The 61,244-nt window shown below is 48.7% G+C and overlaps 4 protein-coding genes, 2 long non-coding RNA genes and 4 other non-coding genes across 16 annotated transcripts; 3 read left to right on the top strand and 7 right to left on the bottom strand.

Annotated features, from left to right (window-relative positions):
• The first annotated feature begins 5,889 nt into the window (after positions 1–5,889).
• LOC120653339 lies at positions 5,890–6,195 on the top strand. Its single transcript, XM_039931098.1, has one exon. It carries the CDS (start codon positions 5,890–5,892, stop codon positions 6,193–6,195), a length of 306 nt encoding a protein of 101 aa, XP_039787032.1.
• Positions 6,196–20,411: 14,216 nt separating this feature from the next.
• LOC120655274 lies at positions 20,412–24,475 on the top strand. Of its 6 annotated transcripts, XR_005667402.1 has the most exons (4): positions 20,421–20,648; positions 20,758–21,587; positions 22,372–22,415; positions 22,713–24,475. It is a non-coding gene; the product is annotated as an uncharacterized LOC120655274 (long non-coding RNA). The 6 variants fall into 6 exon arrangements; XR_005667401.1 differs by having other exon boundaries at positions 20,416–20,648; positions 20,758–21,164; positions 21,519–24,475; XR_005667399.1 differs by having other exon boundaries at positions 20,417–20,648; positions 20,758–20,894; positions 21,029–24,475.
• Positions 24,476–25,445: 970 nt separating this feature from the next.
• LOC120655272 (embryonic protein DC-8-like) lies at positions 25,446–27,704 on the bottom strand. Its single transcript, XM_039933026.1, has 2 exons — positions 25,965–27,704; positions 25,446–25,872 (listed from the first exon to the last, which is right to left on the bottom strand). Exons 1-2 carry the CDS (start codon positions 27,327–27,329, stop codon positions 25,678–25,680), a joined length of 1,560 nt encoding a protein of 519 aa, XP_039788960.1. The 5' UTR covers positions 27,330–27,704; the 3' UTR covers positions 25,446–25,677.
• An 89-nt stretch (positions 27,705–27,793) lies between these two features.
• LOC120655273 lies at positions 27,794–34,127 on the top strand. Its single transcript, XR_005667396.1, has 2 exons — positions 27,794–28,193; positions 28,290–34,127. It is a non-coding gene; the product is annotated as an uncharacterized LOC120655273 (long non-coding RNA).
• TRNAQ-UUG lies at positions 29,853–29,924 on the bottom strand. The gene has a single exon. It is a non-coding gene; the product is annotated as a tRNA-Gln (tRNA).
• TRNAQ-UUG lies at positions 31,067–31,138 on the bottom strand. The gene has a single exon. It is a non-coding gene; the product is annotated as a tRNA-Gln (tRNA).
• Positions 32,283–32,354, bottom strand: TRNAQ-UUG. Its single transcript has one exon. It is a non-coding gene; the product is annotated as a tRNA-Gln (tRNA).
• TRNAQ-UUG lies at positions 33,346–33,417 on the bottom strand. Its single transcript has one exon. It is a non-coding gene; the product is annotated as a tRNA-Gln (tRNA).
• An 8,795-nt stretch (positions 34,128–42,922) lies between the features above and the next one.
• LOC120655271 (GDSL esterase/lipase At5g45910-like) lies at positions 42,923–46,258 on the bottom strand. The gene is made up of 5 exons (XM_039933025.1): positions 45,721–46,258; positions 45,406–45,621; positions 45,135–45,283; positions 44,769–45,042; positions 42,923–43,478 (listed from the first exon to the last, which is right to left on the bottom strand). Exons 1-5 carry the CDS (start codon positions 45,989–45,991, stop codon positions 43,243–43,245), a joined length of 1,146 nt encoding a protein of 381 aa, XP_039788959.1. The 5' UTR covers positions 45,992–46,258; the 3' UTR covers positions 42,923–43,242.
• A 4,607-nt stretch (positions 46,259–50,865) lies between these two features.
• Positions 50,866–57,158, bottom strand: LOC120655270 (transcription factor GTE4-like). Of its 2 annotated transcripts, none has more exons than XM_039933024.1 (5): positions 55,118–57,158; positions 54,956–55,013; positions 54,760–54,882; positions 54,579–54,641; positions 50,866–51,261 (listed from the first exon to the last, which is right to left on the bottom strand). In XM_039933024.1, the coding sequence occupies exons 1-4, from the start codon at positions 56,972–56,974 to the stop codon at positions 54,586–54,588; spliced, it is 2,094 nt and encodes a 697-aa protein (XP_039788958.1). In that variant the 5' UTR covers positions 56,975–57,158; the 3' UTR covers positions 50,866–51,261; positions 54,579–54,585. The 2 variants fall into 2 exon arrangements, with proteins under 2 accessions (XP_039788958.1, XP_039788957.1); XM_039933023.1 differs by having other exon boundaries at positions 55,109–57,157.
• Positions 57,159–61,244: the final 4,086 nt, after the last annotated feature.

Below are 61,244 nucleotides of genomic sequence, written 5' to 3'. Positions count from 1 at the left end.
TACACCAGTGGCCCTCGAGCTTATCCCTAGGTGCCACTTAGCTCCACAAACTCGCAAAATCAAAATCTAGCACTCTGAACTTGTTAAGTTGTGCCACTTAGGTCCATAACCCATCAAGAGGCATGAATATATGTAAAAAAGCCCTTGAGTTTTATCATCTTCCATATCTACATCTCTCGCCCCCTCCCGGTCCCTTCCCTATGCCATCCGTCGTGCTTTCCCCCTCCCAGCTCCCTCCACTGCCCCTCCCGCTCTCTGCTCCCTCGTCTTTGGCAAGCGACACCATCGCGACCGACGTGCGGCCTGGGGGCAAGCAGCATGCGGCGTCGGGCGAGGTGGGCTGGCTGGCCGGAGGTGAGTAACGGCGTCAGGCAAGGCGGGCGGCGCGCTGCCAGAGGCGAGCGGCGCACGGTGTCAGGCGAGGCGGGCCAGCCGGAGGCGAACGATGCGGTGCCGGATGTAAGAATATGGGGTAGCAAAAACAAAAATTTTTCTACCGCATAAACCAGGATTACTGCAGTTATAAATCACGGGATTACCACTAGACGCTCGGATACGGAACTTTTGTCGCGCGTCGATGTAGTCGAACAGATGGAAGCCGGCAGTGCAGTTGCGAGAACCTCCTCACTTTCGGCTCGTCCTTGTGCAGCAGATGCGGCACCTCCAAGGTATCCACACGTACGGGGAGAAGCGTCGCGATCCGGATTGCTAGATCCGCGAAGGCGACCTAGGGCTTGGGCGCGAAGGAGGGGAGGTACTGTAGCGCGCCGCGGCAACTGTTCACTGCGGAGTTACTGTTCACGTGAACATTAACCGTGAATAGTAAACAGTCTAGGGTTTAGGCACCCCCCTCTCCTCTGTTTATATAGCCCCTTAGGTGGGCTGCCTTGGGCCCCATCTTGGGCGCCCCCTTTTGGGCCGAAAAGACCCATTAGTGCACCTAAGCCCAGTCTAATTCGGATCTCATCCTTATCAGGTTTCTTTCTCTTAAGTGTGTGACCCTATGGGCTCACATGCGAATAGACATGGCCCGAGTACTCTTACTCAGCCCAATAGTAGACAGTGGCCTCTAGCAAGACATGTCAACTCCTATACACACACAAAGATCATATCAGATGAGCCGCCACAATATCATATACATGTTGTTCCTTTTGCCTCACGATATTTGGTCTAGCTCCAAGCCAACCGCTCTTTCTCGATCCTGTGATTCGGAATCCTTGGTTAACTCTTAACCCCAGCATGGCCATGCATTTTCTAATCCGAATCACTCGAGGGGCCCAGAGATATCTCACTCTTGTAGAGAGGGGCAAATCCCATCTTGACCAACTATGTCTCACAGCATGCTTCTTGACAGACCCGAAAGCCACATTTATGACTACCCTGTTACGGTGCATCGTTTGATGGCTTCTAAGTAAGTCGGTTCACATCTTGAGTACATACGACGATATCAGGTCTTAGGACACAGCGTACATATTGTGCAATAAGAAGTCATCATCTCGTGTTGGGTCAGTTCAGACTCATGTCCCACATGAGCCCACATTATTAGTTTGACATCTACATGTCCATGACTTGTGAAACATAGTCATCAACTAATACATGTGCTAGTCTAATATCCATGTGTGTCCTCACATGAACTCCGACTAGGAACAGCTTTAGAATAACCATACAAGTAAAGAGTCTCACAGACAATTCACATAATTGTCAATCAATACAAGTTGCCTTTCATGGATATTCAAGGAACACTTCATTAATCATGAATACAAGGAAATATGATCATCTCTATGATTGCCTCTAGGGCATATTTCCAACACCGGAGGGGAACAACGTGCGGCGTCGAGCGAGGCGGACCAATCAGAGGATTTAGATATAGAAGATGATAAAACTCAAGAGCTTTTTTTGTATATATTCATGCTACTTTAAGGGTTATGGATCTAAGTGGCACAACTTAACAAGTTCAGAGTGCCAGATTTTGATTTTACAAGTTCGTGGATTCAAGTGGCACCTTGACGGGGGTGTAAACCTGGGGCCCCTGACGGGCCTGACTCGTAGAGGAGGAAGCCCAACAAATTCCCTAGGCCGGGCACGACACAGCCCATCAACCCGCGTGGGTAGCTGCCTTCTCTCATAATACAACACGACCGGGAGCCCGACCTCCCGGGACACGCGGCAGCCCCCCTGACCTAGCGCTTCGGGACAGAGCCATGCCGGATGACCCGGGTCGTGCGCTCCAAGACAGCCGCCCTCCCTGACAGGTGTGCCGGTCAAGCCAGGCCTCCGCGCTGGCTCCATGACGACGGCTTCCCTTATTTTGCGGTGCAGACATAGGCTACAGGACTCCCTGACAAAGGGACAGCACCGCCCGTGCGGGCCCCACGACACTACAGGAGTGGGGCGTCAACGGACGTCCCCTCCCGCGCCATAATGATGGATGCCCCTGCGCACCACCCCATTACGCCAGCGAGTGTGACCGGACACCCCCGGCCTGACCTCGACAAGGCACCCCTCACTGGGCGTGCCGTCCCGCTGGCATTGGATATGCAAGGGAGGCAAGAGGAGGCCCTACAGACAAGGCACATAGTCCCAGGCGGACAAGACTGGAGGTAAACCCCGAGCGACCATCCGACTGACCAGGCCACCCCGTCTGGTCTAGGATGGGACAACACCTGAACAACCCGTTGCCCAAGAAGATCGCTAGGATCAAGCCTCCCCACTCCCGACCAACCGAGTGGGCCCCGACGACTGACAAGAACGAAGGACACCCCGACGGTGCCAAGACACAATGCTAGATATATGTAAATGGTGGCCCCACCTTGGACTATAAAAGGGAAAGCCCCCCACGTAGGAAAGGGTTGGTTGGACTCTTAGAGGTTCGACACTGCTTGACCAGCTTGAGCACCCGGGCTCGAGAGCAATAGAGCAAGAATACCACCCCCCATACTGGACGTAGGGCACATCCGGCCTGAACCAGTCTAAATCCTCGAGTCATTGCATGCTAGACCATATCCGATCAAGCGCACATCAAACGAGCAATCGAGTAGTTTAGTAGTCGCCCATTTCCCGCGGCGACAGTTTGGCGCCGTCCGTGGGGAGCGCTTGGTGCATTCACTGCTTCGGCGAGTGGATGGTTCCGATCACCCGATTCGCCGCTCTGGCGGCAAGCTGTGGCGAGACGATCCGCTTCGGCTCCCTGGAGTTCCCTACGATCCCCCGCGACGGATCGTGGGTGCCTCCACCATTCCCGCCTTCCCAGACCTTCCGTTTTGGAAGTCTGGAGTTCGTCACCGACCAGCTCGGTGCACTGCGCCTCCATGAGGAGGAAGCCGCTCCGGCGGCCGCAGAGGAGCCTGTTCCTCCTCCCAACCCTCACAAACTGAGGCGACGGCGATCGATTCGCTGGCGCATCAGGAAGCGCTGGCCATCACAGCCGACCCGTGCGGTGCTTCACCGCATCGCGCTCATGATGGCCTCCAACCCCGCCGTCGAGGACGTCAACATGGTTCTCTACTCCCTGGCCAACGTCTCTCGGCTGCTCGCGAGCGGACCTCCGCTCCCAACACCCCGCTCATTCTCGGAGCAGCTCCCGTTCGGTCTACGCAACTTCGCGAGCGTCTATGTTCGGGAGCTGCACAAGGCCGCCCAAGGGCGCCAACCCGCATCCCAGTTCGTGGGCATGACATAGAGCTACTCCGACTCCATCCATGACCTCCTGTGCTACGAGGATCCCCTGAGTGATTCCTCTAGCACGGGAGACAACCACCTGTAGGGAACATCCCCGCCGCCGCGCATGTGTGCCATGGCCGACAACGACCCGCCGCCGGAGGTGGTGCCGTCTCAGTAGACGCACAGCCCACTGGACCACCGCGAGCGCGCACTCGCCAACGCGTAGGCTCACGGCGAAGATCTCCGCCATCGCCAACAGATGCCCCCGCCCATGGACCAGCCTCCACGGGCTCCCTTCGGGTCAAAGGGGATAAACCCCGCGCCCGCAAGAGTTCCGTGCAGGCCAAAACGTCGCAGCGGCCGCGATCCTCCTGCAGACACTGCCAGAGCCGGAGGATCCGGCCCAGAGGAACCTTCACTGCCAGGTGAGGAACCTGGTGGAACTCGCCGCCGTCCAGCAAGCGGAGAGCGCATCACTACACCACCGGCAGGCCGTTGCCTCCTGTCCCACTAGCGGTGCGAGCCACCATGGGTGGGAACCATCCGAGGTACAACACTCCCCACCGGCACGGCGCGCCAGCCCCAGCGGCGGCATCCGCTCCTCTCCCGCCGAGGCCACCGATTCATGACTGCGTCGGTCCCAACTACGACGCGTGCAGCGTGATCCAAGGCCGGCAGTAGGTGAGGCACCACGCCGACGTCGACCGCGTGGCCGCTCGAGCAGAGGACGCGTGGGCATATGCACCCAATCCGGAGTTCTCACCGATCCAGCGAGGGGGACGCCCCTGCGACCCTGACGTGGATCACGACCGGAGTCCGAACCCAGACCCCACCGGACCAAACGCCTTTACCAAGGCGATTCGTGGGGCGCCTTTCCCCCAGCGCTTTCGGCTGTCGGCAAACGTCGCGAAATATACTAGGGATACAAACCCCGACGTGTGGCTGGAGGACTATCGGCTTGCATGCTGGGCCGGAGGAGCAAACGACGACCGCTTCATCATCCAGTATCTCCCAATATGCTTGGGAGAGAACGTTCGCGCCTGGCTGGAATTCTTGCTCGCTGACTCCATCGGCAGCTAGGCAGACCTCCATAAAGTGTTCATCGGCAACTTTCAAGGCACGTACGTGCGTCCTGGCAATTCTTGGGATCTCAAGAACTGCCAGCAGGAGCCCGGCGAGTCCTTGCGTAACTACATCCGGCGCTTCTCCAAGCAGTGCAATTCGCTCCCAGGCGTCGTCGACGCCGACTTCATCAGCGTGTTCATCAGCGGGACGCACTGCAAGACCCTGGTCCACAAACTAGGGTGCCAGAAGCCGCACACCATGCACGAGCTCCTGGAGATCGCCACCAGCCATGCCTCCGGCGAGGAGGCGGTCGGGGCCGTCTTCGAGCGCGACTAGCACGTGGCAAAGGAAAAGCGACATGACTGCGACAAGCCATCCTCAAGCCGCGAGGATAGGAAGAACAAGAAGAATCGCCGACCTCCCGCCACCGGCGAGGTCGCGGCGACCGAGCGCCAAGATAAGCGCCCTCCTAGAAACGACCACTTCAACCAGCTCTTGGAGAAGCCATGCACCAACCATGGCTATCCGGTGAACCACAAGTTCAAGGATTGTGATATGATGAAGCGTCTCCTCCGCAGGACAGCCAAGACCGACGGCGATGACCGTGACAAGAGGCCCGACGCTGACCAGGACAAGGAGAAGCCGGCGGAAGGAGCGTTCCCGGACGTGAACCAGTGCTAGGTCATCATCGGCGGCCTGGAGGACGAATATTCCAGGCGACTGTAGAAGGTACGGCTCCGCGAGGTATGTGCTGCCGCGAGTTCTATTCCCAGAAAGTTAAAATGGGCATCCACACCCATCATTTTCGATCAGGATGACCATCCGGCCAGCATCCCTCGGCCTGGGAGCTACCCTCTCGTCGTCGACCCCGTCGTCAGCAACATGCGCCTGTCCAAGGTGCTGATGGACGGGGGCAGCAGCCTCAACATCCTCTACATCGACACCGTGGAAGCCATGGGGATCCCGCGAGCCTGCCTGCAGGCCTCTCTCTTCCCCTTCTATGGCATCCTGCCGGGCATGAAGGAGTACCTGGTCGGCAACATCGACTTCCCGGTCACGTTTTCCAGCAAAGCCAACTTCCGCATCGAGACCCTCACGTTCGAGGTGGTGGACTGGAAGGGGGCGTACCACGCCATTCTCGGACGCCCCGCCTAGGCCAAGTTTATGGCGGTGCCCAGCTACACCTACCTCAAGCTCAAGCTACCGGGCCCGAACGGGGTCATCATAGTGAGCGGCTCCTTCGAGCAGGCCTACGTCAGCAGCCGCGAGTACTTCGACCTCGCCACCACTGCGGCAAACTCAGCTGAGCTTGGCCAGCTTCGCGCCACCACTCCCGAGTGCTGTCCTGACCCTGGCAAGCCCAACCAGGCACCAGCCTTCGTCTCAACCGATGAGACCAAGTCGATCATGGTCAACGACACCGATCCAGCCAAGACGGTGCGAGTCGGCTCCCAGCTGTCGGCCAAATAGGAACACGCGCTCGTCGACTTCCTCTGCGCCAACAAGGACACTTTTGCCTGGAAGCCGTCCGACATGTCGGGCATACCAAGGGAGGTCGCTGAGCACGAGCTCCGCATTTTGCCGGGATGAAAGCCCATCCAGCAACGCCTGCGCCGCTTCGACGATGAGAGGCGTAGAGCCATAGGAGAAGAAATTGCTAAGCTGTTAGCCGCCGGCTTCATAAAAGAAGTCTATCACTCCGACTGGCTCTCTAACCCAGTCCTTGTGAAAAAGAAAACTGGTCAATGGAGGATGTGTGTCGATTACAACAGCCTGAACAAGGCTTGCCCCAAAGACCCTTTTCCTTTGCCTAGAATAGATCAGATCATTGACTCCACCTCTGGATGCGAGATCTTATCCTTTCTAGATGCTTACTCGGGCTATCACTAGATAGCGATGAAGGAATCCGACCAGCTCACGACATCCTTTATCACGCTGTTTGGCTCGTACTATTACGTGTCGATGCTGTTCGGTCTTAAGAATGCAGGGGCAACATACCAGTGATGCATGCAAGCCTGCTTCTCCGACCAGATCAACCCGCCGATCGACCCTGACCGGTCGGATCCGGCTCGGGCAACGGTCGCGGTCTACGTTGACGACATCATCGTCATGACGCCGCACGCGGACGACCTAGTCGCCACCCTGAGCACCACGTTTGCAAATCTCAAGAGGTTCAACATCAAATTGAATCCTGAGAAATGCACGTTCGGTGTGCCTAAGGGCAAACTTCTCGGGTACATGGTATCCGAGCGTGGCATTGAGGCCAACCGCGACAAGATCGCGACTATCACCAACATGGGACCCATCCGCGGCGTCAAAGGCATCCAGAGGTTAACCGGGTGCCTAGCAGCACTCAGTCGGTTCATTGCCCGGCTGGGAGAGCGAGACCGGCCGCTGTACAAACTCCTCAAGAAATCCGACACCTTTGTCTGGACGGAGGAGGCACAGGCGGCCCTTGACCGCCTCAAGACTCTCTTATCCTCTCCGCCGGTGCTTGTGGCACCGAATCCCTGCGAACCCCTTTTGCTTTACCTGGCAGCCACTAACCATGTGGTCAGCGCCGCTCTGGTGGTTGAAAGGGAAGAACAGGGACACGCCCTTAAGGTCCAACGTCCCGTGTATTTCGTCAGCGAAGTACTGACTGACACAAAGTCACGGTACCCGCAGACACAAAAACTCCTCTACGCCGTCATAATGGTGGCCAAGAAGCTGCAACACTACTTCACTGAGCACGAGGTGTCGGTCGTCACCTCGTTCCCACTCGGTGAAGTTGTTCACAACCACGACGCCGTGGGGCGCATTTCCAAATGGGCAGTCGAGCTGATGGGCTATGATGTCAAGTTCGTGCCCCGCACGGCAATAAAGTCTCAGGCCCTGGCCGACTTCATCGCCGAGTGGACGGAAGTTCAAGCTCCAACCCCAGAAATCTCTCACGAGTACTGGACCCTCTACTTCGACGGGTCGGTCATGGGACCCGGCGCAGGGGCTGGGGTTGTCCTGGTCTCCCCAGAAGGAGGCAAGTTCCAGTATGCAGTCCGCCTCCACTTCCCCGCGTCAAACAACTTTGCCGAGTATGAGGCGCTCATCAGCGGCCTCCGCATAGCTATCGACACCGGGGCAACCCGCCTGTACGTCTACGGCGACTCCAAGCTGGTAATCGACCAGGTCATGAAGAACTCCAATTGCGAGAGCCCTCTCATGGACGCATACTGCCAGGAAGTCCGTAAACTAGAAGGGAGATTCCGGGGTCTGGAGCTCCACCACATCCCACGAAAGCAAAACCCCGATGCAGACGCTCTCGCAAAGATGGCCGCCGAGCGCAAGCCGGCAACCAACGGTGTTTTGGACAACGACCTGAACACGCCATCAGCGCGAGAGAAGCAGCCGGCCGCAGATAGGACAAAAACAGAGGAAACAGGGCATGCAGAAAAAACAGAGCACGCCCCATCCGACCCAGCCCCTGACCAAATTCCCGAGGGCCCACTCTGCTTAGCAACGGGCCAACCCGACCCAGGCCAGGCAGACAGCACTGATTGGAGAGCCGATCTACTGGCTTATCTCCTACATGAAGTCCTTCCAAAGGAACACAACGCAGCCCGCCGGGTAGCCCAACGAGCCAAAACCTTTGCTGTAATCGACGGCGAGCTTTACAAACGCAGCCTCTCCGAAACTGGCATTCTCATGAAGTGCATCCCCATTGCCCAGGGCAAGGAGCTTCTTCTCGAGATACACACCGGGATCTGCGGACACCATGCTGCACCACGCTCCCTGGTCGGAAAAGCTTTCCGACAAGGATTCTATTGGCCAACGGCACTACGCAACGCCGAAGAAATCGTCCGTGCATGCAAAGGCTGCCAATTCTACGCCAAACAAACCCACCTGCCAGCCCAAGCCCTTCAGACCATTCCCATAACATGGCTATTTGCCGTGTGGGGCCTGGACATGGTCGGGCCATTGAAGAAGGCACCAGGAGGGTTCACCCATTTACTTGTCGCAATCGATAGAGGCAAAACCAATCACCACAATCGACTCCAAGGAGGCCGTTAAGTTCTTCCTGGACATCATTTATAGATTCGGCGTGCCCAACTCCATCATAACCAACAAAGGAACCAATTTCACAGGCCACTACTTCCAAGAGTTCGCGAAAGGATACGGGATCCGGATCAATTGGGCATCGGTCGGACACCCACGCACAAACAGGCAAGTTGAGAGAGCCAACAGCCTAATCCTCCAAGGGCTCAAACCACGAATTTTTGACATGCTCAAAAAAATCGCGGGCCGCTTGGTGGAGGAGCTGCCGGCAGTGCTCTGGAGCTTGCGAACCACACCTAACCGATCCACAGGGCTAACACCTTTCCTCCTAACATACGGCTCCGAAGTCGTGCTCCCTTCTGATCTGGACTATGGTGTGCCAAGAGTCAAAGCTTTTGACCCAGAAACGGCAGCCGAAGCCCAGAGGCACCATGGAAGTCTTAGAGGAAGCAAGGTTGTCAACGCTACATCGATCGGCCCGCTACCAACAAACTTTATGCAGGTACCACGAGAGGCGCATACGGGAGAGGACGCTGCAGGTCGGAGATCTGGTCTTCCGATGAGTCATGACGACGAAGGACAAGCACAAGCTCTTGCCGCCATGGGAAGGACCCTACAGCATCGCAGAGGTGATACTGCCAGGCACCTACAAGCTAAAAGACTCCGACGGTAACATTCTAACCAATGCTTGGAACATAGAACAGTTACGGCGTTTCTTCCCGTAAGAAGCACTAGCGGCTCAGTCCAAGTGCCCCGACCACTTCCGGCTTGGAGCACTCGGGGCCCCGACACCTGTCAATTTTTTCCTCACCGCACAGCACAGTGCACTCACCCGGCGCCCCGACCCGGCCACTCCCGGTTCGGAATCACACGGGGGCCAGACACCTGCATTTTTCACCTGCCCACAACACACAAGCTCTCTGGTTTCTAGCACCCCGACCCATACACATTTGGCTCGGAGAGCTCGGGGCCAGACCATGGTCTTCGACCATTCTACTTTATGTTGTTTTTCGCCTCTATAGCCCCTTGCCCTGAGCACTCTCAGGCCAAGGCGCTCGGGGGCCTCACTAGGACTGACTGTGCAGCACGCGCACACCGGTTTCTCCTGCCACACAACACACTGAAACTCCCATAACCAAATCAAAAAGCAAACGCCATAACTTTTTCGAAAAAACAAACCCAAGCGAGATGAAAAACGGAGCAAAAACATAAGAAGCAAACACGAAATTAAACATAATTTGGGGTGCCACACACATGGTGAACGCCCCAGGAGTTCACCAAAGCCGCACGAACGGCTTGGGGCACAACACTTACAGACATTTCATAATTAAGCAAAATAAAAAGCTAGCCGCCGGCCGGCCCCATGCTCCGCCTCCGTCCCGCTGGGACTCTACGGACCGTCCAGCTCCGGGTCCGCGCCGCAGGAGGTCGTCGACGTCCATCTCCACTGCGACGACCCACCCGAACCCGGCGAAGTCCAATATGGCCCGCCGACGAACAGCTGCGCTAGAGGTCTCCAGGAAGCCGGGGTCGATTCCCCCGAGGTGCAGCCCAGTGCGCAGCCGAACGGAGGCCAAAGCAGCGGCGGCACCACGACGGATCCCCAGCCTCACCGACGAGCGGATGATCTTGGGGAGGGCGTGGAGCTGATCCACCCGCATGGGCGCTTGCGGCTCCGCCACACGGAAGACAACGAGTGTGCCGTTCTCCAGGGCCTCGCGCTGGTCCTCCACCTCGCCGAGGCGGCGCGGCAAGTCCGACACCTCACGGCGGACGGCCTCCAACTCCTCCTCCAGTACTGCGGGCAAAAATTATGAAATTGCAGGAAGAATAGGGGATAGGAGGCATGATCAAGAACGGAACTCACCAAAGGCACAGGCCTGGGCGTCCAGTACAGCATCCCTCGCCGCACGGGCCTCTTCCTCGGCAGTGCCCCGAGCCACCTCGACCACCCACAGGCTCTCCCGCAGGTGCTCGATCTCGACCGATGCGGCCGAGTAGCGACCACGCGCCAAGTCGCACTCCCGCTGCAGAACCGGTATGTCAGGGTGGACCTCCGCAGAGCCGGACTCCGAGGATGGGGCGGATGCAGCAGGCGAACCCGGCGCGGGCAAGCCTGGCGTGGTCAAGCCTGGCGCAACAGTGGCTTTGACCAACGGTGCCGCGACGACCAGCACCGGTGGCGCGACGGAGGACGAAGTCGAGCCGCCGCCGGCAGCAGCAGACGCCCCAGCTCCATCCCACGTCGGAAGCCCGCCAGACAAAGAGGAGCCAGAGGCGACGGGGCCGACTGACGGCCCAACGCGCCTTGCCCCGCGATCCACGCTCCCGGACCCGTCGACGGCACCCTACCACCGCGCAGGTATCACCACGAACATAGCAAAGTAAAATGTAGGGACAGATGAACGAGGACGGCGTCAAAAAATACCTTCCCCGGAAGAGCTCACGGCATACCCGCGGCGGACCGCGCGGTGGAGCACTGGACCCCTCATCGCGGGGGCGCTTGCCGTCAGCCATTAGGAGAAGATCGACGACAACGATGAAGGCGGTTAGCACTCCTCCTCCTTCTCTTTTCCCCTATGCCTTCGCCCTCTCCTTTTCTCTGTTTTTCTCCGAGAACTGGCAGGCAACAACATCGATTGAGATGAGGCGGCGGGAGGCAGGGGGTTAAATAGGCGATCATCATCATCACCCCACGGCGATTCCCGAGCGAAGCGATGCCTCGAGACACGAGCCGGCACAGACGGACCTCTCCGTGGCGACCGGCGCAACGCATCGGCTCCACGCGTGTGTATTCCATAGTTTCAATTAAATCCCTGTCATCAATTCATTTCCAATTGCAGGGAAGACGGCGAACCGTTTCCATGCCTCAAACGAATCACAACCGCACGATTCGATTTCAAGGTTCGAAGACCAGTCCGCTAAGGGCTCCACGCCGTCTTGACCCAAAGAGCCAGGGAAGAAAAACCGAGACGAGCACCAAGCAGCCCAATCCCGACCTGCCCCGGCAGCAATCAGGTCGTCTCAAATTTTCTTGTCTAATCCAGCCTCTAGCGTTCCACGGAATCCCCTCCAGGGGGGAGGGCAACTAGGCCCCCCCGAGCTGGTTGACGGCTCGGGTATCTGACTGGGATGCAGGCTGTAGAGCAGTGGAGTGCTCCCAATGGGGCTCCGTCGACCCGGTCGTCCGCGGCAGGGTCGGACTTCACTCAAATTGTCCTTAAATGGGCGTACCCGCTATCGAGCTCACCGAACCCGCCATTCCGGTCCATCTAGATCAAGTGGCAGGGTTCACCTCCTCCGATCACTACCGGTCGCAGTGGAGTCATCCATCGTTGAGGCAAGAAAATGAAAAGACAGTGCGGTAAAATAAACAAACAGAAATGCCCCAGGGCTAACTCTATTTCATTAATCATCTCCTTAAAACAATCGGCCGGAAGCCGTTACAACAAACGAAAGCTAGCTGTTCTCGACTCAGGGAAACAGCGGATACAATGGATCAAATCCATTTACTCCCACAAAGGGAGCAACTAAAAGGGGCTAAGGCGGCGGCTGCTACCTGGCAAGCTGGAGGACATGGCCAAAGAACGTCGCAAGACTTCTTGTAGCACCTCGCAAGCCTTCTTCTGTCACCAGCCGCGCCGAGAGCCCTCGGCGGAGGTAGAGGCAGACGACGCCATCGAGGGTTTAATGGAGTTGAGGTTAGCCCTCACCCCTCGCCGACGCCGCTTCTGGATATCCCCCTCAGGCACTGGAAAATGGGCCATGATTTCCTTCCCACGGCCGCGTCCGCCTTCCAGTCGCACCTCAGAGGACCGCCCGCCTCCAAACAGAGGCGCGGAGACCCATCCTGGCTGCAAGACCACCCTGCCAGATGAGAGAGAAGCCCATGACCGTCCCCCGCTGCCACGAAGCACGGCACCAAGCTGTGCCACCTTAAAGCTATAGCTGGAAGATGAGGCAGCTGATCCGCAGCTCCGCGCCGATGGCGCGTGATGCACCCACTCGAAGTCTCGGGGGAGCGGCACTCGCAAGAAGGACGGAGAGGGGCGACCCCCGTGGCAGGATAGGTCCACCATCACCAGGTCTCCGAACCGACGCCGAGGAGAGAGTCCAAGAAGGCCACCAGAAGCTGGGAGCCCCCTCCCCGATTGGCAAGGGAGCCGGGAGACCAGTGGCCTGGCTTGCCTAACTCCAGCAGCAAGCCCTCGAACTTCTCGGCGCCGGGCAAAGGTTGGTGGGATGAACTCGCTGACAAGTTCATGCCTGAGGAGGATCCCCCGCCATTCGCAAGCATTCTTCTAGCACCAGAGACATAAGCCATGCCCACTCTCATTTGGAGGACGGGTGTGGGGTGTGAGGAAGAGAACTGCTAAAGAGATTTGCATGATCCATTTTTCTTATGTGGAACCATGTATCCACAACACCCCTATTTATAGGCAATCGTGGGCACAAACGGCCCTAGCGTTCAGTGGGCCAGCCGAAACGGGGCACACCAAAGGCCCTCACCTAACCGAACCCCGTCTTGAATGCTGACGGGACGGCGCCAGTTTGCCAAGCGACCACCGCGCCACTCGGGACACGATCACCGCACGACCCACCAATGGGAGGCGGTCCTGAGTAGGAGGGGAAATCGAGGCATCCACGGCGTGGCAACTAGATGCGATGACCAGCCTCGAGATTCCACAGTACCAGCGCCCCGGCCGGCCATCAAAACCGGCACGATCCCGTCACGCCAGCACTGGCGCACGCCGAAAGCCAGGAACATAGGCAGGCAGATGGGACGCCCCGGCCAGGGGTCGTCAAGACCGAGTCCAGTGGCTCCGCAATTACAAAAATCACAGAGCCACTCGGGGGGCCTCTGACGGGGGTGTAAACCTGGGGCACCTGACGGGCCTGACTCGTAGAGAAGGAAGCCCAACAAATTCCCTGGGCCGGGCCCGATACGGTCCATCAACCCGTGTGGGTAGCTGCCTTCGCTCATAAGGCAACACGGCTGGGAGCCCGACCTTCCGGGACACGTGGCAGCCCCCGACCTGGCTCCTCGGGTCAGAGCCACGCCGGATGACCCAGGTCGTGCGCTCCAAGACAGCCGCCCTCCCTGACAGGTGTGCCGATCAAGCCAGGCCTCCGCGCTGGCTCCATGACGATGGCTTCCCTTATCTTGCAGTGCAGACATAGGCTACAGAACTCCCTGACAAAGGGACAGCACCGCCTATGCGGGCCCCGCGACACTACAGGAGGGGGGCGTCAATGGACATCCCCTCCCTGCGCACCTCCCTATTACGCCAATGAGTGTGACCGGACACCCCCGGCCTGACCTCGATATGGCACCCCTCACCGGGCGTGCGGTCCCGCTGGCAGGGGCTACGCAAGGGAGATAAGAGGAGTCCCTGCAAACAAGGGACATAGGCCCAGGCGGACAAGACCGGAGGTAACCCCCGAGCGACCATCCGACTAACCAGGCCGCCTCGACTGGTCTAGGATGGGACAGCACCTGAACAACCCGTTGCCCAAGAAGATCGCTAGGATCAAGCCTCCCCACTCCCGACCGACCGAGTGGGCCCCGATGACTGACAAGAACGAAGGACACCCAGACGGTGCCAAGACACAGCGCTAGATATATGTAAATGGGGGCCCCACCTTGGACTATAAAAGGGAAAGCCCCCCACATAGGAAAGGGTTGGTTGGACTCCTAGAGGTTCGACACTGCTTGACTAGCTTGTAAGCTCCCCTCTGAACTTTGAGCACCCGGGTTCGAGAGCAATAGAGCAAGAACATCACCCCCCATACTGGACGTAGGGCGCATCCGGCCTGAACCAGTCTAAATCCTCGAGTCTTTGCGTGCTAGACCATATCCGATCAAGCGCACATCAAACGAGCAATCGAGTAGTTTAGTAGTCGCCCATTTCCCGCAGAGACACACCTGGAGACAAGTTCGAGGGCCGCTGGTTTATTTAACTTTTTTTAGGACGGGTGATGAGGTGACCTGCCCGTAGAAAGTTTGGACACAGGAAGCGGGGTTAAAGATGTTTTACTGGCTGCGACAGCGAGCACTTCTTCCTTATCCTCACTCCTTCCTTATTCTGTATCTCTCTCCTCCCTCATCTCTCCCCAGTGGCCACCTCTTCCTCTCTCTCCCCCCTTCGCTCTTTCTTCCAGAGCACAACAAGCGGCGAGGTGCGAGCACGGCAGCCGTCATGGCGCGAGTATGGCGGCTAGCGTGGCGCGTCCTGAGAGGCATTGCACCCGCAGGGCGCGTGCGGGGTGCCGGCGTGCTTCGCTAGGTTGCGGAGCTCCTTTTCTGTTGCGGCATTTCCCAAGCCACGACAGTTCCAGCTTAGGCAACTTATTGTGCTTGGCGGTCCTCTCCTTGGGGAGACTGCCTTCATCTTCTGCAGGAGATCCAGACCCATCTGCTAGGTGCTTGCCTTGGATGATCTTGACGACATCTTCCGCACCCCCTCTCGAGTAAGCAAGAAGCTAGAAAGCATTTAGGCTACCACGAAACCATAGGTTCTCCACCTCTCACCAAGGCCCGGCAGCTGAATTAGGCCCTTGGTCAGCCTACACGATGAGGGAAGGAAGAGCCGCATGGTAGACGTGGTTCCTTCACTGGCGATGGGATCGCCGTGAAGTCATCGAACCGTAGGAAAACCTAGGTCTCTGGCATCACTTGCAGCCAGTTGCAATGCCCAGTCCTTATTGGCATAGTGCCCAGTCCTTATTTGGCATCAGTTGAAATGGAATCGACAACATAGGTGGTCATCATTCATACTTTTAGGCAGGCCCGGTCCTGAGTTTTTGGTGGCCCGGGGCGTAACCAAAAAGAGAGGCCCCCTAACAATACTATGAACTAATAATAACAATAACAGTAGTAGTCAAAAACACTTTAAAGTGTCCAAAGCAACATTTATATCATACAATTTATACATATTAGCTTAAAATTTCTTTTAGCATTTCTCAATGCGAAATCATCGATGATGGCATTAGTGTTGATCTACCAATAATTTATTCTCAATGCATAAAGTGGCCAAACCATTTAATCTTTTTTGAGATATTATAGACCTGAAATAATTCTTCAATAGTTTTAACTTTGATGGGTGTCTTCTAGATGACATGAGGGCTCTGAAATTTTCAAAAAGATAATTATCAAACGTAGATATAGAGGGTAGATGGTAACAGATGAATTCTGACTTCAAAGACGAAGGATCAATGAAGGGGCTAGTATCAGTCTATCAGATGATTTACGAGTTACGGGCAGTGAGATTGGAATCCAATCAGGGTGAGTGAATGAACAACGACAATGAGAATTCAAGGAATCGATGAGTCGGCTAGCGTGGTACGCAATTGATAATTAGACAAGCATGACTACGTGATTAGCTTGTAGGCCTTCTAGCGTTGCTTCTTGCTTGTTGTGTGAACCTAGCCCATTTACAAGTATACTATATATGTATGCGTGTTACCTTGGGAGGCCCCTATGTTTTGGGGGCCCGGGGTGGCTGCACAGCTCGACCCCCTCAGGGCCGGGCCTGCTTTTAGGGTAACTAGCAAGGTGGTCCGCGCGTGCCGCACGCGCGTGCGATAAGTTGATATAACAATAATTAAAATTTCAGTATAATGAGTTGCAGTGCTTATATGAATTTGTCAAAATGCATCACTTGTAACGTTATAATTTTTTTTATTCAAGCATGTTGATGGGCAAAAGTAGCAACTGATCATGACCTAGTGGTCGTCTAAACATGGCTATAATAGTCTCCTACTAATCTTGACTCCTGAACTCTGTGCTAGACTTTCTAAGTCAAACTGAAACAATTAGTGGATTTGACAGTTAACACTACAGGTCTTCGAACAGGAGAAAGTTTGTTTCCCAAACATGTCAACCCCTACACCGCAAACACAGATGTAAACAAATCCAAATAATTGAAAAATACCATCGATCCTCTGAGACAATAATATTTGCTCGGTATAATCCTAATCAGCACATACGTATGACAAGTGAATGAGTGCACTAAGCAGAATCCTAATTCCTGAGGGCAAGTACAACGTCGAGCCAACCCCCATAGACATGAAGTTTTTCTTTACAAACAGCCCCCCGGCGGACGGCATTTACTGAAGAAAGAGAACATCACTGTCGATTCATTGGTCGCCGGCTTTCGGCCCGTGCTCCAAGGCCAAGCAACGAGGAGCGTTGCCGCTGTACGAAGCATTGTTGTTTGACGACAGTGGCGAGGATCCGCTGCTCTTGGCCGAGAGGCTGCAGCCTCTGGTGATGATGGTGATGCTACTATGGCCAGACAGGCCGCAGCCTCTGGTGATGATGTTCCTGCTGCCTCTGGTGATGATGTCCATGCTTCTCTAGAGCCACAAGGAGCATCTGGTGATGATGTCCCTGCTCAAGATGAAGACATGGAGGATGCTGACGATGATGATGAAGCAGCACTTGACAGTGAATTTGATCAAACTGTATATATTATATACATGCTTATTTTAAGAGTCATGTGAATTATTTGAATATATTATATGTGTATTCTCTCATGTATGTAACAAAATGGCTATAAATGCTCAGGGGTGAGGCCCCATTGCTGCGGCCTCTCTTTTTTTAGCAGAGTTGTTGCGTCCTCTTTTACCCGTCCCCTGACTGCGTGGTAGGGAGCCACCACCTCTGATGGCGGCTGCAGGGAGGCAAGTCCCTGGCAGAGGCTTGAAGGAGAGCGGTGGAGGCATGACTCATGAGGGCCGGCGGTATCCGCCGCCACGAGACCCTGACGGCGAGGCCGCCTCCTCTCACGTCCCCCACGCTGCCTCCTCACCGAGCCCGCGGGTGAGGACTCCCCAGCACAGCCGCACCAAAGCCACCGACGAAGCCATCGGCAAGCCGTCCACGCAGATCCAGGCCATAGACATCGCCGAGCTGCAATGGCTCAAGGCCAAGGTCCACACCCCTCTATGATCTTCCTCATTGCGGCAGCAGCAACGGCTGCAATGGATGCAGAGGGTGGAGCACGAAAGTTTTCAGGCACGGGGGGGACGTGACTCACGAGCGGGGCACCGAGGTGCGTATGCAGGAGGTGGCGGTGACAAAATATTTAAATTTTTTTTAGCAGAAACGTTTTCTAACTCACAATTTTCATGGGTCCCCCTCCCACCTCCCTCCACCTTGACATGTGGGTCCAACACGAGGGGTACGGTGAACCCATTCCATATGAAAAAAGCTTTCAATTATTTTCGATTTTTATAGTATAGATAAAAGGTTTGCTATCCCTAAAGAAGGGAACTGGTTAATTGTCTCTACGCTCGGGGATCTACACTGAAAGAAATGCCCCGAATACCCTGTGTAACTGTGAATTTGTGATGCAAGGTATTTCCAAAGTAACATGTTTAGCATTTTGATAGGCTACCAAGAGGCAAGACCAGTTGCAGAATCTAGCTGCATAAGACCTTTTTGAAAGCAAAGGAGCTAGTTACGAAAAGTACGAGTGATTTTGAATTTTATTTCAACCATGAAAAAACTCCAGGTAGCTGGTTTTGCCGTGTTAAATCCTCTTGAGTCTAGACAAAGGAGCTAGCTAGCCCCTGAACACGATACCATTTGGTCTCCCATCTCCCCTGTTGATTTAATGAAACAATGGCGACAGAAAACATACCGCTATCTCCACTTGGCAGAAAACGACAAATGAGAAAGACCGTCATTAAAGTCAACCGTGGACTTTGAAGTCAAATGAGATGCTTGATAAGCTCCACTATCCTGTCCAACTTCTCCGGGTCTTGGCCAGCTCGTTGATGCACGAATGACATCATTTTGTAAGGTACAACAATTTGACCTCTGAACATCAGTTCATTCCTGGACTCCCGACGAGCAGAGGTGCAGATGATTACATAGCTGCATGCCAATTTGGAAGCGGCCGTGATCGTCGCGTAGTCAAGTCAGCGTGAATGGATCTGAAAATCTGAGAGAAAGAAAGTCCATCCGCATGGGCTCGTGCTGGGCCCTTTTCTGGACTAGTTTTGCTTTTAGCTAGCCCACGGGCAAATTCTTTAGCCCAAACTTAACCAATAAATTTATATTATGTCTTTTCTTTTTATTATTCACTTCCCTACTAAAGTGCATATATATATTTATGTGATCCAAGTAAGATTAACAATCAACTAAGGTTTTATTTTACAATTATCTCTTTTTTAATTATCATCAAAATATATCTGTAATTTATTCCTATTAGCACTTTTCGAAGAAATCATATTATCACTTAGGAAGAGGTTTTTATTATTTTATTATTTTGGAGTTTCATTATTTTTAATATTTTATATTATAATTTAAGTTACAATTTAAATTTATATGGATTGTAATATTGGATTTAGTATTATTAATAAGATATTTTATAGTGCAGTTTTGATTGGTCTAGGTGCAGAAATATCTAGTTCCGCAAGTCATATAAGTTGTTTCATTTAGACAAATGCTTGTTATGCAAAATTATATAATTTATTCTAGATATATACATAAAGTCTTTTTTCGTTGAGTTTATTAATTATACAGAATATATATACAAATTATGTTACTACGTAGTAATTTTTAATTTTATGTTCGCATAAGGCCACCAGATATGAATATAGGGTCAAATCAAACACATTGATATAAAATATTGGTACTATGTGAAATGAAAAAAAGTTATGATTGCAGATGCCTAACATAATTGCTAAGTATAAATCTTATCACAACCCGATACATATGGTTAAACTAAAAAAAGTCTAAATTACCTCTTAACTATAGCCAAAAGTTTGAATAAACCTCTAACTATTTATTAAATTATCATTTAAATTATATTTTTGGTTCAAATTAGCTCATAATACAAATTATGTTTTTGTGTAGAATTTAAAATTGAAATTTTATAAAAATAATAGTACAGTTATAAAATAATAGTACAGATTATAACGCATATTAGCAAAACTATATCATAATTTTTAATTATTATTTTTATAAATTAGAATATTTAATAATAAATTAATTATTGGATTTTAAAATTATATGAAAACTATTTGAAAACTATGAGAAATTATTATATTTTTCTATGCATTGTGATGTCCATCATCTTGCAAAATTTGAAATTTGAAATTAAAATGTAGTGTATGGAGAAATAAGAAAAAAATAAAATATATTATGAGGTAAAATGAACAAAATAGTATTGTTTAGAAAGGATAAATTAAACCAAGTTATAATTTATAGAGTTATCCAAACTTTGAGAATAGTTAGATGGGAGTAAAGTGAACTTTTTCCAATCAAAAACCATTCACATCCAAAACTATGATTGTTTTTGTGTGTAAATATAGAGCTTATCAGACCCCGTTGAAACGATAAGTATGTATATATCTATATGAGTATTTTGTCCCAAATATTTCACAAACACTAGGGGTGTGTTTGGTTGGAGGAATGTGCTAGGATGGAGCCGCCCCGTCCTAGTATTATATTATGTAACTCTATATCGCTCAACCAAAAAGAGCGCTGCGAGAGCCTCTCCGCTTCCTGCCAATCCCGTCGTGCCGCGCGTCGTGCAAAAAAAAAGTTACCACACAGAGAGTCACCACGCAGCAGCCTCTGGTCGCTCGCGTCCATCCTACGCCATTACACGCGGCAGGAGGGAGGCCCACGTGGGAGACCAACGCGTCGTCCGTGTGTGTGGACCAAATCGTCCGCACCAGATTCGTCGCCCCTCGCCTTGCAGTCGTTCGCCTCCTCCGCCTCCCAGTCGAAGCGCCATCGCCGATCTCCTCGAAGCCGGCCCTTCGACTCAATCCCTTGGCCCTCCTCCCCCCTAGGCCGTGAGGAAGGCTCCATGGCGTCGCTACAGCGACGGATTCGTCGCCAGCGGGGAACGCCACCGCAACGCGCACCAAAAGTGAGGCTCACACGGGAGACCTGCGTGTCGTCCTTGCCCGCGGACCTAATCATCTCTGCCTGATTCATCACGCCTCGCCTCACGGTCGTTCGCCTCCTCCGTTTCGCAGTTGCAGCGTCGTCGCCGGCCCTTCGACTCAATCCCGCGGCCCTCCTCCGCCGTTGGCCGTGAAGAAGGCTCGATGTCGTGGCCGCGGGGGAGGTGGGTGGAGACCGAATCTGCAAGGGGCTCTATCAGTGCATGCAGGTATGGTTAGACTCCCTCGCTCAGATAGTTGGATGCAAGCCTGTGCCTCTTCCTTGGCTCCGTTCCTGATCCTCCATGTGCAACCTTGGATGGCCGTGTACTTCTCCTCCCCTCTCCCCTTTATCCTCCTGCAGTGACAGCCTCGCATCAATCTTGATTGAGGTGCTTCAATGCCGGATGTAGATTCAGCGTCAGCGTCACCTTAGTACCTTACCCTCCCGCTCTTCCTTGAATGCGTCGTCGCCATCATCAGTTGTCGTTGGCTCACAGGTCCATATCACCACTATATGTATACTGCTCTCTGTTGGTTGCAACTAAACTTTTCTTTTTGTGTCTTCGATAAGCTGGACAATCACTAACCATTTAATTTTGTAGTTACCTACTGATAAATCTAGAGGTAAAATAAAATGCATCTTTGGCATTATAGGATTTGCAATATTTCTGTCGTGGCCTGTGGTTCTCTAATCCCAATTCGTTCCACTACATTGGATTTATCCTATACCCTAACCTCTTTGACTTACAGATTATGTCTTCAGTTTAAGCTGTTGTATGTTGGGTGAATCCCGAGAGTGTTTGTTCTATGTTTGAAAAGGGGAAAATTTACTAACAGTCTAATACCTGCAGGGGAGAATTTAGCAATTACATACACAATGAAATAATCTGCTGCAGTGTCTTCTTTGTCTGAATTTTAAGGTAATGTTGTGGAACAATTCGTCACTGTCTATGACAGTGGTATTTGTGGGATAGCAGGAGAGAGTCCTGAATATCTAACTTTGTAGGGTTACATGGAAAATTGATTCATAAGCCTTACTTCAGTAGAACAAATACTGATATAACTATATATATAGCACCTTGCAATAAGATTGAAGATGTCCTAACATTGGAGCAGGTTAGGTATATGTAGTTCCAGCATGCTCTCATTGTTAATCAGTTTCTAATACTAATAAATTTTGAATATAGGTCATGGCATTGTGGGGCTATGTTTACTTCTGTACTCATGGGCATGACAGTTTTCTTATTTTGTGAAACAAATCAAACGTAAACAATATTATGTCAGTGATAAGGAAAATGAACTAGCAAGCAAGAGTGATATGAAAAGATTGGTAGTCACTGATAAGGAAAATGAACGGGCAAGCAAGAGTGATAGATTGATGTGAAAGGATTGGTATGAAAATTAATTATTGTGTTTCCTTCCGGCCTTTTAACTGTGCATAAAAGAAAAAGGTGTATCCATCTTGCTTTGTGTCTATTTCTTTTATAGAAGCTCTAACATGTTTCCCCTCAACCCATGCTATGCACTCCTAAGGTGTTCCAATACATGTGTAATTACCTTTGCTGATGACAGACTACCCATTTGTAATCTTAGCTGTCTAATAATTATGTGATCACCGTGTTCCATAGATATTTACTCTTATTGCACTTCATGTATTTTATCTTATGCTATTACTATGTTTATTTTGATTCCTCTATTTTCCAGGTTATGGATGTAATTACTCCCTGTGCCTTCTATTCTTGACAAAGGTGAATGCTCCGCTAGAGAGATTTGTTGTTAGAATATCCTTTAATATCCATGATACTCCTTGCTGGCCTTTATTTCTATATCGTTAGTAAAAGCCTATTGATTTCCAGAGATATTGATGTGTACCATTTTCCTTTTTTGTTTTGAGAGCCTTCCACTATATCTCCAACCTTTGTAGTATGCACATATTCTTACTTGAGTCTACACTTTTAATGATGTCAGAATAGATGCAGATGGCCTGCTCTTTTGCTAATGAATCCTCTTTTGCATAGTACTTCAATTGTGCCTTGGTGATGCAGGCACCAAATCATTTCATTTCCTGATGACGATAAGTCAATTATGGCTTGGTGATGCAGACACCAAATTATTTCATTTCCTCATGATGAGAAGTTACCTAAATGGTGAGAGTCAAAAAAATCATTTCTGTCAACTTTTGATGTTCCGACTCAATTTGAGATCCAATCTCAGAATTTATATTTTCTCTTCTAACATGCTACTTCCTTTGGTTTCACTGAATAATCACCTACGCCTGGATCTGTTGTCTTGGTAAGATTCTTTTACTGATTCGGGATTCTAGCTAGATTGTAAAAAGTAGAGAAACCTTGGCCCTGAGTGATTTTTTTCTTTCAAAATATTGTTCTCACCATTCAATAAACAAGATCCATTGCAAAAATTGCCATGATATAAAGAGGTAGCTTTGAATTTGCACAATCTATTACATTATTCAATCAATATCAATAATTAGCTTAGTCATTCAGTTATATTCAGTAATAAACCAAACCGTTCTGGTAAAAGCTGCAATTCAGTTAGCATTCTTGGTTTTCTTCAAATTTTACAGAAAAGCAAACTGAGCTAGAGGTACATGATTTATATTCCTGCATTCATTATATGGATTTCTTTGCCAAGCAACAACACTAAATCTGAATGCCTGTGCAGGATTTCAAATTGTCTATTAACTCTGTGATACCTTCATGGTTTCTTACTGTGTCCAGTTAGCAAGCATTTGAAAATGTACAAGATCAGTTTGCATTTTATATTGCTTCTTGAAAATCTCAAGTTGTATTTCATTATCCATTTGGCTAAGACTTCTGTCCAAGAATATGATTAGCTGGGGCTCAACACAAGATCAATATGGCCTTTGCTGCCATATTAGGGGGTGATGGATGGATCCGGTACCAAAACGTAGATTTCTTTCTTTTAGCGTACTACTTCCTTGGATTTCACTGAATAGTGGCTTATGCCTCGATCTTTCATCTCGGTAAATTTTTTTTGTCCAATTAGGATTCTAGGTTGTTAAAAGTATAGAAACCTTGATCCTGACTCCTTGAGTGACATTTATTTTTGTTTTTGAAAGAAGAAGCTGTTCAAGTTATCAAATACTGTTCAATTTAGGGAAACTGGAAAGCACAAGTTTTGATCTAAAATATTTTTGTTTGTGGGGAACCATGATTCTAGATGGGACTCTAGAGTACTTAGAGTAGGGCACACTGCCTCTTTGAATTATGTGGCCACATCAAGCACAATTTTCTTTTGAACACCACATCAAGCACAGTAGACATAAGATCAGGTGCCCATATGGTCTTTTATCCACATAAAACTCAATAGATATAAGGTCAAATACCCATTTGTTCTTTTAGCTGCCAAATTTAAGTATTTAGGCCATACCTTCCCCTAATATGCACCTCTTTCGCAAAACTAATATCTTGATATCATATTTTCATTTATTGTACAAGGAAAATGGAAGCACATGGACATGGGCGATCACCAGTAGGGGTAATACAGATCTCTTGGATATGGTAACAGGTTTGGTATGGTTGAAGCATTTGAGGTGCTTCTGTAGATTGGCTTTGGTCATGAATTGAGATATTTGCAATCGAAGATAGCCTTTCAAACAGGGATGTCAGGATCAACAGCATACTAACAGCATACTACGTACATGTACAGCCTTCAATTGCCCTTTCTTATGGCCATTCAACTACATAACGATATTGTAATGGATGCCAATTCGTATTCTTTGTTGAGATAAACAAGTATCATGTTGTATGATGATGTTCCTCCTCTATGCCTCCAACCCATGTTGTGTTTGAACCTTTAAAAATGATTATGCATGATCAGTGCAACAAAATCCATACATACACTGGCACTATCTAAAAAATGCACGACAGCTTTACGGGCGCGGCGTTAGCGCACCTGCCTTCCTAGTTTTTACAGTGTTTGGTTGAAAATCAATTAGGATGGAGCCATCCCAAAATAAAAATATTATTTGAAGATTCGGAACCAGCTTGCTCGACAAAATCAGTCGAACCAACTCATCCCACTCGCACGGCGTCAATCCCCCTCTTCTCCTTGCACTTGCTCCTGCTCCGCCGCACCTCCCGCGCCATAGCCCATCCTGCTCCGCCCCCTTCCCACCTGTGCCGCCGCTCCTTCCCTGCCGCAAGCCCGGGAGCGCCACCACCTGTCAAGATCGGCGTGGAGGACCGTCAGCGGTGCGGCTGCAGCCTTTGCGGGTGGTGGCTTTTTTCTTTTTTTGCTCTTTCGTTGCCGCTGCTGGCATCTCTGTGTTTCATGTCTTTTCTTTTTTCTCCACGACAGCAAGCAGCAGAGGCCTCTTCTGTTCTTCTTGTTGATACCTGCTCCTTCCGCATGCAAGCAAGCAGCCAATCCAAAAAAAGAAAAAGAAAAAACAAGCACCAGCAGCACCACCTCTATTGCCACACCAATCAGTAGCACGCCATCTCTCCTTCCCCCTCTTTTGCTTCTATTATCAGACTATCACCGCCGAGCAAGCAAATCAGCAAGCGAGATGCAGGCGGCGCTCGCGGCCTCGCGGGGCATCTCACATCTGGAAGGGGAGGGAGGCTGTTATTTGAGTGACATGTGGGTCCAGCAGAACGGTAGCTAACGGAGGGTGTTATTTGAGTGACATGTGGGTCCAACCAAACATATAGATGGAACCACTCCATCTCTCGAACCAAATATAGATATAGGACCACTCCATTCTTAAAATCAGAAATGGAGTCATTCCATTCCATTTTACGTCGCTCTCCAACCAAATGCTACGCTCAAGATTAGAAACTTTGGTTATTAGCTATATCCCGTGCCGCAGCATGGTTGGCAGGCTAGTACAATTGAGAACACTTGAGCTGGTCGACAGGCAACATTATTCTACTGTACACCTAGCCGACGTGTCGCGAAACCAGCACACGACGATGAACCCAAACTTCGCCGGCGAAGCCAGGAAGCAGAGCTACTCCTCCCCCATCAAGCAGTCTTGCGCTTCTCTTCTTCCTTGGCTCCCCCGGCGGCCTTCCCCTCCTCACCTTCGACCGGGACGAGCTCCTCCTCGCCGGCTACGAGCCCCTTGGCGTGCTGCGCGAGCCCGACGACCGTCGCGCCCACCGCCTCCAGCACGTCGCCCACGATCGTGGTGCCGCCGCCCTCCTCGCCAGCGCCGCCCTGCATCAGAGCTGAGCCGTCAGCTACGCACACATTTCAACAGATACAGCACCATGACGACGTGTCAGCACGACGGGCGGCCGCGCTCGTACCTTCGCCTTCGTCGTGGCACCGCCGCCGCCGGCCGCCTTGCCGGTCCCCGACGCCCTGTCCTTCACCTCGGCAGACTTATCCTCCGCGTGTGAGACGGTCTCCCTCGTCCTGTCCCTGGCCTCGGCGGCGGTGTCACTCGATCTCTGCGCCACGCTGCTGGCCGCGTCCTTCGCCGTGTCCTTGGCGCGCCCGGCGGTGTCGCTCGCCTTCCGCGCCGCGGATCCCACCACGTCCTTCGCCTTGTCCTTGGCCTGTGCGACCGTGTCGCCTGCCCTGCGCGCCACGTCGCCGGCCGTGTCCTTGGCCCTATCCTCGTGCTGCCCGGTCATGCCGCGGGAGGTCCTGTCCGCCGCCTGGGACGCCGAGTCCTCGGCCCCCGCGGCCGCGACGTGGCCCGGCTCCTCCGCCTGGTCGGCGGCGCGCGCCGCGCGCTCCTTCCCCTGCTCCGCCTTCTCCTTGGCGTAATCCGCCACCCTGTGCGCGGTGCCCGCCGTCACCTCCGTCGCCTTCTGCGCCACCTGCGCGCCCGTGGACACCGTCACGTCCTTGGCCTTCGCCGCCGCCTGCTGCGTGTACCCGGCCGTCGTCCGCGCGGTCGCCACCGCCGCCTCCTTCGCCTTCTCGGCCGCGGCCCTGGCGTACTCGGCCGCCGCCCCGCCGGTGCTCAGCGTCGCGTCCTTGCCCTTCGCCGCCGCCTGCTTCGCGTACTCCGCGGCCGTCTCGCCGGTGCCCATCGTCACGTCCCTGGCCTTCGCCGCCGCCTGCTTCGCGTACTCCGCGGCCGTCCCGGCCGCGCCGGCAGTGGCGTCCCTGGCCCTCGCGGCCGCCGTCCCCGTGGCCTCCCGGGCCTTCCCCGCTGCGGCCTGCGCGCTGCGCGCGCCGGCGTCCTTGGCCTCGGCGCCCTTCGCCTCCCGCCGGTCGTGTTTCTCCTCTGCGGCGCGCGCGGCCTCCGCGTCCGGCCTCCCCATCTCCTCCTGCCGCGTCAGATGGGCGCGGGCTTGGCCGCGACCCTCCCGCTCCTCCTTGCCGTGGTCGTGCGGAGCTGCGCCGCCCGCCGGGCTCGTCCCCATGGCCTTGTTGCACCGCTCCCTGGCGTCGGCAGCTGTCTGCGCCAGCCACTGCTGCGCGTCAGTGCCGTGGGCGCCGTGGCCCTGGCTCTCCCCCTGCTGCGACGCCGCAGGCTGCTGGCTATTGGCCTTGTTGAAGCGCTCCTCGGCGGCGCGGATGGCGTCCGCCGACCGCTGCTGCGCCTCGGCGCGGTACTTGCCGATCTCCTCCAGGTTCATCGCCTGGCCCTGGCCTCCCCCTTCCTCCTGGCCCTTAGCGGTGGCCTGCTTCCTGGGCTGCTGCTGCTGCGACGCCATTGCGGCGAACTTGCTGGCCGGCGAAGACGCCGCGGCTCCTCGAGAGAGTGCCTGGTCGCTGTGTTGGGTTGGACGTAGTAGTGTGAGCCGAGCTGATCGCTGGTAGCGGCTTGCGGCTTGGTGCTGGGCAAGCGGCGTGATCGGCGGGAGGCTTATAATATTTGCGTTGGGCGGCGGCCGGGGTTTCACCGTCGACGCTGCCGTGTCGCCGGAGCGCGACGCGTGTGCGGAGGAGCTGCCACGTGCGACGGAGAGGATGGGGATCGAGTAGGTCGTGGTGCGTCATCGGCTCACCCCGGTGGGGAAGCACCGAAGCACGGCGGCGGACGCAGCCTTTGTGGCGAGAGGGGACACGAACACGACGCGACGCACATGAGAGTCCGTGCGAGCACAACTCATCCGCGCCGCACGCGTGGACTCTTCCAGATTCCCTCTGCAGCCATGGGCCGAATCCTAAGGCCGGCCCAATGGCGGAGCCTGTTGGGCCGACGGATCGAGACGGCCGGCCACGAACCGCTCTCGTCGCCGGCCGCCGTCGTTCGTTCCTCGGTCGTGTCGTCGCCGCTTCCTCCAAAGTCCAAACCCTACGCCGCCGGGCGACGGCGTCCTCCTCCGCCCACCCGTCACCTCCCATGCCGCCTCCGCTTCCTCTCTCACGAAGGCGAGCGCCGTGGCTTCCACGGCCTCGCTCTCCGCGGCATCCAATGGCGCCGCCGCTTTTGGGGGTGACCTAATCGCTGCCTGCCCACCACGGCGTGCTCCGCCGCGCCGAGGCCGCTGGTCGCCCTTCCCGCCGCCTAGCCTGCGTCGACGATCTCACCATGGCCTCTCCGGTGGTCGACTGCCGACCCCTTGCCGCGTCAGGTTTGATCTGCCAACCCGTTGCTTGTCAGGGTTTCGCTTTATTAGCGTTCTGCGGTTCAGGATTGATAAAAGTCGTGCCAAGCGCCTCATTGATAGGATTCGTCGTTTTTCACATACTGCGGGATTTCGGAAAATGCCAAGCGCCTTTTCTGCTGTGTGCCTGCCAAGCTTGTAAGTTCGTTAGGCGCTGCTCAAAACCACTCAACACGCTAGGTAATTTCTGGTGCTTAATTCATAGTATAGCTGGTGTGATCTGGGCATACCCTGTATACCTGTTACGGCAGCTCCTTTTCGTGTCATCAACTCAACATGCCAACATATTTCGTGTAGATGCTCTGTTTGCCTCATTGATTCCTACATCTACTGCTAAACCTTTATTTTGTTTGAATCTTGCTTATATATACTAAAACAGAATATGTGGAACAAACCTCTATGTAACATTTGCCGGAACAATCATTTGCAGGTGCTTCCTTCTATCTGTAGGGAACTAACTTTTCTCTTAACTAATCTTTTCAGTGGTACCGATAAAGAGTGTTGAAAATTTGGAATATTGTGTCTGTGTAAATTCTCAGGGATTTATTCAAAACTGTTCAACTTGGGTAACAAAATTAGAATTGTTCCATGCAACATGATTCGCACAACATAGGCCAATGTCGCTGACACAAATGTCTAGCCTATTGATTCTGACTGATGCCGATGTGCTGTACAGCAATCTTCCTTGACACTGCCTTTAACCTCATCTCTCTTAGATCTACCTATTGCTGTGTCAAAAAATTTTATCGCATATTACAAGGGTTCTATTCTTTGATCTTACATCTTAGTGCTTATACATTTAGTGGGTGGTTAGTTTAACTTCTTTACATTGATCATGATATTTATGACTGCAAGATTTTGGGGGGCATATTTAAGGTCGATATGGAAATAGTCAAGCATATGGTCATAATTCATCATGTTGTATGTCCCAATGCTTACTGTTTCTTAATGCTTTACCCGGCATTTGATATGCTTATTACTTTTTAATTAGATATCACTAAACAAGCCTTCTCACTGTTGAGCTCCTGGAATTCCTTTTATTTCTTTAATTTTTTCATTGTTTAGTGTTGGTGATTCAATATGTTACATGCCTGCTATTGCTGCCATTGTGTGCCACAACTTTTCTGTTTATGTGAGACTTTTTGCAGGGTGCAAAGCAACATCTAGGTGCCTAGGGTGTGAAAATTTTCAGTATTTCTTGTTTAGTTCAGTTTCAACCTATCATTTAGTTACTCCCGTACCTTCCCTAGCTAAGTTTGCTAGATCCATTTGTCAATCATGGGATGCTATTTTCTCAGAGGAAGAAAGCAAAAGGAATCAACCATCTTTCTTATCACCCTCTTTCTGTCACATGTATGTCATTTCTCTCCAGCCAAGCTGTCCTGTTCCTGTTCCATATTTTGTGCAATCCTATCCCCTTCATCCCAACCCCAGCTGCAGGATGAAAGGGGCTTGGCTATTAAACCATGCCTATCTTCCTAGTTTGTTCTCTGTCGCGGGCTCATAAAATATGCAATAGATTAAGTAACGGTAAGAAGTAAACCCTAGAAATATTTTTTTTTCAAAAGGTTGGACCATCTGACTTCTGAGTACATATCCCTATTCTCTTTTTGTCAAAAAAAATGTAGGTCCCACTGGGATTCGAACCCAGGTTGCCAGATTCAAAGTCTGGAGTGATAACCGCTACACCATGGAACCATTTTATGTGTTTTCTCCCTAGATAATATATTTATGATAGCACGTCCCTGTAGCACCATGTTGTTTTTCTTCTGTTAGCCGTTCCCAATAAATCGCAAGGAATAGGCTGATTTCTGTAGTTTAACTGATGCACCTTGCTGCTTTATTCAGTGCTATTTAGGAAACAAATTTGACTGAAGGGATTGTTCCTCTCCAAATCAACTTTTTATTATTATTTTTCAATCATTCATTGTCATATCTACAGTCAGACTGTTGAGTTTTGGCATGAACTTGTGCTTGCCTCCATTTTCAGCATCTTCTTTTGTTATGCCAGCAACTGGGTTTTACTATACCTGATTCTTTCCTGTTTCTGAGTCTAAAGAGATTATGGAGCTGTTAATGATGCACAACTTTGTCAATTGTTTGTACCATGTCAATAGACTGATTAAGAAATACAATATCTTGGCTTGAGTGAGATATATTTGCAGTTCATTGAGAAATGTATGGTGTGTCAACTTGTAGTGCAAATAGGTAATAACATATTCAAAGTCATGTGGGAAATAGCACCAGTCAATGTTGAAGAATTACCAAGCTTGCTTATCGCCTTTCCCACTCTCAACTATGTTGTTTCTCTCCAGCTAAGCTGTCCTCGACTCCTCGTGTTCCATTTTGTGCGCAACTCCTATCACCTCCATCATAATCCTGGCTGTAGGATAGAATGCCATGAATATTTGCTGATCTACATCCTGCTTTTCCTACTACGCTCTCTATCCCAAGCACATTAAGCATGCAATGGATTAAAAATTTCAGCAAATGATGAAAATTTTCTGAATGCATTAGCATTAAGGGGCCGTTTGGGAGGGCTTCTCCCAAACGGCTTCACTAGTGAAGCTCAAAAAACTGGATTCACCCGGCTTCTAGTCCATTTACCCCGAGCTAACAAAACGGCTTCACACTGCAATTCTGCGATTTGCGCAAAATAGGTGAAGCCGAAGTTGGGATAAGCTCTCCCTAACAGCCCCTAAAGTGAACCTGGAAAAGTTAATTGTTTGTTTAAAAAAAGTTTGTATCTTTTGAGCTCCTTTTTACGAAAAGCTAATTGGGTTTCCAAAAGTTTGGATCTTTTGAATGGCATATCACAAATTCTCCTTTGTAAAAAGGGTAGGTCCCACCGGGATTCGAACCCAGGTTGCCAGATTCAAAGTCTGGAGTGATAACCACTACACCATGGAACCGTTTTATGTTTCTTCTCCCTAGATTATATATTTATGATAGCACATCCCCATAGCACCATATTGGTTTTCTTCTGTTTGCCATTCCCAGTAAATCGCAAGGAATAGGCTAATTTCTGTAATTTAACTGATGCACCTTGCTGCATTATTGAGTGCTATTTAGGAATTGAATTCGACTGAAGGGATAATTTCTCTCCAATTCATTGTTTTTCTACTCTTAAATCATCCATTGCCATATCTGCACTCAGACTGTAGAGTTTTGGCATGAACTTTTGCTTGCCTCCATTTTCAGCATCTTTTTTCTGTTTTGCCAGCTACTGGGTTTTACTATACCTGATTTTTTCCTGTTTCTGAGTCTAAACAGATTATGGGACTGTTAATGATGGATGACTTTGTCAATCGGTTGTACCATGTCAATAAAGTGATTTGGAAATACAATATCTTGGCTTGAGTGAGACATATTTGCAATTCATTGAGAAATGTATGGTGTCAAACTTCTAGTGCAAATCTGTAATATATTGAGAGTCATGTGGGAAATAGGACCAGTGAATGTTGTAGAATTACCCAGCTTGCTTATCGCTTTTCTCACTCTCAAGTATGTTGTTTCTCTCCAGCCGAGCTGTCCTCTTGTTCCATTTTACGTACAACTCCTATCACTTCCATCTTAATCCCCGCTGTAGGATAGAATGCCACAAATATTTGCTGATCTACATCCCGCTTTTCCTACTATGTTCTCTATCCCAAGCTCATTAAGTATTCAATGGATTAAAAGCTGGAGCAAATGATGAAATTTTTTTGAATGTTTCAAGAGGCTGTTTGGGAGGGTTTCTCCCAAACGGCTTCACTAGTGAAGGTGAAGCCAAACCTGGTGAAGCCAGAAAAAACTGACATCCATCTTCTAGTTCATTTTACACTGAGCTCACAAAATGGATTCACTATAGTTTCTCGATTTGCGCAAAACAAGTGAAGCCGAAGTTGGGATAAGTTCTCCCAAACAGTCCCTAAAGTGAACCTGGAAAAGTTAATTGTTTTTTTTTCAAAAAGTTTGGATCTTCTGAGCTCCTTTTTACCAAAAGCTAATTGGGTTTCCAAAAGTTTGGATCTTTTGATTGGCATAACACAAATTCTCCTTTGATGTAAAAAGGGTAGGTCCCACCGGGATTCGAACCCAGGTTGCCAGATTCAAAGTCTGGAGTGATAACCGCTACACCATGGAACCTTTTTATGTTTTTCTCCCTAGATTATATATTTATGATAGCAATAAATTGCAAGGAATAGGCTAACTTCTGTAATTTAACTGATGCACCTTGCTGCGTTATTGAGTGCTATTTAGGAATTGAATTTGATTGAAGGGATAATTTCTCTCTAATTCAACATCTTTTTATTTTAAATCATTCAATACCATGTCTGCACTCAGACTGTAGAGTTTTGGCATGAACTTGTGCTTGTCTCCATTTTCAGCATCTTTTTTTGGTTATGCCAGCTACTGGGTTTTACTATACCTGATTCTTTCCTGTTTCTGAGTCTAAAGAGATTATGGGGCTGTTAATGATGCAGGGCTTTGTCAATTGGTTTTACCATGTCAATAGACTGGCTTGAGTGAGACATATTTACAAGTCATTGAGAAATGAATGATGTGTCAAACTTCTAGTGCAAATCAGTAGTATATTGAAAGTGATGTGGAAATAGCACCAGTTAATGTTGTGAGAATCACCCACATATTTACAAGTCATTGAGAAATGTATGGTGTGTCAAACTTCTAGTGCAAATCAGTAATATATTGAAAGTGATGTGGAAATAGCACCAGTTAATGTTGTGAGAATCACCCAGCTTGTCGCCTTTCTCACTTTCAAGTTTGTTGTTTCTCTGCAGCTGAGCTGTCCTCTTGTTCCATTTTGCATGCAACTCCTATCACCTCCATCTTAATTCCTGCTATAGGATAGAATGCCACAGATATTTGCTGATCTACACCCCACTGTTTCCGACTAGGTTCTCTATCCGAAGCACATTAAGCATGCAATGGATTAAAAAGTGGAGCAAATGATGAAAACTTTCTGAAGGTATTAAAGTGAACCTGGAAAAGCTATTTTGTTCTAGAAGTTTGGATCTTCTAAGCTCCTTTTTGGAAAAAGCTAATTGGATTTCCAAAAGTTTGGACCTTATGAATGGCAATATTCACACCCCATTCTCTCCTTCGATTTAAAAAGTTTAGGTCCCACCGGGATTCGAACCCAGGTTGCCAGATTCAAAGTCTGGAGTGATAACCACTACACCATGGAACCATTTTATGTATGCAGTTCCTGGATAATAGTTTTTATTGCACATATTTGTGGTGCCACATTTTTGCTTTTTTCTGCCTTTCTCTTGTTGAATGATTAGGAAGAGCAGGTTATCATTTCGGCAATAAGGGAGGAAAATGATTCGAAGGAAGAGGCAATTCTCCTCCAATTTAACGACTTTTTTTATGAAACATTTCCTTTCCATGTCAGTATTCAGCTTGTGGTTCGTAGTAGATGGTCTGTTAAGTGCCATTTCCGCTTATTACGGTGTGCTCGTGTTGAATTTGCATTTTTATCTCATCGATATGCTAATCTTTTTATCTCAATCTTTGAAGGATACACGATATGCTGAGCTGCTGATCGGCAAGTCGTGAAAATCATCTTGATGCGCCCTCAGGTTGCTGTCTTTTGGCTTTGGTGTTATGACGTGCGATAAGCTGATCATGTATCCAAGTTCATTTTGTCATTGAGCAGTGACTTCAATCAGGAAACATTATTGGCACCCCTTTGGTGACATGGAAAATAGGGAACTGTATCACGAGTCCAGAAACTTGATCTTATGCACGATTTTTAGCAGTTATGATGCAAATTATTGTCTATTCGAACTCTCTGGACAGGGTGCTAATTTTGCATCTGGAAATTGGTACCTCACTTTAGGTTCTGTATCCGTCAGCTGAAAAAATTTATGAAAATTTTGTTTAAATTCTGTTTCAGCATTCTATTTTACTGTATCATGTTTTTATCAACTAAAAACTTTTCTAGATACAAGATCTATGTATCATGCGTCAGCTTGATGGTTCTACAATGTTTGTACACACCAGAACACTTGTGCTTGTGAATTCATGTTATCAGTGTCATGGTCGTAGAATGTACAAAACTGAAACGGGCTGCAAGTGAATTCCCTCCAATCAACTCCTAAGTCCTATACCTCTTCCCATTCAGTTGCCAAACGCCCATTAAGTGCTAGTTTGGAAACTCAAATCCCCAATCCTCTTGGGATCCCTGACTTTTCCTAACGTGAGCAATCCATGGGATGTCTTTGAATAAGACATTTGGTTCTTTATGGGAGGTTTTCCTTTCCTAGGCATAGCTCCCCCTCCCCCCCCCCCCCCCCCCTCCAAATTAGACCATGCAAAATAGAATGCTAGTGAATTTGAGTGAGCTTTATATCTGAAATACAATCAGGTTTGGGTGAACAAAAGATAGAACAAAGCATGAGCATGCTTATCACTTTTATCTATCGTGTAATGCACTCCTGCAGTTGTTGGGTAATGGAATTCTCTTTTTTATTATTTTTATTGAATTTATCATAATTCTCCTGATCTTTTAAGACCATTTTTTATATCACGGGTTTCCACCCCCTCCGTTTCTCCAAATAGGGATTTGCTACCCTCTCTGGTAATTTCACCTAGAGAATTGGTGGGATTGAAAAATCCCCGTGAGTGATTACTCGGACAAAGCCCCCCCCCCCCCCCCCCCCCCCCCCCCCCCCTCTCCCAGACTAGCCCTTAACGGCGAATCCCCCTCCCTCGATAAGGATGCTCTTACTGATGGAAAAAAGACCACAGAGAACTGCAAAGTTGGAATCAAAAGTCACAAAAGCAGCATAGAGAACCACACTTCAACAAGTCTTTATGGACAAGCTTTGATGAGAATTTTATTTGAAATAAATGTACATACTCCCTCCATTTCAAAAAAAATCATCCAAGAAATTTTGGACAAATTAATAGGAAGATAAAATGACCACATTTGCTCCTATTTATTATTTATATTTGGTACTAGTTGATTATTGCATGCATATACATTTTCTAAATAGAGTAAGATGATTTGTTTTTTAAATAAATTTTGAATTTTGGAATGACTTATTTTTAGGATGTACAACTACAAAGTATATTAGAAGATCTAAGGAGCCGAGAACTTCAGCGTTCAACCACCGAGGCGCCAAGTATGCTTAGATAGATAGAGCGGGAGCCCATACTGGTGGATGCAGATAAAAGATAGTGGTGTTATGTCCGCTTGGCTGTGGCTGGTGGCTGGTGCTGATTTGTTATGCGAAAACAGTACTGCTGACTGGCTGGCAGCTGGTGGATGGTGTTGATTTAGTATGAGAGAATAGTACTGCTGGCTGGTTGGTTGACAAGCCAAACGAACATAGCAAATATTGTAATCCACGGACCATATGCATATCCAGTCCTTTGTCTTATGTATCAGATCATCCGTATCTTCCTTTTTCATTAAACACATATTATGAATTTAAAAATATTTTTAACCATGCTCTTATAATATGTTATAAGAAGTTAATCATATTAAAAAATCTATGTGAACTGCTAAGTTAGTCAGTTTTACAAGAAGTTTGGCTTTAAATTAAAGGGGCATTTGTGCTCGTACCTCAATTTGGAAGTGTAATTATGATTCTACCTTTAAATTTGTGATTTTTAACCTTTACTATTTATTTGCTATTTACAAGTCAACAATGCAATTTTATCTGTAGTCAACAGTTGAAATAGGGGGAAACATGCAAAGATCATGAGCAAAATCGCAATAAAATTTGTAAAAAATAAAGAGCAAAATTTTAAAGGTATAACCACAATTGTGCTTCAAAGCTGTGGCAAGAACACTAAATAAATCTAAATTAAATTCTTTTATGCACTAGCACTCCTTATACAAAAAAGAAGAGGAATAGGAATGCAAGCTTCGTTGATGCTCGTATTCAAAATTATGTCCAGTTTCAATCAAAATGAAAGAAAAAGAAATCGGATTCGTAGTATCCTCCTTTTAAAGACGGATACGACGGGCATACGGCTGTTTTACCTACATCTCCTGCCGTTGCTGGAATAGCCGCTGAAAAGTGAATGAAAAAGTACACATGACAAAATTCATAGTATGCAGAACGTAGTACTCCATGGGCCGGATAGAATGTCTGACTGGTAACACGGGCCATGGTGGTGATGAAAAAAAAAACCACAAGTGCTCCAGGACAACATCGTTGCTGCTGGCCAAGAAGGTGATTGTATTTTTTTTTTTCTGTTTTGCGAGGAAGATGGTGATTGTTGAGTTTTAGGTACAAGCTTAGTGTTGTTTTCAGCATTCATTATTGAGTTTTCAGTTTCCTTTTCTTGATTGCTCGATAAATTCAGTCATTATTTTCATTACTCACTCAGTGGCTTCGTTCTTTTTTTAGCCTCTTATTTTTTTATTGATTTTGTTACTTGTTTTCAGTTTTCTTTCAATGTGTCACTGCTGCACTTGCACATTTGGTTGAAAAATATTGTCTTTATGATTCAGTTTTTCATTTCTCTTAAATATAAAGCACATTAGTACATCATTGATCTAGAAAGTGAGTAACAACTTAAAAAATAAAATCATCCGAATGACAATCCAAGATAAGACCACTATGCATCCTTCTTCTTTTCTATTTTTCCTTTAGGATCGTGTTACGGTCCTGGGGCTCCAGAAGGTAGGGAAGCAAGAATCGAGACGGAAGAACAGAGCAGATAGAAGAAATTAGAAGAATCCGAGGAGGAAGACGAGAACCAGAGGTACAGGAACAGAGTTTCAGTTAAAACCAATCGTGAGTTACAGCGTTCCTCCTGGGAGGCTTTTATACGCACGGTACATGGGCTTTTGCCCAGTAGAGGCCCATGGCCACAACGGCCCATCGTACAGAACCCAAATTCAAACCTTCCCTCTACGCTAGCCACATACAAGACTCGGTACAGGAGGCTTCAGGGCCGTAACACTCCCTCCCCCTTGAATTCCAGCTTGTCCCCAAGCTGGAGCCATTGGAAACCGGCAACGAATGTCATGTACCTCCTCCCAAGTCGTCAGAGAGGACGGCAGTCCTGACCAGCGAAGCTTAACTTGGGATCGATAGGAAGAGCCAACCTGAATCAATCGGTGATCCAAGACCGCCACAGGCGATGTGTCTTCGACAGGTTCAGAGGGAATATCAATATCAGGACTGACCTCAACATGTGCTGCAACATGAGCTTTGAGTTGGGAGACATGGATCACAGGGTGAATTTTGCAGTGAGATGGTAAGTCCAGCTTGTATGCCACTTGCCCAATACGTTTCAGAATTCTGAAGGGGGCATAAAACCGAAAAGAAAGCTTCTGGTTGCTGCGTGAGGCAACTGATGTCTGAATGTAGGGCTGGAGTTTGAGGTACACCATGTCACCTTCCTGAAACACTCTGTCAGTCCTGTTCTTGTCAGCTTGAGATTTCATACGTTGTTGAGCTCGAGTGAGTTGCTGGTGGATCAATCGAGTAAGCAACTCTCTGTCCTTGAGCCATTGATCCAACTCCGGAACTGAACATGCTGAGGGAGTGCCAATACCAAAATGTCGTGGCTGATGGCCATAAAGGACCTCCAATGGTGTATGGCCTAGAGCAGATTGGTAGTTAGAATTGTACCAAAACTCTGCTAATGGTAACCACTTACTCCACTGTTTTGGGCAGGCATGAACCGTGCACCTAAGGAAAGCTTCAATGCATTGATTAAGTCGTTCAGTTTGACCATCTGTTTGGGGATGATAAGAGGAGCTCATGAGTAATTGAGTGTCAGTGAGTTTAAAGAGTTCCTGCCAAACCGAGCTAGTGAAGATTCGATCTCTGTCAGAGATGATAGCAGCTGGCAATCCATGCAGCTTGTACACATTGTTCATATAGGATTGGGCAACTTGCAGGGCAGTAAAAGGGTGGGACAAAGCCATGAAATGAGCATGTTTGCTAAACTTGTCGATGACCACCAAAATAACATCCTGTTTGTTTGATGAAGGTAGACCCTCTATGAAATCCATACTAACCACTGACCAAGGTGCAGTAGGCACAGGGAGAGGAGCAAGCAAACCTAGGTACTTAACATGCTCAGGCTTTGCCTGTTGACAGATAGAGCAAGTTTTGATATACTCTTTGATGGAATTTTTCATGTGTGGCCAGGCAAAAAGAGATTTAATCCTGTGATAAGTTCCATGAAATCCAGAGTGACCCCCAATGGCACTGTTGTGAACTGCATGCAAAACATGTTGCTAAGCCAACAAATTGTTGCCCAGCCATACTCTGTCCTTGAATCTGATAACTCCATCTAGTAAAGTGAACCCTTTGCTGTTGGAACCAGTCAGGGATAATTCAGTAAGTAAGCTTTTTGTGTCAGGATCATCAGAATAACCTTTAACCAGATTCTCCATCCATGATGGTGAACAAACAGAAACAGCACAGACTGGTTCAGGAAGTGGGCATCTAGAAAGAGCATCAGCGGCATTATTATGGACTCCTTTCTTATAGGCAATAGAAAAAGTGAGATCCATTAGTTTTAGCATGGCCTTTTGCTGCAACTTAGTGGTGGCCTTTTAGTGACTTGCTAAGATAGGCCACAGGATGACCATCTTGCATTAGAATAGCAGCCAAACCTCGATCACAAGCATCTGTTTCCAACACAAATGGTTTGGTGAAGTTTGGAATGGCCAGGACTGGTGCTGACAACATGGCTTGTTTCAATATCTGAAAGGCTTCATCAGTGACAGGAGACTATAGAAACTGAACACCTTTCTTAAGCAAGTCAGTGAGGGGTCTGCTGATCATACCATAAAGTTTAATGAATTTCCTATAATATCCTGTTAGACCAAGAAAACCTCTGAGTTCTTTCAGTGAGGTAGGAATGGGCCAGTTCTGGACAGCTTCAACTTTGGAAGGTTCTGTGGAGACACCTTCAGCAGAAATGCAGTGCCCCAAATATTCTATTGTAGTTTGAGCAAATGAGCATTTGGACAGCTTAAGCAGAAATTTGTGATGCTGAATGATCTGAAACACTTGAGTCAGAAAGTGCAATATGGGCTTCCAAAGAATCTGAGTACACCAATATATCATCCATGAAAACAAGAACTCCTTTTCTCAGCAGAGGCTCAAATATTTGGTTCATCACACTCTGAAAGGTCCCTGGGGCATTAGTGAGCCCAAATGGCATCACTAGAAACTCATATAGACCACTGTGTGTTCTAAATGCAGTTTTATGTTTATGTCCTTTTGCCATACGAACTTGGAGAACCATTTTGCACCAGCTAATTCATCAATCAACTCTTCCACAATTGGTAGGGGGTGTTTGTTTTTAATAGTCCAAGTGTTGAGCTGCCTGTAATCAACACAAAAACACCATGAGCCATCTTTTTTCCTTACTAATAATACTGGAGATGCATATGGACTGGAACTAGGACGAATAGTGCCATTAGTCAACATCTCTGCTAGTTGGTTTTCTATCTCACTTTTCTGAGCAGGGGCATATCTATAAGACCGAGCATTCACTGGCTGAGCACCAGGAATAAGTGGAATCTGGTGGTCATGCTCTTAATCTGATAATAGCTTCTGAATCTCTGGGATTTGGGACTGAAGCAGAAGCAACTGAATGGAGTGGAAGGTCAGGATCTCTGGATGCAGCTGACACTGGAGTGACCTTCATTTCTATGCAGTGTGAAATAGCTCTTCTTCTTAGAAGACCTTTGAGCTTTCTGACACCAATAGCTGGACACTTTGTGACTTCAGACTGAACACCTCTGAGGCAAATTCTCTGACCTTTGTGAGTGAACTTCATGAGTTTCTTTTTCCAGTGCACCCACATGGGACTACAGTCCTCACCCAATATCATATCGAAGCACTTCAATGGTAGAATGCCCACTGTAGTACTAAAAGTGTGTCCCTGTGTAGTCCATTGGATACTGTCAATTTGTTTGTCACAAACCATAGGACTACCATCAGCAGTCATGTACTGTGATGCTGTGCAAGTCTGTTGGGAACACTGTAATTGATAATTTAACTGGGAACTAATAAATGTGGCAACACTGCCTGAATCCACCAGAATTAAGACATCCTGATTGCCAATTTGTCCATGTAATCTCATAGTCTTGCGTTTCAGATTCTTGGGTGTATCTGAAACCACCAACACTGTGTCAGGTTCAGACTCTTGGTCAGTATCACCATCTTCAGTTGGCTCCAATGCATCAAACAGTTCCTCAATGACATGTAAAGGAACTTGAGGAGGGCAAGTATGATTGTGGCCCCATTTGTCTCCACACTTGTAACATAGGCCATTTTTCTTACGATAGGCCAGAAGAGCTTTCAGTTTATCATCAGAAGCTTGTTTCTCTCCTTTAGATGTTGAGGTGGTGTGTCTGTCAGACTTGTCATGGCTGGGAGGCTTTGGCTTGTCAGACTGAACAAAAGATCGAGAAGAAAATTTTCCATTCTCCTGAGATGCTCCCTTTCTGCCTGAATGAGTTAGTTCTTCTTCTTTTAACAAGGCCAGGGCACTAGCTTCTTGGACATTGGAAGGTCGGTGAAGAGCAATTGCTGACCGGATATCTTCATTCAGACCACCAAGAAATCGTGTCACAAAATATGTATCATCATATTGATCATTGTACAGCAGCACACCGTGGGATAATTCCTCAAAATGCTCCAAATAAGCAGTGACTGAAGTAGTCTGACGCAGAGAATCCAATTGACGAAGATGAATCTGATATTGGTCTCTGTCAAAACATTCCAACACAGCCGAGCAAAATGAATCCCAATTGAGAACACGACCTCTACGCTCAAATGTTTGCAACCACGCAGCAGCCGGACCCTTAGAGTTGAGGGCCGTGAATCTTGTCTTCAGGCCAGCGCTGACGGAAAATACCTCAAAATACATGTTACACCGATCACGCCATAAGCGAGGATTCTCACCATCAAAGGTAGGGAATGAAAGTTTCGGCAAATGCAGAGATCGAGACGACTGAGAAACATCCGAATCGGAAAAAACAGAACGATGAACATCCGTGTCAAAGGACGTACCCGTGACCGGGCGTGGCGGCTGGGAACCAAGTATCCCGCCGCCAGCGTCCCGGTGGCCAGCATCAACGCGGTGCCCATTGGGCCGCTCCCCGGTGAGCATAGGTGGGCGCGCCACCGGATGTGGAGCTAGGTTGAGGTCGAATGGATTCGTCCATCGTGGCGGAGGCTGAGGCGGTGCCGTGGATGGCCTGGCGATCGGCGGTGGGGTGGAATCTCCTCGAGCCGCTGGAGTCGTGTCGCCAAGCGCTCCGACTGCGAGAGCAACTTGTCGGTGGCCGCCTCGCGGACGTCTTCCACGCCTCAAGGCCAGACAGCTTGTCCAGTGCCTGGGTCATGAGGAGCTCGAAGCCGTCAAACTTCTTGGCGAGATCCTCCATAGCGGTGGTGACTTGTTCTTCAAACTTTGTCGGCTTTTGCCCGGTAGAGGCCCATCGTACAGAACTCAAATTCAAACCTTCCCTCTACGCTAGCCACATACAGGACTCGGTACAGGGGACTTCAGGGGTCGTAACAGATCGATGCAGGGTCGTAACAAGAGGCAAACAAAGTTGAGCAAGGCAAGTTGACTGATGATCCGTGGGTGCTAGCTGCTCGCAGCACGTGCGGTGCCTCGATCCAAGCCAAAAACAAAATCGTTGCCGCTCGTGCTTGGCGATGTCCTCCGCATGCCCGAAGCAGGCGTTCCGACTTGACTAGCAGCCGATGGAGTGGTAGGAGCTTCACCAACGTCGCCCGTGACACTACGCTACTGATGGAAAGAGGTATATACATGTACACCTTCCCGAACGTCGCTCGTGAGTCATGACCCTGCCGTACGTTCTCAAGTTGCACATGCTTCAAAAGCTCCCGAAAAAAATTAGTTTAAAATTAGGCGTGCCCTTAGGTGCATCTTCAATCATATTTAGTTTAAAATTTTGTACTACTTCTCTAAAATCAGATCTCATTTTGAAAAACTAATATAAAATTTTAAATTAAAAAGAATTGGAGATGCATCTAAAAGTCATCAATTTGCACCTCTAGCGTACATGCACATATACTTACACTAAAATCAAGCACGCACAGCTTGTCCACCCATAAAAACACCATATAGATTTGAGATTGATGGAGCGCTCACTCTATATCGATGAGGTTACTATATATTTACGCCATGCTAAGTACTAAGTTTTTATGAATGGGAACAGCTTCGTCTCCCTCTCTGTTTTGCTGACAACGCAGATTTCACTTCCGCCCCAGTTTGAACGAATTTCGTTGGTTGAAAAATACAAAGGCACTGCACATTGAACGTGCTTGCTTCCTTAATACCCAGTAGAGTTCTTTACAACTCACACATCAGGACGGGTAGCTACGGTCTAGGATCACTTGGAAAGCAAAAAATAGGGCTCGTGGGCTGGTAACCCACATGCCAATAGGATAAACAACTCTGGCAACAGATCAGCTTTAGTTCATTGGTTTCAACTCTCAACTCCCACCTGCAAGCACTATTCTCAAATCCTTCCATTCACACCGTTGCCTGTTTTTTTCTATTGCAGATTCTTTTCCGTGCCATGTTCACTACAAAGACAGTTGTTGGCACTATCCTATTGTTTACAGCTAGAAATGTAACTTGTCTCTGTTCGTACGATTTCACACACAGCTCATCCATCTCCGAACAACGATGTGCACAATGTTCAGACAACAGGTGCAGTATAAGAATTCCAAGACTGGCACATATTTAATCAGAGAATCAGAAGCTGCTCAAGCAGACAGTCTGTATCACATTTCCGGGACACAATATACATGATCATGTGTGCGTTACATTTTTCATATTTATACCCTCTGACAAATCAAGAAATGAGGCCTTTGACAGACAGCCCTCCCTATCTCACCTTTGTACCCCCACCGTAATGAATTCAATCAAATGGAGATGTACATGTATGCAAACATTGGAACTGTATGGAAGAACTACTTTCCCCGCTCCATTTTTTCAGTGCTCTACTTTGATACACTCTACAACAGGAGCTGCGTGCTCATGATGACTGGACAATTGGTTGGTCCGCAAAAGGGCCATATAGCCAGCCTTTGGCGATATGGCGGTAGGCAGCCTCCGTCAAGTGAATGCCGTCCCAGCTCCAGTGGGTTGTCGGATCAGCACATGCGGTCGCACCAGGCTCACCACATTTGGCCGTGACATTGAAGTTGTACATGGCTCTCTCAGGAGTCGATGGGGCCCCACAACACGCCCTAGGCACTTGCTTGTAAAAACCTGTATGAAAAAATAATTGTTAGGTCCATGCATCGACTTGCATTAAAATCAGAGTAATGCTTGAAGCAAAGGTGTCCTCCGTTTTAATCAACAATAACATCTGCCTCCTTTTCCACTAGCAGTTGAGACAGGAAAACTGTCTGTGTCAGCAAATTCATGCCAAAAAAAGTACTAGATTTGCCATAGGGCAAATGTTCGTTCTAGAAATCAGGTACAGGTGATCTAGATATGACACAGACGTTGCACCGTTCTAGATCCTGATGGTCGCTATCCTCCTTTTTTCTGTTATTTTATTTTTTATTAAAAAACTACAAGGGTAAAGCAAAGCGAAGGTCTCATTGTCAGCAAGGAAAGAAAGCAACAGCTAGAAACAAAAGTGATCCACCAAAAACATGACTCAGATAACTGAGCAATTTGTAGATGTTTGTACTTGCCGCAACAAGGACTTGTCAAATTTGTAATTCAGCTTTGCTTAGAAAGTGGAGTAGCAAGAGTAAGAATATGGTGCTAATCATATTGCAACAGTGCATAGACACTTTTGCTTTTATGAAATGTAACAACACGGAAAGTAAATGTTTCTAATGAGCTTTTAATACCAAAATACTGTGGGTACCATTCATAGAGTATGCATGCTTTTCATAGTAGCTAGTTCGGCTCATAACACAACATAATAAAAGTATCAGTTGCGAAACTATCATGTGAAAAGGAACAGGGTTGTCGTGACCATTAGTTTTGAACCAGGTAGGAGAATCACTAGAGTGTAAGTTCCCATCTATAATTAGACTGCCTTAAGGAAAAAAACTGGATCCCAGTGCATATTGTGTAACCCATATGCTGCAGTGAAACCATCCTCCTGCAAGCTGCAAGTGATCCATTCTGATGGAATCTCATTTTCATTGAAAAGGACACACCACTGACAACTATTAACAGGAAGCACACAAAGATTCAAACAAAGTGTACTAATAGCAATGGCAGCTTATAGCCCCTTTACAGACTAGATACAGGTTCCAAATGAGCAAGGTGTGGGTACATTTGCTTTCAAGATACTCTGACTATTAAGCTGGCCTGACTGATTTTGAAGTCAGGAATTGTGTACTGACCATTCAAAACATCATTTATATATTATGCAATCTGCTATTAGAGAAGGTTAGTGGCATCTCTACCGAGATCTAAACCATCTTATATATAATATGTTGTGTCTTCCAAGGTGAACAGTAGGAAATAGTTGACTCAACGCCTAGGCATCTAAAGCAAAAGGTAAGCATCAAGATCAAGAATTTAAGAACTCACCGAACTTCTCAGGCTGAAGCATGAACTGGATAACTGGCGTGTAGTAATCACCATATATGATCCTCACATTGGGGTGCTTAGCCCGGAGCTTCTCAAGCATGGCCTTGAGATGTGCATTGTGCACCCAGGAGAATGTGTTGAACCGGCGGATACACCCGCTGCGTTCACCATATCCATCTTTTGGCTCCTCGAGCATGTTTAAGTACACAGGGAAGCAGCCGGTGGGCATGACACCAGGCACAATCAGATCCACCGCCCCCTCAGCAATCAATGCCTGCACCGCACACAAACAATTGCATTTGGAACCACTTTCCCTAACAATCAACAGTGAACAAACAATACACAGCAAATGGAAGCAGGCACTACCTCAACACCGTCGGAGATGCCCTGGATGACATCCGGCATGAACTTGTAGGCCTCCGGGATGCCCTTCCCTGCAAAGAGGGGTGCATTGTAGTCGTTGCCGCCAAACTCACCGACCACGAACAGCGCCTTGGCAAAGAACTTCTTGCATTCTACACAATGGGAAGCATCAATGGTACCACGATTCAGAGGGAATTTCCAAATTCCTCACATCAAGCATCACCGCCCGCACAAGCTAAAAGCTGCAAAAGGTGAGATTTTTAGATTCCCTTACCCTGGGTGGTGTTGCAGAAGAAGGGCTTGAGATCACGGAACCACTGGATTTGGGTCATGAGCGCGCCGGAGTTCCAGATGACGTCGCCGAGCCCCTTGGCCACGAAGTAGGGCGTGTCGAGCGCGGTGGCGCCGGTGATGGCGAAGTTGGCGCCGTGCGCGAAGCTGGCGTTCTTGGCCTTGGACGGCGGCAGCAGCGGCAGGCCGAACTCTTGCGCTGCAGGTAAGCAAAGCCCCAAGGAAACTCGTCAGCCACACCAAATCTGGGAGGAACCCCCGGAGCCGAGGCAACCCCCGGATGCGAAGTAGGCCGTACCGAGGTGGTCGATGACGAGGCGGCCGTCGGAGCAGCGGCCGGTGGCCTTGCCGAAGTAGGTCTGGCCGTAGGGCAGGCGCGCGGTGGCGAGGATCTCCGGCGTGCCGTTCTGGATGAGGTTGCCGGCGTCGGCCAGCGAGTCCCCGAAGTTGAAGAGCGCGTGGTACTTCCCCTTGGCCGCCGCCTCCCTCGACTCCGCCGCGGCCCCGGCGGCCGACGCCGCCGCAAGAACCACCGCCACGGCCGCGAGCATCGCGACCCTTCCTCCCATCGCCGCCCGTCCCCCTGGGGCTAGGTTCCTGGATCTCCGGCGGGCGGAACGGAACGGGGAAGGTTGGGAGTCGGGGGTGGTAGCTAGGTAGCTATCGGCTGTCGGGCGGGGGCTTCTTGTAGGGGAGGCGGGCGAGGAGGAGGAGAGGCGAAGGGGTTGGTGGCGGTGGTGGCTGCCGGGGCGTTTTCTTGGGCGCTTGGCTAGCTTCCTCCCTCGCTCGCTGCGGCTGCGGCTGCGGCTGCGCGTGTGGTGGCGTGGCGCACTCGGTGTTTGGCGGATTAATTTAGTTAGGCGTGGGGAGTTATTGCTGGCTGGCTGGCTGGATGGGGAAGAAGAAGGGAAGTGGGGGTCGTCGGTCGAGTGAACAGCTAGCGGAACGTGATCAGATTGGGGTGGTAGCTTCGCAAGAAAAATGGACTAGACGGTTTGACTTTGAAGGGGGTGTTCTGGCTTCCCGGTCCGTTTTCCGGCCTGAATGCGTTGGACTGGGAGCTCCAACTTAACCATGGACAAGGAAACAAAAACCACCGATTAGGGCAGCGCATATCTGGAAATGTCGAGGTGTATAACAGAGAATTTGGAACGAGAAAAAGGAATACGGTGAGATATGCATGGAGAAATAAAAATGACAAATTATATTAAGAGGTAATTTGAATTAAAAGGCATAGTTGGAATGTAAAATGAACCAAACGATAATTTATGGAATTATCCAAACTTTGGCTATAGTATAAGAAAGTAATTTAGACTAATCCTCTATCAATATGGCAGTGGTGGTTATGACTTGGGTTCAGGATTCTGCGATGGGAATGGAAGAAAAATGGCTAGCAAGTGATGCTTTGGTGAATCAGCATGGGGAATGGGTTATATCTGCATAAGGATGGCAGCAGGGCGGGTTCGGGGCGGGTATCTGCGAATTTCGGGTCGGTGGATTTCGGGTTCGGATTCCATTTTTTGTGCCCGTGGATTTTCAGATTCAGATACCCGAAAAACTTCGGGTTTGGCGCGGATTCTAAATTCTACCCGCAAAGCTCCAGCGGGCCTCTGAAACAATCGGCTCAATAAAAACCCACCTAACAACCCTAAATATATAAGCTGAAAATCCCATCATCCTCAGTCTGGCTTCTCCCTCGCGGCCTCACCCATCAACCCCCCCCCCCGTCCCTGGACCCTAGCTCCCACAAACTCCCAACAATCCCGACGGCCCGGCATCGAGCTCGGCTCCTCAGCCGGTCGCGCTCGCGTAGGCGCCCACCCGCCGGACCCCGCACCTAGCGACCGCATAGCACGGTGGTGGGCCACCGCCGCCCGCGCCCCGCACGTCGCAGAGGCTACGCCGCCGTAGCGGCAGCGACCCACACGGTAGCCGCACCACACGCCTGCACGCCGTCCTCCTGTCTGCGGTCGGCTCGGCCCTCACACCCCGGCCTCCTGTCCGCGGTCCGCCCTCACCCCACGGCCGCACCCGACGAGCGACCTCAGTGACCTTGGCGCCTCTCCAGGCCGCGCCGGTCTCCGTTATGGCGGTGCCGGCCGACTACGGCCTTGGCGGCGGCGGCGACCGGCTGAGGGCTTTGGAGCGACGGTGGCCTAGCAACGACATGGGGGGGGGGGTAGTAGTGGCCTGGGGGTGGGGGTGGCGCAGACCGGGAGGCGAGACGAGAGAGAGATTGACTGACAGCATGAGAGGCTAGGGTTCCGGAGGGTTGGGCACTTGGGCGTGGCTCTCGGGGCATGGACATGGGGCAGTAGTGTCGTAGTGGGTTGGGCTGAGAAGGTGGACTAAATAGGAATGGTGGTTTGTAAAAAAATTTGGGTTTCGGTTTATCTATTGGGTTTCGGGTATCCGTGGGTTTCGATTTTGGGGATGAATTCCCACCCAAATCGGAGTTCGAGTCGGGTTTAGGTTCCAAGTTCGGGTTTTGGTTTTGGATACCCAGATCCATCCTAACCGAACCCAACCCGTTGCCATCCCGTATGTGCATGTGGTGGTGGAGGAAATGAAGGGGGAAGGGGCATTGTGGTTAATTTCATTGATGTGGTAAATCCTATTCAACCTTTGTTCTCCAACTAAACACCCTGGACGTGAGATGGTTAGAGAGGGAATAACTTTATAGTAAGAGAGAGAGAGAGGGATGGTCTTTGTTGACCATGTGAATTAAACTTTCATATGTTGTAACATGATCATAGATTGCAACATATTACAATGATATTGTTAGATTAAGACAAGTTTCCACAGATCGAAAGACCTTGAGAGTCACTGGTTTATCTAACAAGATATATTTTTTTAGAAAAGGGAATAGTTCCAACCTCTGCGATCATACATAGCGGTTCTTACATTCATTCTCAGCACAAGCACTGGTGCGATAGTTGTAATTTATAGTTCTAGTCGATGGACCAATCCCTTATCAGTCGAGTTGGGTTGCATTGTATTTGACCAACATGTTAGACTTGGTCAAGGCCCTCTGTTAACGTTACACTCTCATTGCTCTGCCTAAGTTGGTCTCACAAATAACTTGTGCTTTATGTTTCCCATAGCAGAGCAACACTGATCACAACACATTTTCTCTGTAGTCGTCAAATCTAAACATATTCAGTACCAACCGGGGAAAAAAAAGGATACAATACAACCTGCTACCAAACACAAAAACAAAAAGTTTCTTTTTCAAACGCAAAGGATCAAATACAGCTACTCCGAAACAATGACAGTTCATGAAAACGATTTCAAAACAGACCACACTCGATGAGTCAAGAGCAAGTTTTGTCGGTTGAAATTTTTTTGGTGAGGCGATTCTTTCCCAGCTACCATCCACTCCCACAACATGGGCCAGCCACCGAGTCAGCAGCCACAATACTACAAAACCAAAATAATTAGCCCCCATAGGCGTGCAAATAGGTGCTCCTAAGGGTATCCACCGTCTCTCTTTAAGTCAAAAGTTTGTATTAGTTTTTCAAAATAGAAACTTATTTTGAGAAACAAGTATAATTTTTTAAACTAAAAAGAGGCAATAGATACCCTAAATGGCACCTATTTGCATCTCTAAACCCCATGTGAGATATCATCTCATACCCAAATCCTGAAATCCCTGCATACGCTGTGGTTTGGTGAGAGGTAAGCACTCATCAGCCAGCACCGAACCCGTCCAAACCGAGTTGGTCCAACCATAAAAAAGAAAAAAAAACGGCGAGCGAGTCAGTGGAGTGGTTCCCTTCATCCCAAAACATGGTTGTCAGGTCGTTGCCAAATGCACGTCGAGTTTTTTCTTTCCTTTTGGTTACTACTATTTCCTAATGGTGACGGCATGTGATGAGCTTTTGCTCTCCTGGGTTGTTGTAAAATAAACAAAAAGCCGGTACAAAAACCTAATATGGTAGTAGTAGTAGTAGTAGATAGCAGCAGCGTGGCCAAATGATTGAGGCATGAAGCAGGCGGCTAAGGAAAGGCAGACTGTGTGAGATAGAGATACCGGCGGCAACCTTTTGGGAAAATCTGCAGGTTGATGCATGGCCATGGCATCTGTGTGTGTTATGCGGCACATTGATGGAAGGGAAACTCTGGGGCCTTTGCTAGCCAGCATGAAAAACTTTCCTCGGATTTTTGCTTCTGTATGTTCTGATTTGTTCTGAAGTGGAGGTGCATGAGGGCTGGACCTCAAGTACATGTCGTGCCTGTCTGTTGAGACGTATTTGGAGCAAGGCGGTCAGTGGCTTTAGGTCCACTTTCGAATGGAGGAAAAGTAGACGATTTCCCAAGATTCGGCATTTCAAAACAAAATTTGAATACCGTCTCATTTTTTTCCCTTGGTATCTTAGAATTTCGTCATTCTTTCTCTCTGGCATCAAAGCTCATGTTTTGTAACCTTTTGCTGCTCTATACTAATTTTTTATTATGTATGAGCGCTCCAAGCCTATATTCTTCCTCTTTTCCTATTACATACGTTTTGAGAATCATGTTAGAGTAACCTTTATTTCAGTTGCACAGTGATGGGGGGGTTTCTGCATTACGGGAACGCGAGCCCCAGCTCCTTTGCAACGGGGCAGAATCCACAGCGGAAATCCAGAGCACATGTGCAGACCTATCCATACCTTTGGACGGTTCTGCATCATTTTCCAGCACATTTTCCTTCCGCGCCACAATACCCGGCCCGTAACAGGTGACAAGAAGCTTCCTGCTTCCCTGCACAATCCAAAGGCATGTGACAAGCTAGCATCCCAATAATGCTCGCCGCCACGTTCCTCGAGAGGAAGAACATGTAGCAGGGAAGGGCTCGCTGGTTCGCGTCTTCTGCCTGTACGCTAGCAAAGTAGCTAGCCCTAGGCTATCATCGTCTTAAAGGCGAATCGTGTTGGTTGCCTTCAACCCAAACAGAGCATTGTCCCACCGCTCCTGCAGGAGCCTCCCGTAGCAGCCCAAGCTCATGTTGGTAGTTGCAGACCAGCCTTTACGCATATTCATAACACCAAACAGTTCCAGCATACGCGAGTCGCCAACCCAGCCACCACCTCGACGAACCAAAAGCAAACGGCACAAAGGCGGTAGAGCATATATTACCGGAAAAAACAGGTAGCCATCCCAAACGAATCCGATTCAAGGGTACCAACGACGCAACGAGCGAGCCATCTTGACCAACTGGGGCGGCTCCCTGCTACAGACTACAGTGCTACCCACCCGGAAAGCTCAACCATCACCACCTATGATATTCATTCCAAGCAAACACTCATCACGCCAGAACATAAAACTGGACCATGACACCAGCATCAGGTACCTAAACAAACTCAATCGGGATAACAAAGCCAAATTCACAGCATCAGCAATCAAAAAAAAAAAGACTTGGCGCTGAACATTACCTGGCACTCCACGGAAGATGGCAGCAGGGTAAAAGGCGAACATGGCTATCCGGCTTGCCAATCTTTTCAGTTCACCAAAGAGGAAACAAATGGCTTGTCAATGCATACAGCAATCACTTTCCTACATACTGCAATCAACACAGCTAACAGGATTAATGTACAGTCTACTGAGCCAACCAAGGGGCTCCTAGCAACAGCACTGTGTACAGAGACAAGGAGTGTCAGCAACAAGCCCAGTCTTATTAGGCGGTACACCCCGGAACCTACAAGTTACTGCCTTCAGCGGGTGAATCCACATACAAAAGCTACTTAGAATACAGGGGCGGTTTCCTAAGCCAGACAAGGTAAACATGTACAATCTTACGGAGCCATTGTTATGTCAAATACAATTAGACAGTTACTGTCTACTCGACCAACTTCTGAACCTGCAAACGAAAACAAGGTAACCCACATTATACAACAGAAATGACCTCAGGAAAAGAAAGTAGAAACATAGAGCTTAACGGGAAACATAAATATTCCATAGACATTACTCCCTCCATTCCAAAATGTAGGTCATTTTGACTTTTCTAGATTCATATATTTTGCTATGTACCTAGACATTCGTTATATCTAGGTGCATAGCACTGTGAATCTAGAAAAGCCAAAACAACCTATATTTTGGAACAGAGGGAGTAGCAATGATCCACTCTAAGATGTACACAAAATAACAGGATGAACTTTGTTAGAATACAGCATTGGTTCTGAAAACATCTATATTCCTAGTCCACATCTGGAGACACGAAACATGGATTGAGACTAACTGTCAAGATGTTGACACTGAGCACAAAACTTTAAGACACGCAAGCACTTACTCAGGTTTGTGATAGACAAAAATTGAAATATCTGTCTGGGGGTCACTCACCTATCCCAGAAAAGTTTTTGGTCATCAAATTGCTTATGACGATAATAGCCTTATGTTTTTCTATTACACTATGTAAAATGACAACATCAACTACATAAACATCTAAATGTGCTTTGCTGAGCAATTCTACTTATTTCATCTCCATAATGACAAACTATCCATGAAAACATACATCTTGTTCAAATCACAATATTGACACTTCAGACCCAGCATGGCTGGTAGGTGTGCAAATATCTTATTTGGCACTAGAAGGGATCAGCCACCTCCAGGTTAATCTGTAAGACTGTAACATTAGGCCAGTTTGCAATTGATGCAATGCATTGTGCTCGGAATCTGATCACTAACCACTTAGAAGAATATTTGTCAACTGCTGTAGGATTTTGAGGCTATGACAGCCCAAAAACAAAAGCTAGCAAATCTGTCTTAAGAGATTGTTTTGGCAATGTCCCCATAATATCAAACAGAACCTTAGTCGGTCATCCTCATAAAACAGGCTCTGGCATCACAATGTGTCTATGTCTCAGTCTCACAAAAAAGGGATCTGAAAGGTCCATTTTTGTTAAAGTATGCTTAAAGCAAATTATGTTGCCCAATTATTGCAAATAGGAAGAACCTCTCCTACAGATGTCTCAAATCCCAAACAAAGAACAGTTCCCAAACAAAGAGCAGTCCAAGAAATTTCCTTACAAAATAAATTAAAGCTCTAGTTTTGACTTCTGAAGGATTTTGTTTAACAAAAATACACAAACCAAATCTTTTGTTACACAGTACCATTGGAAATGTCTCGTAACAATTTTTTCCTTAAATGCAGTGCATTTGAGCATCCAGGAAGGTATATTATGACCTCATCCTAAAAAATAGATTAACTCTACCATAAAAGCATATGGAGGATGGCTTAGCGCGATATCAGCTAGCTCAGATGAATAGAGCGACTGGATGGTTATCTGGAGGGAATGTCCAATGGTGCAGCTGATTACATGCATTTATCCTATATTCGTCTAATATAGTAAGAGTCAAAACTGTTTACTGCCAGTGCCAGGGTTTGCAAAGTTTTGCTGGCAACAAATGAACTAGGGAGACATTACAAAACAGTAACACTTGAGACCACGTGGTGCAATAGTGTTGCCATAAATAAGCCATATTACCAAATCCAGGCACGCATCTGCCACCGCTCTTGGAAAAAAAAGCATGCATCTACCATGATGGCCACAACACAAACATCACAACCTGGTTAGTAATGCCAAGAGGGCAACAATGGTGCTTGCCCCAGCACTATGACCATAAAATAATCTCCAGCTTCTGTGGCAGGCTTATGAACTTTAGACATGAAGCTTGCCAAATTGGACACAACATCATCGAACATTCTCTTCAAACTAGTGGAACCCATTTATGGGCATGGCTTTACAGCCAAGAATATCATTTATGCCTGAATGAACAGAGTGTCATGGGAGTCGGCTGGCCCTTTCGGCCATATAGCAGGCCCATTAGGGTTAAGGTTCGAAATGGGATTAGATATCTTGCTTAGGCACAAATTAAGCCTCTATATATAAATAGAGAAAGTGATGTATATCATTCAAAAGCAAGCAAGAAGTGCATCAATGTATTATCCCAATCCACTTCTTTTACCCCCTGCCCTTGTGGTGCAGCTATCGTCTCTAGCGAGGACAAGTGGAGACCAGTCGCATCACAAAGGCAGGGGGTAAGAGGAGGGACTTGGGATAATAGATTGATTTACTTCTTTCTTGCCTTTGATTGACACATCTCCTCTCTTCATATAGAGAGGCTTAATTGACGCCTAAGCACTGCCCGATCCTATCTTTACCCTTACCCTAATGGGCTTGCCATACCACCGATCCGACAATAAGGCCCAGTCTACTGTCCATGACACAAGGATAGATGTAAAAGACAACTAAGTATCTGAAACAGTTTCCATTCCATTGCTTGACCATGAAAATACAGATCACCTTCTAACATAGAGGTCCTTAACAATTAAGGAAACTAACTTCCAGAAAGCCTAACAAACATAAACTATCTTCTTAGGAATTTTTATGAATCAGGTGGAACCGAATAAATGAACCAATTCATTCTGGGGAAAAAAAACTATCCTTTCTATCTATAAACTTCACAGTCATATGCATACAAGCACCTAGCAAGAGAAAGATGGGGCACAAAGTCATGAAATTTTAGGACACCAAGGTCTATTTTAAGATTTTTTTTTCTAATCTTCTCCACATCTCATGGTTCTTTCTATCATGGATCTAATTTCCTAATGCAATCATGACAATATCATCCGGTTTGACATCATACTTAGTAGTACACAACAAATCAGGTAGGAAACTATACAAGCACTCGTAAAAGTGAACCAGAACATGGCAATTAACCATAAATAGTGCAACATACTCCCTCCGTCCCTAAATAACTGTCGCTTTCGCTTCCCGAGAAATAACTTTGATTAATTTTATATAAAAATATATTAACATTTATGATACATAATTAATATCATTAGATAGATCTTTTAATCTAGTTTTTTAACAAATTTATTTGGAGATACAATTGTTGCATGTTTTTTCTACAAATCGAGTCAAACTTTTGGCACGCACACCGACGGCTACAGTTAAAAAGGGATGGAGGGAGTAGATGCTAGTGTCTAGAGAGATTATTTATTTGGCATAAGGTTCCTAAGTGTAAAAAAATTCAAAAGCATAACATCTAGGAGTTCGCACACAACATAGTACAAATAATACTTGCCTCTTTCAATATTATTTGCAACGAGAGTAAATTCAAGGATGTTTAATATGTACAACAGTAACAGCATAAAACCTTCATATTGAAACTCACCTATATCTCAAGAAGAATTGCCAGCATCAGATCCATCCGAAGAGGAGCTATCACTGTCTGAATCTGCCAAAAGAATGGTAGATGATCAGGCTGTCTGTCCATATAATTACTTCTAATGCAAACACCTCCTAGCAGCAGTTATGAGCTAAACGTCAGCAAGGGAAGTTGAGGGAAGTATTACCACTAGAAGACGATCCTGAATCACTGCTGGAGCCGCTTGAACTGCTTGAACTGCTCGCATTTTGTCTATTCTCATCATTTTTCTCTGGCGCAGACGTTGCCAATTGCTCGCTTGCCATCGGATCTGTTTGCGACGAAAATTTTAAAATTATTCTCTTGTAATGTGCTTTTAAGGTGAAGTCGAAAATAAAACTTACCTTTCTCAATTTGCTTTGGAGATTTTTCACCAACAATGGGTTCTTGGGTGACTTGGGTCTGTAAAGCATGAAACAATAGTTTCTCAGTATTGATTATAGTTTTACTTGAAACAATAGTACTATTGCTAAAAATGAATGACTGAGTGCTCATACTGGTTGTACTGGTTGCGGTTGTTGCGGCAGCTGTACAGACTGCTGTGCACGCAACTCTGCATCTTGTTTGGCAAGCATTGCACGCTCAGCCTTCCTCTTTTGCTTGCTGAGGTTCTTCTTGTAGTTAGCCACAAACCTGTCAAGCTCCCAAAGTGTCTCAGCATCCATACTATCAATTTCAACCTCAATCTCGTCATCATGCTGCCTAACTAACAGATTCTTGTTCTTAATGACTTGTACAACAGCGTCAAGCTTCTCTGGAGGCAAATTCTGGAGGTTCTCGCTAAGCTTCCGCTTCTCATCTATTGTCATGTCCCTCTTATTTGGATCCTTTGCCCTTGGTTTCTTCATCGATGGAGTCCGGGTATAAGTTGGAGTATGGCTGATTGGCCTTGAAGAGTCCAATGCCATGTGGCGTCTCATGGAATCTGACCTCTCAAGGAAGCGCAAGTCAATTGGTGGAGGCGGAAACTTCTTTGGCAATGGAGGACATGATGCGAGATAGTTAACCTCAGCCTCGATCTCAGGCCACTGTGCCTCAAAGATTCCTGACAACTGTTCTGCCATGAAATGCACATCCTGTCCCTTGGGGTTATACGTCATTGCATTATGGAAAGTGAGCCGCACATCATCAGCAAACTCCTTTGGGTTCCTGTACTGCCCCTGGCTGAGCTTCGCCCTTATTGTGCCAAGATCCATTGGGTGCTTAATAATTGCAAAATAGTCATGCAGACCAAGTGCAGCTGGATCGACAGGCTTGTTGAACACCCATGCAAACTTGTGCTTCATTAGCCGGCTCAGAAGAGATGAGGACTTCTTGAATGCATGAGAGTATAGCCGCCGCTCAGCATCGAAGTCTGCGCCACGAGATTCTTGTGACCTGTGCTTCTTCTTGTGGTGCTTGGACTTCTTGCGCCCATGCAAATCTGAGGGCGGGATCCTATCCTTATCAAGCAAAAACTCAGAGTTTTGGTACAATTGATTGGCCTTTGGCGTCCGTTTCTCCTTTTCAAAGGCTTCATTATGACCGACCGAAACAGTTAGCGGCCTGCGCGGGAGCAGCGAGTGGACAGGTGCAACCGCACCAGCGAGCTGCGCGGACATGGGCGCCCCCATATCACCACCTAAGAACTGCTGCGGCACGTACCCCACGTCCACCACCTGCTGCTGTGGCATCACCACCAGGGGCAAAGGCGCGGGCAGGGGAGCAGCAGCCTCCTGCTGCGCCAGGGTCTCGGCAGCCTCCTTGAGGCGCCTGGAGAGCACGCGCACCTGGTCGAGCTCCCCCGCCAGCCGCCGCCGCAGCTCGCTCCTCGCCCTGCGCTTCCGTGCCTTCTCGGCCTTCTCAGCAGCCCGGTCGTCGCCGTGGCCGTTGGGAACGACGCCACCGCTGCCGTCCCGGTCATGCCCCAACGAGGGCTCCCCCCCGGAAGCGGCGGCGCGCTTCCCGGGTGGCTCCGGAGCGAGGGTCGAGGCAGCCGCGACCGGATCGGGCCGCGCCGCAGAGCCCCCGGCCTCCCCGCGGCGGATGGAGCGGCGAATCGAGGATAGGGTTTCGGAAAGGGGGTTAGGGTTAGGGGCGGGGGCGGGGGCGGGGGCGGGAGGTGGGGCTGGGGTGGGGGCGGGGGAGGGGGATGGAGCTGGGGCTTGGGAGGGAGGAGCTGGGGATGGGGATGGGGCGGGGGAGGGAGCTGGTTCCGGAGGTTTAGGGTTTTTGCGGGGGTACTTGCGGGAGTACACCTTGATCTCCTCGGGCCAGCGCCGCATGGCCGGAGCGGGGAGCGCCTCCTCCTCCACAGCGGCCGGGGCGGGGCCCGGTGCCGGCTCCTCCCCGCCGGCGCCGTCGCCGGGAGCGTCCGACGCCATGCATAAACCCCCCAAATCCGGGGCCGGGGCGGCGCTGAATCGAGGAATTCGGAGGGTTTTGCGCGGAAACCCTGGGGAAGTTTTTTTTCCTGTGGCTCCTCGCGGCGCCGATTTGATGATATTTTCCTTGCGGCTATGGCGGTGGAGCGGGGCAGCAGGCTGTGGGGTTGGTGGCGGCGTCGGACGCGTCGCTGCTTTTGTTGGGAAGGGGAGGACTCGACCTCACCCGGAGACGAGAGCAGATCCCGTGCAACGAGCGAACCAGAGCCGGTGGATCGGCACTGGACGGACACGATCTGCGCGGACCAAAGTACTGGACGCCTCGTCGACATTTTGTGCTGAGGCCCCTGAGAGAATGCCAGAAACACAGATGGATCCGGAATACGGTTTATGGTTTAACCCCCCCTTGATTGTATTGCCTTCATAGTTAAGGTCCGATCCCCAATCTAGGTGGTGGTGCTGCTGCATGAATACAAACATGCAGAGGCATCAAAAAGGAAAAGCATGCATGCACAGCCTGAAAATGTCCAAGACGATGGGAAAAACGATTGGAGTTTTTCAAGCATGGAGGAAATTGAGGCTTAGTATATTTTAACAAGGATCTGCCATGTGAGAATCAAAAGTAGTTAGCAAATGTCCTCGCTCCAATCTGGAGTTCAAAGAATTAATTACCAAAGCACACCCAAAAAGCTAAGAAAGCGTTCCAACATCAAGAAGTATTAAACACACGTAAGTAAGAGCATCTCGAAGGATCTTTCTAAGTTTCAATCTCTAAATTATCATTTGGACAACCTTCTAGATAAAAATCATTTTTTATATGTCTTCACTCTCCAACAGCTATTCTATATCCTCTGTATACTCTAGAAAGTCCTATCATTTATCTTTGCCTAGAGAGAAATGGGGAATGGATGATGGCTACATTTGGATAACCACTTAGAGAAGTTGTTTGAGGATATTTTTTTTCCATCAAAATCTCTATTCCTAACAATGAGAAAAGATACACAGTCCCTCGAAGTTGCTCTAAAATTGTATACCAATTTCATGACCATAGAGGAAAAGGTCATTCAAAACCACAACCATATAGTCAGCCATTGCAAGCCAACATTCAAGGGCTTTTAGTGCCAAAACAAATTGAACAGCAGGATGCATAAAAAAGGCAATGACTGTACATCCATTTCAATTGTCCCAACTTCAATCCGTAGCATTGTGCGGTCTTACAATCCTTTTGACATGCATGATGCAAAAGTGATAAACAAAATGATAAACTACCCTTACTTGAACAAGCAGAGCAGATGCTACCTACTGAGTACATGCATTTTTAAAGTTACAATCATAATGGAATGTGAGATACACAGTTGTTGCTAGAACACATGGAAATGGAAATACAGTACAAATGATCGAGGATTTCAATAACATGTGTTTATGGCACCGCACATCCATAAATCGAAAGTACAAATCTAGCACACATCGGCACAACATTCTAGAGCCAATACAGTACTTGCGACAAATGAATTCAGTCTCTTGTACTGACAATGAGTTTATGCCACTCTGAAGCAAGTTCAGCCACTCGCCCAGCTCAAAACTCTGAACTGGATGACGCAAGTCTAGCCATAGGCCGACAACCAAAGCAGTAGGTAGCTTTCGGGACTGAGGCTGTGAGGCCAAACATATTGACATAACGTATTCTCAAACTGCATCGACGCGGACGCTACATTACTCGCGACTCAGATCGGCCTCTTGACTTCGGTGGTCGTCTTATGGGCTAATTACTCGTGGTGGTGGTGATGTTTTCTTGCAGGAGTTTCGGGTGAAAGCTCTACCTGATGCATATGTCAGGCCAACACCGACGCGCTGTCTAGGCGTTGTTTTTCCTCCTTTGAGACGCTATTATGATATTTTTGCAAGGGTTAGCGATTCTTCGGGTGAAAACCTAACTCCGGCTTGTCAGAAAACCTAACTCCGGCTTGTTAGATCGGCGACGACGACATTTTCAACGTCGTGTTCTCCATGGAGATATCGCCTTGGAGTTCTGAGTACCTAAACTCATTGCCTGGAGTTTGTTTATGTGGTTTCTACGTGAAAGGAATTAGTGAGCAATCGAGATTCAAACATCAAATTTCTAAGCAAACGAGAGATGTGTTAGATTGGTATTGCGCAAAACTGTTGTTGGATCGAAACGTGAACGAAGAAGATTGAAGCGTAGTCTTCTAGCTTTCTTTCTTTGTTTTAGAGTTTTCTTTCTTGTGTCTTTTAATGCCTCATTTTGAGATTTAGAGTCTAAAGCTCTAGTTTGACTGTAGATATTCATATACGAATGTTCAATGTTGGGATCTTCCTTAATCCAAAAAAAAACAAGGACACTGCATGGACAAAGGTAGACTCTCCATTATTGAAAATTTGACATCATACAGAACGTAGTCAAGGCAACCAGTAAGTTGCATGACGTGGCACCACGACACACATTTAGAAGACGAAAATTAACGGTGGCAGGGCATTACAATTATTAGCTAAGCTCAAAGGCCAGTTCCAGAGTCATCATTTTCGACAAAAGACGATGGGGAAGTTCAGCGACAGCGAGAACACTCTTGACGCAGCTGACAGGCAGGCAGAGGCCCGATCATCTAGCTAGCTAGTGATGCTGAGGGTTGGGTCCTCCGGGGCTAAGCCTCTTGGAGCTCTCGAACACCTCGGGCTGGTCGGCGGCGGCGGCAGTCGTGGTCATCATGCCCGCCGCCGAAGACGCCTGGCCGACAACCATGGCAGCGGCGTCCTCAGGCGGTTGGCACTGGACGGGGCAGCGGTCGGAGATGGGAACGGAGGAGGAGGAGGCGACGACGAGGAAAAAGATGCAGAGGCACGCCATTAGCTTCTTGACCGCTTCACTGAGCTTCATGTTTTGGTTACCGATCGACTGCTACACGCCTACACGTAGCTGGATGGAGGCACCTATTTATAGGCAATCCGTTTCAGTTGGTGCCCTGCTGATCGCTGAAACATCCAAATTCCAAACAGTCAAACCGAGAGCTTGTGCGACTTTAAATAGAGTATCATTGAGTGGATGGTTTCAAACCGAAACCAAGCATAGAGTTTTTCTAGGTTAATACATGATGATACAATTACATCCTCCGTTTTTAAATATATGATGCTCAGCACAAACTATTCACTCTATCATGAAATATAAAGCATTCCAACATTCTTGAAAAGTCAAAGTTTTTCGAGTTTGACCAAATTTAGAGAAAATCATAAAAATTTATGGATATATTATAAAAATATATTTAATGAAGAATCTAATGATAAATATTTGATATCATAAATATTATTATTTTATGAGTTAAATACACCAGCGGCCCTCGAATTTGTCCTGATGTGCCACTTAGGTCCACGAACTCGCAAAATCGAAATCTAGCACTCTGAACTTGTTAAGTTGTGCCACTTTGGTCCATACCCCTTCACATGGCGCCACGTGACATGCACATATGCAAAAAAAATCCTCCAAAGTTACTATCTTCTACCTTCACCCCCTCACTCCCCTCCTCCCTTCTTCTCCATCCCAGACCCCGGCCCCTGCTTGACGCGCCGCCCTCCCTGCCCCGGCAGCGAGCCACCGCACCCCCCCTCCCTGCTCCCTCGCCAGCGGCGGCGCCTGGGAGCGACAGCGCCGTCCACGCTATGCCCCATCTCTGGCCCTCTCCGCCGCGGGAGGGAGGAGCGGGCGGAGCACACGGCGGCTCCACGCCAGCGCCCCTGCCTCCCGCCCTATCTCCTCCGCCTCGGCTTGGCCCCAGCGGCGGCAAGTTACTGCAGCGGCAGGTGGCCGGCCCCTCCTCGCGAGCTCCGGTGGCCGTGGCCACATCCGGCGGTGCAGGGGCTCGCAGCCGCAAGTGCAGGGCTCGTGGCGGCGGCGGAGGAGCAGGGGACGGCGGTGCGGGTCCGTGGCTGCGCGAGCTTGGGGCCACGGCGGCGGGCATGGATCTATGGTGGCACACAACGCCGGGCTCGAGTCCATGGCGGTGCGAGGAGCTTGAGGCCGCGGGGGCTCTAGACCACAGCAGCGCGAGGAGCTCGGGGCCGCGGCGGAGGATGTGCGTCGATGGCGGCGCACGACAGCGCGGATCCGTGGCAGCAGGAGCAGCTCGGGGTCACGCGGCCGGGTGCTAGTCCATGGCTGCGCGACGAGCTCCAAGCCATGGCGGCGCGAGGAGCTCTAGGCCATGGCGGTGAGGAGCTCGGGGCCGCAGCGGCTTCGGACCGCAGCAGCGCGAGGAGCTCG

This window comes from Panicum virgatum, chromosome 1N (assembly GCF_016808335.1).
Source record: "Panicum virgatum strain AP13 chromosome 1N, P.virgatum_v5, whole genome shotgun sequence".
Classification (NCBI taxonomy): domain Eukaryota; kingdom Viridiplantae; phylum Streptophyta; class Magnoliopsida; order Poales; family Poaceae; genus Panicum; species Panicum virgatum.
This window is presented reverse-complemented; position numbering and strand designations above follow the sequence as displayed.

Excerpts from the sequence above, each read along its gene's own strand:
- LOC120653339 (XM_039931098.1), top strand. The coding sequence starts at position 5,890 with ATGGCGGTGCCCAGCTACACCTACCTCAAGCTCAAGCTACCGGGCCCG.
- LOC120655272 (XM_039933026.1), bottom strand. The coding sequence starts at position 27,329 with ATGGCGTCGCAGCAGCAGCAGCCCAGGAAGCAGGCCACCGCTAAGGGC. Across the intron at positions 25,873-25,964 it reads GTGCCACGACGAAGGCGAAG|GGCGGCGCTGGCGAGGAGGG; the intron begins GTACGAGCGCGG and ends GCTCTGATGCAG.
- LOC120655271 (XM_039933025.1), bottom strand. The coding sequence starts at position 45,991 with ATGGGAGGAAGGGTCGCGATGCTCGCGGCCGTGGCGGTGGTTCTTGCG. Across the intron at positions 45,622-45,720 it reads CCTCGTCATCGACCACCTCG|CGCAAGAGTTCGGCCTGCCG; the intron begins GTACGGCCTACT and ends GCTTACCTGCAG. Across the intron at positions 45,043-45,134 it reads GCATCTCCGACGGTGTTGAG|GCATTGATTGCTGAGGGGGC; the intron begins GTAGTGCCTGCT and ends TGTGCGGTGCAG.
- LOC120655270 (XM_039933023.1), bottom strand. The coding sequence starts at position 56,974 with ATGGCGTCGGACGCTCCCGGCGACGGCGCCGGCGGGGAGGAGCCGGCA. Across the intron at positions 55,014-55,108 it reads AACCGCAACCAGTACAACCA|ACCCAAGTCACCCAAGAACC; the intron begins GTATGAGCACTC and ends CATGCTTTACAG. Across the intron at positions 54,642-54,759 it reads TTCAGGATCGTCTTCTAGTG|ATTCAGACAGTGATAGCTCC; the intron begins GTAATACTTCCC and ends TTCTTTTGGCAG.